This window comes from Pelecanus crispus, chromosome 1 (genome assembly GCF_030463565.1).
Source record: "Pelecanus crispus isolate bPelCri1 chromosome 1, bPelCri1.pri, whole genome shotgun sequence".
NCBI classification, from domain to species: Eukaryota; Metazoa; Chordata; class Aves; order Pelecaniformes; family Pelecanidae; genus Pelecanus; species Pelecanus crispus.
In genome coordinates, this window is record NC_134643.1 from 137,280,799 (window position 1) to 137,352,619 (window position 71,821).

Genomic DNA, 71,821 nt, shown 5'->3' on the forward strand with positions numbered 1-71,821 from the left:
AGAGAAAAGAGAGAAATTCAATTGCAGATGTTCTTGACTCAGGAATCACCTTAAGAGAGCCAGTATTTCCTACTTCCCACTGTAGGTAATGTGCCTGAGGGCTCACTTTGTCCAGAAAGAAAATTGATCGCATCTTCAAAAGAAAAGAAAAAAAAAATCGCTCCAACACATGAGTATTTTATCAGGAAGGTATGGCTATTTCAGAAACATTAAAAGTCAGCTGCTCTTCTCTGAGAATTGTTGTAAAAAAGAGCAAGGGTCCATTTGTTATTTTTCAGTACGTTATGAGCCAGAATCTATTTGACTGATCTCTTTTTCTGTATGATATTGTATATATATCATGCTAAAGTCTCCAGCTCTGGGCTCCAGATTAGATTACGAATGATATCTGCCTTTTATTCCAAAGCAATGAGGTACTGAATCTATATTTGAATTCATATAATTAGGCAGCTGGGAACCTTTATTTTTCATACATGGACAGACCCTGTCTTTTATTAGATGACCTTAATATACATTACAGCTGCAAATCTTACATACACTCATACAATTTTGCTCAGTCCTCATTCTACCCTAGACCATCCTTCCTTTTGCAACTCAGTTTTATATCAATTCTCTCCCATCCGCCTGACAAAATAAAACCTGAGTATTTTCCTTTCTCAACAGCTCTGCATTTCTGCAGCTAGTGTCTTTGTTCCTAAACTCTTTACCAAATTCTCTGTGGCTCCCCCCGTGCTGATTCATTACTAATTTCAGGACAGCTAAACCATTCTTCCTACCAGCTTTCAACTACATTTCTGGGTTGGCTTTTCCTCCTTTTTATATGGAGCCAACTGGAGTTGGGCGTATAAAAATACATAATTGGTATGGGGGTGTATGCACTATACATATACATTAGAGGGCATCTCATTTTTCTGAATATAGCTGACATATAAAATGATTTTCACTTGTAGCATCAGCGAACAGATTGCTTATTATGAAATATAATCAGTATGTGAAGGTATATTTTTTTGCAAATTGTGTTTTCTGGCATCACTTTGTTTGTATACATTTAAAATTTTGTTTCCAGCAAACTTCACCTGCACAGCTCAGTAATTTCTAGGAAGACAAGTGTCAGTCTTGCTCAAAAGTATGTCTGTTCACAGAATAGATCATATTTAAGGGGACTGAATGTGGCCAAAAAGAATCAGAACAGAATGTTCTGCATTCATTTATAACATACTCCATTGTATAATGTCTGGATACCCAGTTACTAGGGTCTTTAACATGATTCTTACATTTCCCATATCTGTAAATTTTCAAGCGGGCTTTTAATTCTGCTGATGGACTGTTAGATATTTTATTCCCCAGTTCCTTCTAGCTAGGTGCTTGGCATATATTTCAGTTATTCTCTGCCAGTAAAATGAAACCAGCAAAACAAATCTAGTTCTCCTCAATAAGTTCCATATTGCCATTAACATTTACATGTTTAAGTGATGTTTACAGGATGCATGTAAATGTGAGCACACTTCACTGTTTTGAGTCCATAATCCTGCCTAGTTCTGTGTGCAAATTAGTTGCACAAATAAGGAAATGTGGTATTTTGGAATTACAATATCCTGATTTGTATGCAGCACATACACGTGCCGTTTGTGAACATTTCTTGGGCTCAACTGTATGCCTTGATAACCTAAAAATCGTACTTAACATGCCTCTATTCTGAAGGTATACATACAGATGAATTTCCAGAATAAAATATACTGATTACACATTTGGAAAGCCTGGTTTTTGTAAATTAGGTCTATGGAGAATTGCCTGAACAGCTCTTGCTAACGCAGACAAATGAAGCACACCAGCCTTATACGGGAGTTTTGCTCTTTGAGTTCCTGTGCAATGCTTAGGCGTAGCCTCTCTTACATTAGATTAGCAATTAGAAAATGGATATAATTTGACTTTCTGTTTCAGCCAGAATTACTGCCAACAGTGCTTGTGGATCTTGAATTTAAGGCAACGTGAGAAAGAACGACTGGAAGGGACAAGGCCAGGAGCCGCAACAGGTGACAGAAGTCACCTTTAAATTGCAGACCCAAACTTCCCATTAAACTAAAGTGGCCAAAAGCCCTTGGCAGCCAAAAGCCCATGGCAGCCAAAAGCCCACCATCTCAGGCCTGCTGCTGTTTGCAGTGACTCGGGCTTGGGTCTGGCTCACCTGCTTTTTTGGGTAAATTGATTTTTATCTCATTGCTGCAACCAGGTGTGACAGAGCAGCTGTAACTATCACCCTTGTCACTTGGTGCGGTGGTTTGCTTCTCCATCAAAGCTGTTGGTCCAGGTGGGCCTATAGGAGTGCTGCTCCCCTTCCCCAAAATATTGGAAAAAGGCATAAATGGGTGGTCTACCCAGATGTGGGAAGAGGATGATGGACCACAACCATCAGAAGATCCTGGGGTGGTGGCTGCAGTTCTGCTGGGAAGCAGGAGAGGTGGGTCTCAGTGATGATGGGGGTTCCTAACTTTGTGGATGCTAAGGTTTTGGTAAGAAAATTTTTAATAGTAATAGTTTTCTGTTCAGTGGTAATACTGCAGGTCTACCTACCAGATCTTGGTAGGTCTAGTTCTTGTCTGAGCAGATAACACTAGTTTTTGGTCAAATCAGTTTGGAATTTTTACCTTAGCTGTTGCTTTGCCTGCTCGGGCTGGGGTTCTCCTCCTGGATTAGCTGGGTCCCACCCCCAGAAAGGACTTGGATCTCAGTAACATGGGTATTAATAGATGTGAAGCGAGTGCATTTTCCCTGTGCTTGCTGCTAAGCAGCACGCAGCCCGGGACAAGAGGGGCTACTGGAGAAGCAGTGTGCCCTTTGTCTTTGGGACGTCACCAGCTCCATGCTGCAGCAGGTGCCCCTGAACTGCTCCACCACTTCTCTCTGATGGGAGCTGGAGAGGACGCACAGCTTGATTATTCAGGTTAGGCCAGGTAAATTGGTTTGTTAGGTTGGTGATGGCATGGGACTTCTGTAGCAGTTTGGGAGCACAGGAAGCAAAGAGAGAGACAGCCATTTTATTTTAGGCTTATGCTATACATTGAGATTCATTATACAATTTTTTTTCCCTAAATTAATACAAAAATAGTAAAAATAGGTTAAAAAAAACCCAAATGAAAACCCCTGACATCTTGCAAGCCATTTATTTGACGCACAGATTAAGACTTCTTGGAGTTTAAGTAACCTAGAATTACTTATGCTGACCCTTTTTTTTTTCTTTTCCCAAATTAAAAAAAGGTGATGACTTGCAGAACACCAGCTACATCAGATCGATTCGTGCCTGAGAAGCGGCTGCCCCAGGCAGCCACAGGTGATGCTGAGGTGCCCTCTCTCCAGGCAGGAAGCTGTGCCAGGACCACAACGGGGCAAGCGGCGGCACGTTAGGGCATGCCGCTCTGTCCCAACCTATGCACCATGGGCAGGAATATGTCTTTGAATCCCCTCCTGGGATGCCTTTGCCATGTTTTTCTCAAAAAAAAAAAACCCAAAAACCCAAACCCAAAAGTTCTCCCTTGCGCTTTCCTGGCAGTGAACGGGTTTCACAAGGGCTCTCTGGGGGCCCATCCCTGCCACAGTTTGGAGTTAAAGCTCCCGCCTGTTCTCTAATGAAACTGGGGAGGTGGTGAGGGGGGGATAAGGTTTTCCCTGCCCCTGCCCTGGGCTGGGGTCCCTGGGGCTGCCCTGCGACGATGGTATGGTGCCTGGTCATGGGTGGAGGATGCTGCCTACCCTTGGGGAGGGAAAGGAGCCCTCTCCCCTCCACTCCCCCTTCTCATCAGAGCTCTGTGTACCCCGGGAAGGCTTACTTATTTCAAAATATTTATAACTAAATAAATGACAAGTAGTTTTTGTGATAAACGTAGGGATAAAACCATGGAGGAAATACTTTGCCCCTACATAGCTAATTGTACAATTTGATTTGCATGGATCAGGGTTTTAATACCTGTGAAGGCAGGGGAGGAAAAGGCTCTGGGTAATCCTTTCTGACCAGGGTCTTCCCAAAAGTGGCTTCCCACAGGCCTCGTGCCTTACCACACGAGCGCTGGTTCAGCAAAACCCATCGGTGCTGCCGTAACGTGAGGCACGTGAGGAGCCAGCTGCGCACCCGCGGGGGCTCGTGCACGCTGCGGGCTGCGCACGTTCCCGGGAGCCGCCAGGACGGGCTGTGGGACGGTGACGTGGGAAGCGTCCCCGCCGCGGCGCCTGGTCTGGCGTCCCCAGTGCCCACCCAGCAGAGCCGCCCCTGCCCCTCCTGCGCTCCCGTCCTGCCGCCAGCTCCCAAGCACGCAAGAGTACTTCCAGCAATTGGGGGTCCACAGCGAACCCAAGGCTAAATCCTGTTAACTCTGCTTCCCTTCCCCGCATCTCCTTGCACACGCTATCTGATTCCAAAGTTAACAAATAGGAGAAACACCAGTTTCCTAAGTTTTGAATCAACCAGTTCTTCTCCCGCAAAAAACACTTGCCAGAGAGCTGTTTCTGGCTTTCTCACTCTTTTTAAGAAAAGTCACGATCTTCCTTCTGGCTGTCCTGAACTCTGCCCAGTCGTGCCACCATCCTCTTTTGTTTTCTCTTTGAATAAAAATAAACAAGGTGTTGTTTGAGGTGGGATTTGGTGGCTCGCAGGAGGACAGTCAGCCCAGAGAAAAGCATTTAAAAGTACACCTTTCAATTTACAGTACACGTTTTACCCGAATTCAGCACTGGCTCAGCAAGCTTCTGAGAGCAGATGCGAATCCTCACGTGGCTCAACGTAACCTCAGGCCACTTTGGTACCGTTTTCCCTCCAGGTTCATGCTGTTGACCATGATAAGTGTGTTTGCTTGTCTTCGGAAAAGACGCCTTTTTTCTTTGCCAGACAGGTGTTTCTCAGCCTTCACAGCTCTAGTTTTAATCTAACTAGAACATTTTCACTTAAACCTTTGGGCAGAAAATTCTGGTTTCATCAATTTATTTTTATAGCATAGTTATTCCAGCTATACCAACTTTTCTCTCTCATCATTTTTTCCTCCAATTTTAGTACTTGTAAATTGAAAATGAACTTGTGCTCAGACAACATTAGGAATTATGTTATAAGAAAACTTGACTGATCTTGACGGTCATATGCACTTAGGGTTCTTTTTCCCCATGCTTACCCCATAGTAAAAATATACTGTACACCATACCTTACTGTATGGAAATTTTAATATTTGTAGAAGATATATGTGCTCAGTGAGCCACAGTCCAATATAGTCTTGTTAGCCTTAGTTAAAATTTTTGCTGTTAGATTTTAGTCAGTGCCTGACAGTGTATAATACTCTGTTATACTCACTGAATTTATACAAAAATTGGGTCATCTATATTGCAAACAAAACCACAGTGATACCTGGGCTAAAAAGCCACTGAAGAGTATGACAAAAAACTGCTTAAGCCTAGGTAGTCTTCCAAAACGGAGGTTCACCAGTAAGGGTGAAATCTTATGCACAGTTAGCCACTGGGAGTGCTTTGGACTGAGAACAGAGCACAGCATCCGCACCTATTAATCAACTGGCGCAGTGAGGACCAATTGACTTTGGTGAAGATAATTGCTCCAGAGGAAAAAGTCAAAGAGGAGGAAGGCCAAAGTGGGTTAGCATAGTCTGAAACCTTGAGAACATGCCATTTCTGGTTCATGTTGAGGTATTCAAGCTACCTGTAGAGAAGGAGTTATTTGGTGCATCTCTCAGACACATCAGGACTCAGGCAGAAATCTCATGGACCTGGGCTGACTACACCTTGGACATTTTCATGGCTTTACCTCACCGAGCCTGGAAGTGGGTAGCGGAGTGGTGGCTTGAGGTGAACCACGGTGAAAAATGTACGTAAGGTTTTTTTGGCTCTGTTTTGGGTTTCCTCTGTTTTGGGGATGCTTCAGAGACTGTCTCCTGCCTGGCCTGTCCTTCCCTGTGTGGAAAGGGGCACTGCTCCTCTTCTCCCACCCAGTCCCGGGCGGCCCACAGGAGTTACTAGTTACTGGTGGGATAACACACTACTGGAGGGAACTGCTAGGGGAGGAATATGCCTCACAAAGATTTTTAAGAATGGGCTGGATAAACATCCTTCAGAAATGACTTAAATGTCGTCGGGTCTGCCTTGGGGCAAGGGGATGGGCTGCATAACTTCACACCCTGTCTTCTGTGGACACCCCAGCACGTCCTGTGGCATTTTGCCATAGGATTGCCTCCACATCCTTTTTCTGACAGGTTTGGAGACAGAGGAATAATTTTATCACTCTTTTTATCACCTTCCTCGAAGATCTCTGAAGGCCTCACATGCTGCGATTTAATGAGAGAACTGTGAAACTACAAGCTTGTCTTTGGACACCTCTTTAAAGACGCTCCTGTCTATGCATTTCAATTCCATGTGAAGAGGTTTATGGTAGCCATCTTTGCCTCTGGTGTTTGCAGGTGATAACATCACAGGTAGCAGAGGTGTAAAATCAGTGTTTGCCATGTAATCCCCTCTGCAGTGTACAAGCGACCTCTTTCGCAGATCTCCCATTTCCAGGTGTCCCACAAGCCAGTAGATTGCTGCTGCCACAAGTGGTTTGCAATTCCTCTGTTAACTCTCAACTAATTTGCTAATGCCCTCAGAAGTTCAAAAGCCACTGCAGCTGCCTGTGGAACAGCCAGGAGATAGGGTGACTGTTATTTAAAAAACATAATGACCGTCACAGAAAAGCTACAGTGAAGTATATTTAAGGAATGATTTTTGGCTGGAAAACACAGCCCCAAGCCTGAATCTGAGGAAAACAGGGGAAACAGATCTTTCCCCTAGCCTCACAACTCATTTGGCTGTCTTCAAGGTGTCCACCTGATCTCTGCCAAGGCTGAAGTTGTTGTTACAGCTTCCCAGCTGCTACCGCAGCAAATGTTGTTTGTTCAAAGAGCCTGTGCATTCCTGGACACAGCTTCCCTTCCTTCTGGTCAGAGAAGGGACTTATCCAGGAGAAAGTAAACATTGCCAGCTGCACTGCCAACTTGTTTTGCTAGTCAGTACGTAACATTTTGCTTCAGGGCAGAATATCTGGTTATCTTATTTTCTGCTAGGGAGGAAGCTTCAGAAGTATCTCTTTGCTTGAAAATTAATATGCACTAGGTGGCATTTGTGGGTTTTGCATAGGGCGTTTAAGGTGTCACTGGGATTGGATGCTAAAGAGAAGTTTCATGCAACAAAGCATACCCTGGGTTTGTGACCACAGATGTGCTAATCACCGTATGGGTAACACAGGCAGCCTCCCAAGGCACAGTGCTTCCAGTGATCCAAGCCCGTGGCTCCTGCAATATCCTTTTGCTCTCCCGATACCGTGATTGAGGCAAACACTGTGCCAACTGCTGAAAACTTTTCAAATACTCTTACTTTCCGGATGAGCTGTAAAAAGGAGTCTTGGTTGCAATACATTCACCTTGCACTACAAAGCAACAGTCCATATATTCATGAGACCACCCGACACACCAGCCAGCTTCCTGCAACGGGGTTTTCGCAGGCAATGTATAGTCGGAATAATCTCAGCAAAACCTACAGAATTGGCTTACGTATCCCCACTGGGGTTCAACTGCATGATAAAAGCTTACAGTAATGAGCCTGTCGCTCTTAAGGGTGGAGGGGGTGGAGGAGGAAAGAGATGCTGCTTTATCTGTATTACTCCACATCACAGATGCTGACAGAATTATTGATTTAGAACTCACAGCTCCAAAAAGACTCAGTAATGTAATCTTTTTAAGTTTGTTTTTTTATTTCCCTCAAATGTGATGTTTCCAACAGGCCCCTTAGATATGGGCTCTTTGGGGACATTGTTAAACTTGCTGCTGCTAAACCGCAGTCCCAGCCTTCGGTTTGTTCCATACAACTCTCACGGTCTACTGTCTCTTGGAAGAGCCCATAGCTGCAAGGTCTATTGCTTTACAGGTACTCTTGGAAGATTGAGGGATTAAGTTATACATTACGTAAAACTACCCACTAATCCTCTTAGTGTGCATTACCAGTGAATGGCCTGAAATAGGCTCTCATTAAAAGAGCCCTAACATTCACTTTCTTGATGACATTTTACTATTTGAGGTTTGTGTCATGGATTTTGGTGCTGAAATATTCAGTACACCATCTTCTGTCCGCTGCTAGATCCACTTGCACGTGTTAGTAGAGTGCTAACAAAATTACAGTTGGTAAAGCAGATTACGTATTTAACTAGTAGCGAGACATGTATAAAATAGAATTATATTTTTTCTAGAGTGACAGAGTCACTGGGATTTTTTTGTTCTTTTTTTTGTTCTTTTTTTTGTTCTTTTTTGTTTTTATAAGAAAAGAAACAGCTATAAAACCATGATTAAAAATGTTACAAGGGATGATTTACATTTTAAAATTATATTTTTAGGAAAAAAAAGTGATTTATAACATAAGTGTTTGGAAAGCGTTTGGTTGCTGTGTACTGCCTTCTTTCCCAGTACAGTTTGCTATCTGTTATACAGTCTTGCATAAATGTTTACATTAGGGGAGAAAAGAAAAATTAAATGTGATGGCTAAGACCTATAAGAGCTGACTCACTGACTTGAGTTATTGCTGTGCAGAAAGTTTGTAAAGCCTTTACATCCAGCGAACATTTAGTGCTACTTCAGCCTTGACAGTTGACCTTTTAGTCTGATTGGGTTTAGCCACAATAATTGCAGCATCTGCGGCAGTGGCGATGCAGACGGCTGCTTGGGAACCCAACTTCTCTCATTAGATCTTACTTCATGCATCTAAGATTCAACCCCTTTTTGCATGCGTGTGCAAATTCTCTCATAATACCTGTTATAGGAGCTGAGCAAGGTGTAATCCCCCAGCTCTTTTTTAAAATTTATTTTTAATTTCTCCCATCATTTTTGAATATTCCTGGATTTAGATTAGAGGGGGGAGGGAAAACCTCCAAACCCCTTCCTCTCCCCAGATATTTAGTCAGTACTGGTTTCTTGGGTTTTTTTCTCAGTAAGACCTAGTGTAAAAAAGCAACAAACAAACAAGTTAGACTGTTGTAATTTGGTCAACCACTCGGGTGCTATCCATATCCACCATTTCAACACACTCTATTTCCTCACGGTTTTCAGGATTCTTCTTCTCTTTCCGCTTCTTCTTGGACGGTGGCAGGAAAGTCAGTATCACAGGTAAAATGGCAAAGCAGTGAAAGAAGGTGACTAATGCTATTAAAAACAAGCACCTGAACAGTGTACGGGTCAGATTTGAAGGCACAGCTGCAAGAGGAATCAGACCAACAATATAGCAGAGGTAGCTCTGCAAAATAGCTACCCCATGTACTTCCAGGGCATTTTTCACCCATTTAGTTCTTGTGAACTCTTTGCCCAGGACAAAGGTTGATAACAGTGGAGCACAGTTGTCAATTGTATAATTAATTCCGTAAATTAAGCACAACACAGAAATACAATCTAGTTCCACTTTCCACAAGGTCATAAAACCTATAACTCCAAATTCGACCGAGGCAACAGTTAGAGTGAGCCAGACATTGATCAGGGAGTCTGCCACCAGGAATGCAGAGAAGAAGAGCAGAAATAAAGCACTAATGCAGGAGTTTTGTAAGGGGGCTCCCACTGAAGAGGCATAACGATCCATGTACACAAACGATGGATTGAAAACGATGAATTTCACCTTGGAGGTGAGAGAGAGCTTCCTCAGGGTCTCCAGGAGGTCATAAAGTTCTTCCCTTTTGGTTTCCATTGTCTTGGCCACCAAGAACATCCGGGAGGCCACAACATCGACTTCGTTGTTGTATTTCTTGGAAAAGATGATATCCTCTGAAAAATGGGCAAACTGAGGGGCCTTCAGGAAGGAGTTCCTCAACATATCAGTGAAGTTTTTCTTGGGCAATCCAGTAGATATGTTGAGCTTCCTCAGGTAATTTAAGTAGCTTTCAAACCAAGATATCCTCACAAAGCCCTTGGTATACTCCAGCACGTCTTCCTGGACACTGGTGTTCCAGTACTCAATCGACTCATAGATGTAGAACCCAATCACCGGGCTGTAGTTACTGAAATACTTCTGCTGGGCAGTCGTATACTCAATGGTCCGTGTCGCGGTCGCTACGATGTTGCTCAGGTCTGACCCTTCACTGACCTGCAGGTAGCCCATTAAGGCAAAGGAAATATAAACAAGGTAAAAGAGAACTACAAAAGGCTTGACGTAAGTGTTTGTTATCCAGTCACAATAATAGCGTTTAAGGAACCACACCAAAAGATGACTCTCGTAAGTGTTCGTTTCCTCTGAATCTGCTGTGTCCTCACTGAATTTGGCTGTCAGAAGAAACCTATACCATGCAGGCTTCTCTTGCAATACCTCTGGCTTTGGTACCTTTCTGCAGAAGATACTATGCTGGTAGTTGTTTTCTATGTAGCCAGTAAACACCAGGCTGGAACCATAAAAGGAGAGTACATAGAGGTAGTTGAAGAAAATTGCAATACAGGAATTGCAGCAGAAAATCCTGGCTGCTTCAATGTTAGTGAAGGGACTGGCACCTATTCCAAAAGTGACCAGGTACATGGCAGTGGTGAGAGAAAACGAGAGCATGGAGTCTGCAAATACGGCTGCAGTCCTCTCTTTAACGTGTTGGTCTTCTCTAGTTTTCCTCCAGGAGGACAACATTTCAAAAGTCCCATATAACCCATGACCTACAATAGAGAACAAAGCGAGTGTTTAAAGTACTCGAATCAACATGTGGAAAAATGTAATGTGGACATGCTAAAAGACTCAAAGGAGACACAGCTTGCCATTATCAATGCTTGAAGTAAACGTCCTGCAGAAGAGAGAAATTATTATGGTGGTCTAAGCCACAGGAGCGCATTCACTACCTGACTACCAAACCTTACTGCCAGAGCTTGAAGAGAGTTCTGCATCGCTGGTGCAGGGTTGATGGGTTAAAGCAAAAGGATTTTTTTTCTGGTTGGCTGTTTTGTTTCATTATTTCAGAGTGCCTGTGATGGAAGATGCTTTGAAATTAGTTTTTCCTGGTGATGGGATCTGACCTGTGGTGAAAAACAAAGAAATACGACCTTGAAGTGCCTATGCTGGAAGCAGAGCATTGGTTGGCTGCTTTGTAGAACACCTGTAAAAAAATGAAACCTTCATATAAGCTGAACATTGTCAAGTAAATCAGTCACTGATTTCTCCACTTCCTATACAAATTTTCCACCAGGAAAAAAAAAAATCCTAGAAATGGAACAAGCAAAGAAAGCACAAATAAATTTTAGAGATGCAGAACGGTAGAACTGATATGGAACTGCTTAAGGCATTGGTCGTCTTACTTTAATGTATCTAAGGGCTTGTAAAACCAAATACAGCTCTATTTTTCTTGGCAGTTCCTACACATTGTAATGTATTTAATTAACTTAAAATTGATATAGCATTCATGAAAGGAGATAAAGACCTGCAGACCTAAAATCCTGTGTTTAACCCCCAAGTGCAGGTATATTGGTAAAAGTGAATGGTTCTATCTTAATCCCTGGTTGGTCATCTTCCTCTTACAGTTTCTTTTTTTGTGATTGATAACCAAGGCACATTTGGAGGACACAGACCTCTGCTCTCTCACAGTGGACCTGAGCTGGGAACGCAGCCATCAACCAGCTATCAGATGAGAGTGGCTGAGATAAAAGTAGTTTGGTGTTTTACACAGAGATGAATGTAAAAATATAGTCTTTGTATCACACCTAAAATGTAAGACTTCAATATTTTCTCATAATAATTTGTATCATGTTCATCTTTACTCAGTAGATCCTTTCAATCTAATCCAACCCTCTTTGCTGCCTTTTGATTACTCCTCCTCCTTATTCTTTTGCTGTTTTTGCTGTCCCCTGTCTACCCCTCTGGTCTGCTCTTGCATTATCTCTAGAAATTCCCAAAAGCCAGTCCACAGTGTTTTGCTCTTACCCATTCCCTGATCACATTAGATAAAATGATCAGTGCTGAATTAGTTGTTGATGACACTGAAGTGCAATCACTAGATTTTTGAAGCTGATGCTCCAGTCAGGCAGGTCAAAGTAATTCAGAGATCTTTGTTAGAATTTCAGGCTGGCTGCAGAGTACCAAAATTGCTGTATCAGCTCTGTTCTCTCCACCTGTGGATGGTTATCACTTTTGCCACAAGGGCTATGAATATCGGTTAAGAAACCCCTAAACAAATGAGGTACTCTGAAGAACCAGAAAACCAGAAAATGTATTAGGGGAGTTGGAACTAGATGATCTTTAAGGTCCCTTCCAGCCCAAACCATTCTATGATTCTATGATCATGTTTATTCTTAAATGCCTCATGTAGGCTAAATATTTAATTAACTTGACAAAATAACCCTTTTGTGGTCAGTACCTTTTACTGTAGGGGCAGCTGTAGTTGATTCACTTCACGCTTCCTGCAAGGAATATCCTATCTATGTTTTAACAGATGGCAGAGCTGATCACTCTGTTAATGCTGAAAAGAATAGGTATGGGGTATTTTATGAAGAATTCAAAATACAGAGCTCATAAGATGAGAAAATAGGACAGCTGGTGTATCTCCTTATAACGGTCACCTGGTATTTAGAGTAACAAAGGCCGTGCTCTCATGTATATCAGATATCTTACCTATGTTGCTATTTGGAGTCACGGCATGGACCATGACTGTCCAATTTGTAGCTATATTACGCTCCTGGTTTTGGTATTGCATTTGGCATTCATCTTAGTCTTCCCAAACAATGTTTTACAGCTGCTTTCAGAGGCCAGGTCAAGACTGTCAATTTGATAACTAGCACCGTGCCCCCTCTTAAAGCTAATGGGGAATACTGGAACTCCCCAGACATAAAATCAAGCAAAAAGCACAATCAGTGACTGGCACCCCGTTGCTAATTACGCTTCAAATAGTTATGTTCTAGGCTCAGTAGGGAAAGCTATTAAGCTTGCTTTCAGTGTGTTCTTTGTAAAGACAGACTGACCTTTATTTAAATGTAACTGATCACTTGCCAAAGCAGGGAGTGAGAGGTTTAATCCATTTATGGCTCCCATAAGTCCTGCAGACAGGCTCGTCTGAGTATTTCACATGCTATCATATGCATTAGCTTCAAGTGAGCAAAACAGTATAAAATGAGGTCATTGCATATTACAAATTACTTCCATTGTGAGCTTTAGCTATAGCATGTTTTTGTAAGAAAACATTTCAGCGTTAATAGGCTCTTGCCTAAAAATACTCAAATAGCTGCATTAATTTGGAAAGCCTTTGGCTTTGCAATGAATAAAAGAATTTAGAGCTAATTAAATATGATGCTGAGCATGACTTTTAAACAGGTATAAGATTTCGGATAATGTCTGATAACATGATTCCTGATACCACATATTTTCTTTAAGTAGGAAACATAAAACCACAATTTGCTCTTACATAATCTTCATGACTACCCTAAAATGGAATCTGACTTAGAGAACTGCTCAAGTAAATGCACGAAGAGGCATCACCGCATGTGCTCCACAAAGCCAAGAGAGAAACATTTAGATACTCTTCTGTTTTAAGATAGGCTCATTTTGTTGTTTGCTACACAATCTGCATGCTTGGAATTGGTATTTTTCCTTCAGTTGTACAATTTGTGATTCCTCTGTCCATTTGTATAATAGCTACAAAATTATCATTTACCGTTAGGAAGACAAGCCTAAATGACAAACTTGCACACTTTTTGCATCAGTGGCACTACTGACCTGATCCAGTATCCTCTGAGAAAAAGATTAAGCCCAAACTCGTGCACAAATTAGGCATGGCAGTCCAAATATTAGCCTTAATTAGCTAGAATGGGATTTACCTAACCTAATTTACTCCTCTAAATACTGACTGTAAGCACAACTTGGGGTGATAATCTCCAACATTGTCTAACTCGCTGATGCTTATGTAAGTCTAACCCACAGAGATTAGGGCAGATAGGTCTGTGGAAGCATTTTGTGAGAATTTCTTTCATTATTCTGTCATTTCAGAGTTTCCATTTTTTGTGTCCCTAACTGATTTGCACCAATTACCTCTATTTCTCTTGATGGTGCTATGTCTTCCCTATATAACATTAACGAGAAGGTGGCAAATTTTCCTTGCAAATAAATTCTGTAATTGCTTTAACTGAGTTTCCCTTTTTACTAGGGATTTAGCCACAAATCTGTAATGATTTAGAGCAATTTGTTCATTATTCACAGTCATTCAGTAAATAATAAATATGAACTCAAACAGCTAACGGGCTACTGGAGATCCTTTCCTGTTGACATTTGCTATTATGATTCACTGGTCGTGACCTACAGTCAGGCTGCACAGCAATGAGCTAAGAAGAAGGAGTACTCGGAAAGATGGGATTTTTTTAAGGAAAAGAGGTTCTGAATGGGCAAAGGAAAATCTTAGGGGAATAGGAGAAAGGTATTGGAGAAAACGGGAACCAAAATATTTTTTTCCTTATTCTTTTTTTCTACTACTGTGCATTGTAGGAGATAATCCTACCACATGTCTTGGATAACTGAGGACAGAATTTCTGACTTTTGTAGCCAAAGAAAATGAAGAAAGTCCCTGTTATTTCTGAGGAGCTTAAATTTTTTTATGGGCTGAGGTGGGCTATCTTTAATTTTGGAACCTAATAACAATACCAGCAATAAAACCAATAAATTATGCCTAGCTTAAATACAGCACTTTTATGAGTAGCCTGAAAATGCTATAAAAAGTTTCATTTACCTCCTTCAGGATCAAGTCTTGCAATTACACATGCTCTGCAAAATCAATGCAGAGCATGCATGAGAGAAAAAAAGCACTTGTAGGAAGTTGTGAAAACTAAGGCAAAATTTTTTGTTGCTTAAAATTATTAAATTATTTACCTCATTTTAAACACCACTTATGTGCAGGCACTTAAACTGTTCTTTTCAGTACCATTTTAAAAGCTCAAAAAAGAAATGCATCCTTTCCCCTGCTAAGTGATTGTTCAAGCAAGAGGCTTTATGAATGGGCATCAGCAGCCTAGGCTTAAGGTTGGCTCTGCTCCTGCCTGCCAAATGGCAGGACTGAAGCAGAGAGGGGTGAAGGGATTTAAAGCAGCCCCAGAGCCTGTGGGAGGGCAGTGAAGTGACCTCCTGGTCACTGGAGGCACAGACCAGCACTCTATTCACTTGGCTTAATTGCTTCCCTAAAACAAAGGCTGCTGCCTGCTCTTATTGTTTAAAGATTAAGGGATATGTTCAATTTTGCACTAAAATCATGCGAGGTTTTGATCTTATCATGATAGGATGAGGTTTGGGTATTCAAATAGACTTCGTCTGTAAGAGAAAGTAAGGGGAATGACTGAGGACAAGGTTTTGGTTCCTCTTCTTGCAGATTTACCCATCTGTGAAAGTAGAGAATAACAGTACAACGTGGCTCTCTTTTTTTTTGTTCTTACTGTTCTGAAGGTTGCATGTGTGTGCGGGTATGTTTGATACTTGAGTACAAGCTTTCTGAATAAAGTCTCACTTACAGGTTGTGAAGTTCCAGCATTCTGTGTGGAAGGTCGCGTTTCAGGGGTAATTAATTTTATTCATCCCATTTTAATGCAGTGGCATACAAAATGCTAATAGTGATTGATCTCCACCTCAGTGAGGCTGAATGTAGCACCAGTACGTATGTTGCCCATTAACTGCCAGAATTAAGACTAATAAAGCACCAAACTGTCTTCCTAAGGGGGCAGACACCTCTAGCAGCAAAGCTGGGTTAAGAGGTGTTTCCCCCTTCTCAGGCATGGCTTCCCCTCCCCTACCAAAGTCTGCTGCTCTCTCATTGCTGCTAATTCACCTGTTCCTAGTCTAAATTGGACTAGAAGAATGGTCGGGATTAGACACACCAGCAACCTTTATTTTCGAGGGTTACTTTTTAATCTGAAATCTCTTCCTGACACTGATGGCACAAAAGACTGGCTGAAATTGGGAACGAGTCATGGTAGGAGGTATGGGAGCCTTGTAAACTGGGTAGGCAAAAACCTGAAATGGAAGCATGCTCTGGGGGAGTTACTGAGCTTAAGTCTGGGTTTTGATTTAAGGTTTTTGCTTGTATTGTAATGGCTGCATCCTTGTAACACTATCCGTTCAGCTGGACGAATGCTGTCTCACTTAGGTTGATTTAAGCCTGAAATCATCCCACTGAATAGGAGCACTTGTCTGCAAGAGGAATTTAGTGTGCTGTGAAAAAGTGTGAATTTGCAGAGGACTAGCTATGTTGCACCAGCTTGCTTTGTGGAAATCTCTGAAGGACAGCTTGGTTCACATTCAAAGTGGAGTGAAATATCATCCGCAGAGACACACACCAGATGAATTAACATGAAATAGCTAGGATGCTCTAAATTCATATCCCAGCTTGCTGCCAATGCAGGCAAGGTCTCAAGAACTGCGCTTGTGCAAAATTAGTACAGGGGAGATCAGAATCATACCGCAGGGATTGCCCTTTCCAAAACAATACCTGTAATAACATATGATATAATGAAGGTGCAATGAATTTTGCTAGCTGACAGTATTAAAAATAACAATGTACACTGCTCAACTCTGGGATTGCTTTCCACAGTAATGTCAACAAAGAGGCTGAGATAATTTCCCCCTGCTGACTTATTTTTTCCAGCTAGATCAGTGCGCTCATCAGCTCCCATCTTTCGAAAAGCCAAGTGAAACTGCTAATCCGGACTCCCTGTGTCACAGGAGTTGCAATCAACCAGTTGTTGACTAAATATGCGACCTGCCTCATGCGGCCTCTCCCAACAGGAGCAATTTTAACTAGGAACATATAACGGGTTCAAAGTGCTACTGAATATGCAGGAAGAGCATGAAAATTTGCATCCAGTGGAAGCAAACATCAGGTGCATACCTTGTTCTCACTAAAATAATAAAATACTACAGCTAACCGAGATCCTTAGCATGCAGACAGAATTAGCACCAAGCCTAATTTACACAATAGTTTTCATTGAGCTTGTAGCGATTTAGTGGCATGGGTTGAGCCAAACAGTTAAATCATCATTAGCACACTGTTGCAACAAACTGTGCATTACTCTAACTAGTGTCCACCTTTGTGGTCCATAAATGGTTCTGCAACACTGCAGTTTTGCTGCGTGAATGTCAGACCTCCAAGAGGGTGCCTATCGCTAGACATCCCACCGCATGCAGACTTGCCCGTCCCAAACATTTCTGCTGAGCAAAGAAAACGCACTGCAAATCTCACTTGCTTCTCCTACACTTGCCTGAGTATTTCTGGGAGCCCAGTTCACAGTGTAGAGTAAAATGCTATAGGAGAGTAACATCATCTGATCGACTGTGTTTCCAGGCAGCAGTGTTCTTCTCAGGAGAATTGCGGCAAGGGGACTGAGGGCTGTAGACAGCCGAGTAGTCTTAAATCCATCCTCATTTGCAAAGTGAGTGAAGTCCCAGCCACCTAAGCACAGCCTGACTTCATTACATACCTCCAAGCACAGGTTCAAAGGGCAAGTAAGCCTGAACACTACATGCAGGTGTGGTACCTGGATTAAGAAGAACGCAAGACGAGCGATATGGGATGGGATGTACTGGTATAAGCGTAGGCTGTACATATTGCAACGCTTTCTTTACCTCCTGTCACAAAGACCCTACATGCCTGTATTGTAACTGAATTACAGGTATGACAATGTACCTCAAAAATATGACGACATCACTGTCGGGTAGGTTCAGTATTTGCAATTATTGTTTTAAAGACTACTAAATCTTACACATATATCACTAAGGTGTACTATGCCTGCAGACGTTAACATCCGACTTGGGATCTTCCCAAAAGAGAAACATACTGAAATTAGATATGTCAGTCTGTTAGGCATCCGGGCATGATACCACCAGATCAGTCTCTGGGATTGCTTTACATTTGAATATTAGCCATCCACCCTCAACTGTCAGGTTGATCTCTCCAACCGTGCTTAAAACAGCACTGTCCATCCCAGTCAGAAAGCCCCAGGCATGCCCGTGTATTCCTCAACTTACTACCGGGATCAAAAAGTGTCTTGGCGAATTCACACGCGATAAAAATCTGCCTCAGTCTCCGGAGAGAGAGTTGTGTTTTGTGCTGTATCTACTTGGCAACAAAATAAGAGAAACTGAAATGTTTAATAATATGCTTCCAGTATCTGCTGTGTTTCACAGCTGTGGGCGGCTGTGCCCACAGAAGTGCAGCACTGAAGAGAAAGTGTCCCTGTACAACACACTGTATTGGTTGGTGCATGCAGAGAAGAAATCTTCAACTGGTGCTCAGCGCTTCATGCTATGAGACCACAATGTTATTTTTAGTCGTAGATCCTGCAGAAAGACTCTCTGGGCTGTTAAGCCTGCGCTCAAATTGCTTAATGCACAGGCAGGAAAACAGGGTGCGTCCGGAAATCCAGCACAAGGTTTATGCCTCATTTAGGTCTCGTGTAGTGCTGCCAAGCACAGCTTAAAAGGGGACTACGTTCCTCATACGATTCATATGGATCTGCTGCACCGGAGTAATTTTGATCCCAGTCTTCTGGCAATGAATATCTGCCATAATATCCCCCATTTTCTACATTTCTAAACTTAAGTTTTAGAAACGCAGTATACGATTAGCTCTCCTGTGAATCTGTCTGTTTTGGTCAGGCGTAGCCCTTTCTGAGTTATACTAAAAAGTGCACATTTGCACAAAGAATGCACTGACAAAAAGAAATCACCCTCATGCTCTTGGTCTCACCCTAAAGGGTCAGGACGCAGCCCGCGATGCTTGGGGTACCTGATGCATCCCAATTATAAACTCCCCAGTACTATATTTTATCGTGGCAAGCAAGCAACAAAGAGCCAATGTTTTAGAAAATGCTACAAGCTAATTTTAAGAGCATGATCTACATATTACTATTGAAATGAAAATCATTCCACATATAAATCCCTAGCTCTGAAGAAATACATACACAAGACACATGTAGACAGTCCTGACATTTTCCTACCTATATAAGGGGAAACAAAGAGAAGGAGAAGTATTTTAAATAAGTAGAATTAAACAATGCCTCGGTATTCATAGTCCTAGTCTTCACCACGATCCCTAATCAGCAATGGCAGTAACATGGTTCGGCACTTTTTATTTTTGGAGTATGTGTATTTTAAAACTACTCATTATAAAGAAACATCTTCTCACTCGACATTGCATTTTCAGATTTTTTTTTAAGCCATACCAAATTTAATTCAAATTAATAGCCTCTTATTATAATGATTATATGGGTAATTCAGCATGTATGTGGTTAATCTTGAATAGTCCCATTGATTTCAATAGAGCAAAAATTACTGATGTAGGCTTTGGGAAAATGCTGGGTTTTTGCTTGGATCACCCTTTTTTAGTATTGAATCAATGTAATATTTGAGATTTTGTTGTTACAGTGATAGCAAGAATGTCAGATAAGCACATTTTAAAAACAGAAATACATTTGAGAGAAAACTTGAGTGCCTCTTTTATTTTGAGAAAGACATATAAGCAAAGCAAGTTAAAGTTCAAAATTTACTTTTATATATAAAGTGAATATTTAATTCCACTTAAGAATCAGTAAAGGCTTGTTTTGGTGTTTAAATAACAGGCTGTCAACTCTGTTTAAACATGTCACTTGCTTTCCTCTGTTTTCATGAAAGACCTGGCAAAAGTTAAAAGTCATATTTCATTCAGCGCAACAGAAGGAGCTGAGTGTTAGCAAAATCTGGTTTTAGCTGCTGGAATATTTATGTCTGCACGGCACGCTCATCTACCGACTACCCAGACCTTGTACAGATCCGAACTGAACGCATTTGAGCCAAACCTGCACTGTACGTGCAAACTTGCGGTTCTAGGGCAAACAGCAGTGGAGCATCTAACTCCTGCTGGCCTTCAAAGGGTCTCCCTGCCCAGGAGTCCCCCACTCCTCCCAGTAATGCCTCTTTGCCGTCTTTAACTCGGAAACATCAGAAAATCACCCGGAAAGCACAGCACCCTGCCTAAGCTGTTATTTGAAGAGAGACGGAGAAAGGCTTAGTTTTGCGGCATGGAGGAGGACAGGAGGAGGAGGGCACAGGGCTGCGGCTGCCCGCCACTGCTGCTGGCGCGGGGTACAGACCCCAGGGTGTGCGGGGGGAGCCAGGACCATCCCCTGCACCAGGGGAGCAGCACAGGACGGGAGAGTCCAATGCCAGGATAGTAAAGGAATGACAGATGTGGCCAGCAAGACGAATTTCCCCCATGATGCATGCACCTCAAGCCTCACTAGCCAAGGAGGTGGTTAGATGTAGAGTTAATATGTTAAGTACCGCTAGGCTTGTCTTGTATATGACATGCTCAGATTTGTATCAGCAGACAAGGTTGCAAACTGATTTTCCTCACAAAGTCAGTTTTTGCCAGATTTTATGCACGCTGTGTAAAAAAATTACTTAAAGGTAAATGAAAGCTACCTGTGATCACCTGTGAAAGGTTAATGTTTACCATGTTATAGTAGAGCCAAGTGCCACACAGTACATGACAGCTCCTGAAGACAAGACACAGTGAGTACACGCTGGGCAAAATCATGTTTTAAATCTATTTTAAATTTCTAAGCCCAAAAGGCAAAATACCATTTGCTTCTAGGAGTGTTGTCCTAGTGGAATATGGGCCAGAGGAATATGGGTTTGTTTACCACACATCAAGTTCCCCTTTTCTGGTGAGAAAGCTGCAACCAAAACATCTCAGGCATACCCTTAAATTCTCCCATTTAAGCAATGTTCGTCATTACTCTTACTCATAATATATTGATCAGCCATATGTGAAACACAATGTTCAAAAAGTTGCAAAACTTCAGTTAAAGCACATATGACCTATTTTTTTTACTGATTTAAAAAAAAAAAGGAAAAAAAAAAACAATTACAAGTTTGGAACTCAGCTTGAGCTTTCCACCAAGCACCCATATGTAACTTACTCCAATTTAACTTAATCCATCTCTGCCAGTGTCCTCTGCCAGAATGCAGAGGTCTCATGACCTGAAAATGGCAGGCCCCCTCCCTTCCACATGTGCTTCTCAACTATTGCCTATTTTGGGGATGTAATTTATTAGAAGCCCAAAATGTGCACCATCTGCCTCACAGAAAGACCTAAAATGAAAAGTCATGTCAGTTCCTGCTGACCTTCCCCAGGTCTTCATTGACCATCCGAGTCCAGTATGCAAAGTATAGCACAAACATATATATATATATTTCCTACATGTATATATAGAGATAGCAAAAGGTTTCTTCTCTCTAACCTCTGAACTTCCAATATATTTTCATATATGTGGAATTTTCTCTTGAGGGACTTCACCTCTTGAAGAAAATCAGGATGTCAAACTCTCAGTACCTTTGAGTGTTCAGGACTTCTCTGACAAGGCCTTCCATTAAACCACTGCACGCACTGACTTCTCTGCAGTTAAAAGAATGCAGACAGTGAAAGTATCACATCTTTCTGCTACTCTTTGCATAAATGAATGCTCATTAAATGTACTGTATCACCTGTAACGCACTTTTCATATGAAACAAGTGTATATTGGAGCACCACCAGTCAAGAGGAAATGCCTGATCTTACTCAATGATTGTACAGCACTTGGTTTCAATATTAAACTGTTCTCTGGACTGACTTCCTACAGATACAGCTCCTCTTTTCCAAAAAGCATTATATATACTGAGTCATCAAGACTTTTCTGAAGCCGAGAAGCACATATGTTTCCAAGGATTTCACTGGGGTTTGTAGTGGTGAGGGGGGGAACATGGACACATGTTGGCTGTGTCACCATCACACGTGGCCAGCTGCAAACTCTACTTGCCGCTTTTGCACTGTGTGGGAGAGGGATGGTACAAGTGTCTAAAATACTCTGCCACCATTTGTATTTTAAGCCTATATCCTTCCTATGTATTAGTGGTTTCTTGGTGTTTGGGTTTCTCAAGGGGCTTGGGGCATCATCCTTCAGGAGGAGAACTGGAGAGAGGGAGACCAGCAGGTGGAGGAGGTGGTTAATCACCTCACCTTTGGGTGGAAAACACTGACTTTGATGAGAGGATTCATTGGTACATTAAGTGAGGAGGGTTGTCTGGGGGCCTACTTCTGCTCTTCCCCGTGAGGAACAGAAATGCCGGGTGATGCTTGAGGGACTGCAGAAGATGCATGGCTGCTTAGAGAGCTCAGGAAGAGATTGAGGGACTGAGGAGAGAAAAAGAAGAGGAAAAGGGAAAGACGAGGCAAGTGACATGCCTGGGATTCTGCTCAGGGTAGATAGAACCAGATGATTTTATTTATTTCTTAGAAGAGGAATGAAAGGAACAAAACACAAAATGTTTAGGACTCTAACTGAGCTGCGCAGGGTTGAACTGGGAAAGCTGAGCAGATGGAGTGACAAAAAAACAAGTGTACTTCCAGGGCACTCTTGGAGTCCTTTGGCAGTATGAAAAAAACAAAGGATGAATGGTGGAAATCACTGGGAAATCTGAAGCAGCTGAGATAGAACTGCAGGGTATGGTTGGGACCTGTTTGGGAGCCAAGGAAGTTACTGAAGAAGATAGGGAAAAGGGTAGGAGCAATTGGCCCAGCTGTGGCTGAGGAGAGGGGAGGATGGGAGAGAAATTAAAAAAAACCCCAACAAAATGGCAGAGGAGACACACTGGCAAGAGTAGGGAAAACCAGGAGAAAACGTGAAGGAAGCTTAGGGAGACCAAAAGATGCTGAGAGCTGTGCAGGCATCGGGAAGGAGATGCTGTGTCCTGGAGCAGGTAGACAGGGGAGACGTGCCAGAGGAGGCTGCTGGAGATCGCAAATGAGACGGATGAGATGGGAGAAAGGGGCAGGGGGGCAGCAAGCCGAGGCAGCCAGCTCAGGGAGGACGCACTTCTTCCCAGCATGAACTGATGGCAGAGGGGCAGCTGGACAGGGAGAGCGAGAAAGCTTAGCTTGGGGAAGAAAAACAAGAGAGACTCAGTCAGCTTCACATTTTTATTAACTGACAACAGGAAAATTGGTGGAAAACTACTATACAAAGTCAAACATTTGTGTGTGTGTGTTACCTTTGTCTGCGGACGGAAGGGCACCGGGGAGACCTGTGCAGGGGCTGGTTCACTCTCTTTGAAACTCTCTCTATATAACCAGTGTTGACACTTCAGTTTTATTGAATGTAGCAAACACTTGGGTGCTTGATAGGGAGGCTAATGAATGCTTTTAGGGTGTACAAATCTGGCACAGGTTGCAATTCCCTACCAGCATGTTCTTCAAGAAAACTGAAGAAGGAGCCAGGCCGGGCACCTTATTGGCACCGAGGTGCAGCTCCAGCAAGCCACATGTGCTGGCCCAAGCACCCTCGTCCTCTCAGGGTTTTCATGCTGGTTGTTAACTGCCCTGCTTGGTTTAGCTACCTGTTGCCTTCATGGTCCCTAACCTTCAGTAATCCTCTCGCTTGCCCTCCTGTGCTTTTCGCTCCTGTCATCAAACACACTGACCTCCCCTCTTCTTCTGCTTCCTAATGTTTTCCTTCTGACCTTCTTTCCCAACTGTCTCTGACCTCAGATCCCATCTTTGCTGCTCCAACTTTTTGCATCCATAAAGCCCCTGTACAGATAACTCAGCTCACCCCTCCACCAGCAACGGCTCTCCCCCAGGCAAGCCACGTGGAAGGTGTGCGTCCAACAAATTTGTGTTTCTGAGAAGCGATCAGCTCTTCTCTGCATCTGTGAGGTGCTCCTAGGAGCCCTGGTACCTCTGGGTACCTCCTGAAGTGTTCTGCACCTCTCCTGCTCCTGTGCCCTCTCCTGCCAGATGCAGCCCTGTGCAGTCTCCTTCTCTCCCTGAGTTTCCCCCTACTCCGTGACTGAACCCCAGGAGGACCCTGGTGGGTCTTGCCCAACACTTAAAACCTGCTCCTTCCCAGTCGTGCCTCCCTGGGCCTGCTCTGTTGACCATTTTCCCCTTCTCTCTTCCCAGAAAGGGCATACCAACAAGGCAGGACGTGATGGGAGGATGGAGGGAGGCGGTAAGAAGAGGTATTTGCATTCCTCCCTGTTTTGCTGAGTTTCACACCAGGCTGGCTATCGTTTCCGTTTACAGCAAGCTGCAAGCTCAAGCCGCTCTCATAACTGCTAACTGGTTCTCCCCTGCCAGCATCGGAGGCTAAATATAAGCCCGTGGAGCCAGCCCTGCGTCCCTGCCCGTATCTGGCAGCGCCTGGCATTCCACTGCGATTTCACAGAGCCAATGCTTTTCACGAACTTGGCAGCTGAAGAGAGCCACCTCTCCCTGAATAAGCTGTAGGAGTTTGTAGAGGAATAGGAAACAGATTGCTAGTTTTCTCTTCAGTGCAAAGGGCAATATTGCAATTTTTCTTTTGAGTCCCTAAGTTAAATGCTGCGCTCCACCTCTGGGAAGTAAAAGAAGTCATGCCAAAAACTTGTTCAGGCAGTGCTGCTTGTTGTCCAATGGTTTGTTTGGTAACACTGTGTTTTTTTTGAGGAAACTGGTATTTTTAAAGGATTGGCAGTTATTATACAGCATTTAATGCGTAAGGGAAACTTATGATGAATATCTTAGCATCTGTGCCAGACCAAACATCTGTAGTTTTTAATGGAGCAGGCAATAGGAAATAAGAATTTTAATTCTGCTTTTCAGCTGACACTATAAATCAGCTATTTTAAATTCAACCAAACTGAAGAATTTAATATTTTGGTTCTTAGGGTCAAAAATGAATAGCCTTAGTTCAGCAAAGTGTTCCACATGAACTAGGCATGTGAGTAATCTTGTCCTTAAATTACTTGCTTACACACTGATAAATGCAGGTGATAGTTTTAAAAAACCACAGAGGCATACGCTAATTCAAAATATGCCCAGACGAATGGTGGGAGCCTGCCAAGTTGCACAGGTTTTAGGCTTCACTTTCACATTGGAAGTACCTGTATAAACCCAGAGCTGAAAAGTTCCCAGTTTGACTTGACAAGATATCCCTAGAGAAGAGAGCAGCTGCAGCCAGCCTGCCCTCCTCTGCTAACTCGCCCCCAGCGCAGCCCCTCCGTGGGGGCTTGGGCCAGCCCCAGGCACTGCCTCCTGCCTTGCTCTCACAGCTGGACCTCCAGCGACCAAAGGGGACCCCTGCTCTTTTGGTAGCTGCTGGGGAAGGAGGTCTCTGGCAACATCTCTCCTGGCTTCGATTTCTGCCATTCAGTTAGCAACCAGTGAGGGCTAAAAAGAAACCTGCCACAACATAAAAATCGTCACGGTAGTGACATACTCAGGCTATGTACAGTCATCAGTGACTGATATTATGACATCAATAACTCAGTCAGCCTGAGTTATTCTGACTTAATGAGTTACCTTTCATGAGCTGGGTTACAGCAACCTGCCTTAATTAAAGAGTAAAATAAATTAGAATAAACTACCATGAAGGTAATTAAAACCAAAGCATGAAGTGTTTAAACCAGTACGTCATATTTAATAGGTGGAGTAGGCAAAAGATGATCCTGCCTACACTTACACAGTCTGAGCTTAAGAGTGCAACTTGGTAAGCCATGGTAATTTAATAACTTGAAATTGTCCTATTGATGCAAAAGCTAAGGATTCAACACCTACAGAGGCTGGTACCCTTCACTATAGCTTGTTTGTTCTTGGAAATGGCTGACGCTGAAGGGATGTTACAGCAAACAGGATGAATGAAATCTAGTATTAAAGAACATGCTGAGTGTAGTATTTTGCAGACATATTGCCTGAATTACTAGAATGGGCTTGCGACTGGGCAAAGTATTTAAACTACTCAGAAAGTAATTCTTGAAAATATGAAAAAGCAGGTAATTGCAAACCATTGCTGACCAACTTTAGTTAACGCATCTTGGAAGGGTAGTGATGGTATCAAGATGAACTTAATGAACAGGAGAAATGGTGTGAGATGAAAAAGCTATAATTCAGCAAGGACAAGGGTAATCTTCTACGCGTTGGTTGGAACAACTGATTGTGCAAACAGGGTAGAAAGTGACACAAAGGATCTGTGAATTACCGTGTGCCACTAACCAAATGCCAACCATTTCATACTGCTAAGAAGAAAATGAATGTCATACGGGGATGTATGAACAGGAGTGCGATATGCAAGATGTGTGAAATCATCCTCCTACTCTACTTGCTGCTGAAAGCCTGCGCCTGGATTTAGGCACCGCACTCAACGGAAGATGTGGAGCGGCCAAAAGCAAGAAGATTGCTGGAAGTCTGGTAAGCATAGTCTGAGGAAACCTGGGATGGAAGGGAAGAGGACTGGGCAAGCGAGAGTGGTCCCAAATATGCAAAGAAAAAGAAAAGAAATTGTTTTCCAGATGCAGTGGATAAATAAGGAGGACAGCTGAGTTACAAAAGGGGAATTTGGGTTAGACATGATGCAAATGCCATAGCGGTAGTGCAGTGAAACACAGGGGGAAGCGGCCCAAGGAGGAGACAAAGTGCAGGGCGAGAAGTATCTGTTAGGAAAGACGTAATCTTGTCCTGTGGCAGAGGGCAGATGAAGTCTGGAGAGTGTGTCCGCCCCCCAGCTCTGCGATGCTGATGAAAAGTTAAAAACCCTCAGCTACTATAAACGGGGGAAACTTCATTAATGATTTATACTAGTAAAGGGGCCCTGCCTGAAATGTGTCCAGTGTAATCATTTTTCCTACCTAATTTTTGCTTTTAGCCATGAGATTATGAGTAATAGCTACAGGGCTACACTGTTAGCCAGAAATCCTTTAGCTTTCTAAAGGTCAGTTAATCTATGATCTAATCTGATGGTCACTGAAATTAAGTGGAAGTAGTTCAGCGGGCTATAATGGAGGGTGGTGCGTGTCTCCAGCCTTCAGTTACCTTGAATTAAACCATCCTTTATAAGCAAAACAACATATAGACATGAAATAAACTTTGAAACGCATGCTGAATCTTTCTGTTGTACTGCAGGAAAAAAAAGGAAACCCTGCCTTTCTAGCTATCTGCTGGTCTAAAACAGTTCTCATTAAAAACTCCAGAATGTCTTTAGTGCCTTCTGTTCACCTGTTGATACTCCTGCCCCTCAGGAGATTTTATGCAGCTGGGGAAGCAGGCAAGATTCACACAAACTGTCTTGTGTGACAAGACGCTGCTCTGTCTTGACTTGTTCACAGTGAGAGCTGAGCTGCATATTTGAAACTTACTCCTTTTAAGAGTAGAATACTTCAACTAAGCAAGACCAAAAAAAACCCAGAACAAAAAAGGAGAAGAAAAGTAGCAGAGTTGGCTACACAGCTAGTCACTTAAAGGAGCACTAAAATAGAAGTGCGAAACTTTTCATAGTTATCTGTGAGTTTTCAAGGATTTCAAGTTCTCAGCATACTTACTATTAGTGAACTAAAGATCTGAAATGTTGTCCCAGAGAGCAGATGCTTTGATCCCTAAACAGAGCTAATATTTCATATTTTTGAGTCACTTTCCCCAGGTACTGTCATTTCTTAAGGCTGGACTTTAGACGGCTTTTCTACTACTCTTGCAACACATCTGGAAATCCCCTCCTTATATAATATTATGCATAATATACACTACTTAGTTTGAGGAATTGAATTTTATACTACATGCACAGGCATAAAAACCCACAAAAGAAACCAAAGACTCAGGCCAGAAAGCTAGCCTTCTTTTGACTCTGACTTTCTTGTGCTGCGTTTCCTCTAAATTATGATACAGTTTAATTTTCATGGATGTCATCTGAAAGTAAGAGCTGATGTAATGTAGCTGAATTCTCTGTGTCACTGAATATATTCCGTACGTTAGCAGGTAGTGCGATCCACTGAAGCATAGTCTTTAATTAAAGCGCAACAATACCACAGCTACAGTACGGGCATGGCATAGGAACCTCATGCTGGATATAAAAATAGCTGTGCTGAAACGTGTCATATCACTACACGATGTGACTAAGTCAGTGGAGCCACTCTTACACTTGAAACCTGAAGTATTACTGAGCACTGATTTTCAGCTGGGGAAACTGTGATCAAATCAATGCATGTATTATTCTCCACAAATGAATAATGGCGTGAACGAGGACATATTAAACACCTACAGCGCACAAAGCTTTTCACACTGGTTATGAACCAAACACAAACAAAGAGGCTGTGAACTCTCCAGAGCTCTTGTTTTGTCTTCCGTGAAGTCGCCCTGCCTGTTTGGATACAACACACAGCATCCCCATAAACGCCCTGGTGCCAACAGGAGAGGGCACTGATTTTGGGTCGGGAGCAAGCTTACCGCCCTTCTCTCCTCCTCTTCCCTACCCTCGAGGAAAACAAAACAAAACGAAACCACCCCGTACCCCACAGTGAGTGAAGGCGGTACAAAAACCGGGGAGATGAAGGCACCTCTGCCAACACCAGAGCCAGGGAGCAGCCGGCGCTCCTTCCCTCCATAGCCCTGCACCGCGGGATGCGCTGGCGCGAACCAGACGGGTCCGTCCCTGACTGGGGGAGGCAAAGCTCTCCACCCCAGGGCTGTGAAACCCTCCTTAGGCTCACTCAGCCAACACAGGGGCTTTAGGAGAAACGCAACCCAGAACCGACGGCTGCCCTTATCCCACAGACAGGCGCCTGCCAAGCCGGGACAGCACCGCTCTGCTCTCTAAATGCCGAATGCGCGCAGCCCCTTTGTTTTGCCGGCACAGCTGATGCCGTCATTGTGGCACGGGGACCTCTGCAAAGGTTTCCCTCCAACACTGGCCACCAAAACCAGAATCAAACATCCACAGAAAAGCAGCAGCTGGGCTCCCCCTCTGCACAAGGCACGGCATTCGCACATCCTCGTTCCTCACTACCGCGTGGTCACCACATCCTACGGCAGGGTGCGACGCCACACCAGAGCCCCAGGCACGATTTTAACATCCCGGCGCGGTACAAACAGTTTAGGAAAAGAGGCTGCGTGGATTTCACACGAAGCAGCCTTGCAGGGAGGAGGCACCGGGAGCCATGCAGTGATGCTTCTCTGCTTGCTGGGAAATGCGTCAGGGAGGCACAAACACACAAAAGAGAGAGGAGATAGGAGATAGTTACCTAACATGACGAAGGGAATTCCCAGGAAGGTGGAATTGTATTTCCCACCAGTGAGATTGATGATCCCAGCTGCAGTCAGGGTGGCAAGGGTCACGGTCAGCAATCCCAGCAGGCCAAGCCAGGGTTTGCTGCGGACACAATCCTGCATGGAGCAGCAGAGAATGGCCAAGGTGACCACAAGGACCAAGCTTGTGATCAGGTAGCGTTCTGACACCCTGCTCGTCTTCTGGAAATCCTCCTTCAGCGAAGAAGAAGTGAAAGGATACATTTTGACTTTCCTGTTGGATTTCTGGAAAAGTTCAACAGTGTCACAAAAAATGGATTCCCACTTCTCTGCTACCATGTCATTCAAGGAGTTGATTGCCTGCAAGTAGTAGGTGAGCTGAATGGCTTCTGCAGACTTCACCCGGTCTTTGCTGTGCACAGTAACCCCACCAAGCTGATGCCCGTTATACACTTCCCTGCCATCCTTTAAGTGAGTAATCGGATAAGTGATTGCAAAATTAGTTCGATTAGAAGAACGAGCAGCCTTTAATTCCTCCAGTACATGCACTATGTCGTCCACTATGCATGTCTTGTCATTGTTCAGGATACATATATGGGCAAACGTGTAATTGAAACCAGGTCTTTGAACTTGGATCCTGGTCACAGCAGAGTGCAACTACAAGGGAAAGAGAAATCACACACGTTATTCATCAGTTCATCTCGCACAGTAGCAGCCAGAACAACAGCGGCTCCTCACCTCCGTCCCTTTCCTGTTTGATCTAAGCAACAACAAAAAAAGTTTGGGTGACTGCAGCATTAATAGCACACTCATTGCAAAAAAAGGAAACATGCATTAAAATAGCAGTATTATTCCCTTACGTCCTTTGCTGGTAACTCAGGTGTGTTGTGACTTGCATCTGTGCCATGCGCATCTGCCTTTTGGCACCTCTAAATAAGCAAACTCAAAAGACCCAGAGCTCTACTTTCAAGTGATCTGGGTGAACGTGAAAGGGAGAGCTACAGCCCAACTGTTTCCGCAGACACTGTCGTGCTCGGGATTGCCAAATTACTCTCTCGACAGATAAACTTCAGGTACAGAAAGCAGAAGAGGACCGTGCCTGGGGGTGCTAGCCGCACGGGATGCGCCAGCAGCCTGGCAGTGGCAGGGGATGAGCACTCACTCGGAGTAAAGGACAGGCCACAGCTGCACACCCTAAGTGTAGAGATTGTTGGCATAGCAGGAATAAGATAGCTGGCATTAATTAATTTGCCCTCTTTTCCCCTCCCTCTTTCCCTCACCAAATCCTCAGCAAGTCTGAGAGCGGGAAGTAATGGCAGAGAATGAAACTGGTTTTCTCTTTCTCTCTCCAGGAGGTTGTGTTAATCAGGGAAGGCCCTAATTTTAGGGCCTGCAGGTTATTACCGCTTATTGTTTGCTCTAGCAGCTTAGTGCAGCCTCTTTTGTAAGTTGTTTTGCATCCTTCTGAAATTTGCCTGAGCTCTGCCCCAAAGTGCATTCAGTTATTTCTGAGCATCAGAAGGGCAGAAAAATTACCCTCTCTTCTTGAAAAAATACGGAAAACTCTTGCAACCTTTTCTGAAACCGTTTTAGTTGACACAGAAGCAGCAAGAAATCTAAAAGGCGGTAAGGGAACAGCCCCAGTAGGCTGAGGTTACAATATTATTCAAAAGTAGGATATTGCGTTTGCTAATGTTGGGAGCCCTAGCAAAGTGCAAGCTGGTTTTTTGCACGTTTTCCTTGCAAAATGTGCAGGCCTCACCCACCACCATCACCAACTAACTCCTGTGCCGCTCTAGTTGTGCGGAGTACCAAGACCTTCCGCAAGGATGCTGCTGAGGCCAAGGCGATGTCACCCACCGCCAGAAGTCTGAGCAGACTTTCCCTGCGACGTCCTTTGTCGTGGGTAGCCACGAAGTTCAGGAAGGGGCTCCCTCTGCTTTTTTCCAGCTGGCACGGGGGGTAGCTGACATCCCAAATGCCGGGGGGCCCCGCACGCCGCTGCGTACGCGCTTTGCACGTGGCTGGGTGAGATACGCGATTCTCTCGAGGTGTCAGCAGGGGCGGCGCAGAGGGGCACGCGCCCCTCGTGCTGCCTGGTCCCAGCGACCCCGTGGGCACGGCACTCTCCACAGCCTGGTCGCTTGGGCGGCCACGTCTGCTGCCGGCGGGGAGCAAACCATTGGATCTGCTCTGAGGAACCGCATGGATTTATCCTTCGGTACCTCTTACACCAAGGGAAACAGGAGCACTGCAAAGGTGTGGCAACACAACCAGGGCTGATAAAAAGCAAGGAGAAGTCCTCCTTCACCTGCAAAGCGGGAATACCACAGCTCTTTCAGGGAGCTGAAGAGCCAAATTAAGAATGACTATAATTTCTTTTCCTTAAAGGGGGAAGAGTTATTTTCTGCCTTCAGATTTTGAGCAAGACAATGAAAACCGGCTATGGAGAGGTGATTCTTTTTTTTTCTGCTTGCATATGCTGTTTTCCACGGCAATCCAAGGAGGGGAGGAGGGTCTTATGCCCAGTAAAGAGCCTGGGATTAGGTGATATTTAATGGAACTAGTTCCTTCTGAAGACAAACACCGATTAAAAAAATAGAAGATACGGTACACGAGAGCAGTAGAGCTTATATACTCATCTGGTGGCAATGGACAAAATGTCTAATAATCATGGCCAAAATCCTGCGTCTGTTGAAGTTAAATAGTCATAGTGACTTTTGCATGGTATTTCAGACCTATTTGCAGAAAAAAACCCCATTTATACGATACTATGAATCTGACTGTTTTGTGATTCCATTGCATAATCAGTGATGGGTATGAATTTAGTTACGCTCCCTCTGCTCCTCAGGATGATATGATATCGTATAGGGAAAGACTACAAAATTCCTATATTCTCAACTTGTTTCTCTAGTAGCTTGGGGGTGTGTTTTTCCACATTTGAGTAGTTTTTATATTTGACAGAACAACAGTTCAATATTGACATTAGAAAGACAGGTTTGAGAAATGAACTGAACTAACAAATCTTTTCACAGTACTATGAGAACACAATACCTGGCCATGGTGAGAAGCAAAATTCTGCATCATGACGGGAGAACAGATAACTAACTGTGCAACAGATTAGGGGCTTTTGTACAACTTTCTTCTAAAATGAAACAAATTAAAAGATTTGCAGGAACATGCCAAAGAAATGAGCCTGTATGGGGAATTCTTCCCATCTTTCCACTTTGTTTCCGCAAAGCTCTGCTTTTCAAGAGCTCTTTTGGGGTACGAATTCAAATGCATGTCATTACAGTTTGGGGAAAATGCCCTGATTTACTAAATCAAAGACAGATATCTGATTTTAAAGTTTTTACAATGGCAGCTACTTGCCATTGGTTTTCACTGACAATGGTTGTAAAATCAGATGTCATATAAAGAAGCGCAGCTGAGGACAGCTGGGAGGAATAGAAGGAATTTCCTGCCTGTATTAGATTCACAATACAACTCCTTCAGAGAGGATCCATTGAGTGACACAATGCAAAAGAAACTGTCATGCAACTTTTATCAAACAATGTGCGTTGCTATTTACCTACCTTGCCTCGCTGCTGCATTTGCTTCCTTTTACATCTGAAGCACTTTCTTTTAGTATTTAGGTTATAAAATAACCTCATCTGTCACCGCTGTTACATCATCTTTAGCGGAAGGCTAGAAGCTAAATGTCATACCTAAAATACTCATTTCTTCTTGGAAACAATCACGTCAGACTCAGGAGCCTGTTCCGCGGCGGTGGCCCGGTGCTTCCTGAGAGGCCGTGCTGGGCTGGACCAGGCACGGCGTGGCGGGGACCTGCCCATCGCACCTCCCAGCGACAGGGTTCGGGGAGGAGAGGGGGGCAGGCAGTCAGCTCTGCGTATGGGCACATCCTGGCAGCCGAGCAGCCCCCAGAGCTGGCTGCAAGCTCGCGCAGTTTAGAACAGCTCCGAGATGTACTCCGAGCTTTGCCAGTGGCCACAACATTTGGTCTCGAATTGGAGGCAAACAGCCAAAGAGGAAGAAAACCTGCCATTCCCTCCATCCCACCAAAGTATGCCGAGCACTGCCCCAGTGCGCCAAGGATTCAGCTCCGGGAAGCCTGACTCAGACTTTCATCCTCAAGACAAATGCATCACTTTACCTGCACTTTGCTTTTTCAGACCAGATGCTAGAAAAAAACCCCTCTGTTGCCTCAGTGCCGGGCAGGGGTGCACTGCAGCATGGCTGCAGGCTGTCTCTCTCCCTTTGCTTGCCCGTGGCAGCCCGTGCGCCGCGGGGCTGCTGCCTCTTCCCCGCCGAGAGCTGCAGTCCCACGGCACTCTCCTCTCTGCTGCCATGCTGGGGATTCAACTGCGGCCACGCAGATTTTTCCACTCGCATCCAGAGCCCACACCCATAGCCCCGGGTGACTGGCTTCCACAGAAAACAGAAGGTCCGAGAGGTTACAAGGGCACGTCCTACAAGTTCCAGGGATTACATGGTCTGCAATTTGGCTTGCCTACGGTACACCAGGAGGTCCCCCAGGAAACTTCAGTTTGTTAACAGGAGATGGTAAAGGCTGTTGTGGGATGGGGACAACATTAGCGATATGCTAATGCATAATGCATATTGCACTCCTCAGCGCAGCAGATTTCAATAGCAAGTAACCATATTCTGAATAAACCTGGCACCTAGTACTGGGACAAATGACTGACCACCAGATTCTCATTTATCCAGCTGTTTTCTTATCCTTACCAATCCTATTAGGAGAAAGGGAGATTTAAAGGAATAACAAAAGCTGAATGAATGTTTTTTCTTGAAGGGAGACATGCACTGCTTGCTCATCGCTCACAGCTTTTTCAGCTAGCTAACAGTGCAAGGAACCAAAAAGCAGTTTACTGCTGAGATGCCAGAGCACTGCAGCATGAGAACTGCACAGCATCGCCTAAGCTCCCTTGCCACGGTGGCACAGTGTCCCTGAAAGCACTCAGGCACGGAATAATAACTTCCACCTCCCCACTTCATTGTTGTTTAAACAGTGACCATCACTTGCAATTCCCCTCTCCTTTCCAAAAATGGTATTTATGTGTGTCCCGTACCATGCCAGAGATTTCTAGAACAGAGTTTTCTCTTCCTCCAGCCTTTAGCCATTCACATTTGGTAACATCTTGGTCTTGGTCTCTGTTTATTCTAAGTCCCGTGCTCAGTCGGTTATTTATTTTACACAGAGAGGAAAGATGGCTTCAACCAGGAGACAAATCCCCTTCTGCAAATACCTCCAGTTGAGGGCTGTACTGGTCTCATGCCTCCACACCAAGCCACGTTTCCGCCCGTGGCACAGCCGACAGACGAGAGGCGGCGAAATCGCACTGCCCTGCCAGCTGCTTTCGCCCGTGGGCCCAGGAGGGGATACCAGGAGGCAAAACATAAAATCCCTTCACTTCTCCTGGGCTAAACCATTTGCTCCAGGGCCTCAGAGAGCCACGGCTGCAAAGATTTCTTCAAGCTGTTTTTGGCTGCCGGTCCTCCTACCATCAGCACAGGAAGGCAGGTGCTGGGAACCGGAGCCCCCCCGTAGGCTCAATTTGGCTGTCCTGGGATGGCCAAGCCCCACACTGGGCTCTGCAAGACAGCCCTTCCTCATACGGAGCTTGGCACAACTTTCAGTGGTGGCAGCAAAGCAGAACCTGAAGGCAAAGGGGCTGTACTTAGAGATGTATATTCAGGACAGAAAGGAAAGCTTGATTTTATTCTTAAGTCCATGCAAAAGATGCAGGGAGCTACAAGAAGGGGTGAGGAAAACCTCTAGACCCTTTGCTTTGTTGAGAAGTCCTTTCTTTAATTCAAAAGTGAGCAGGTATGACCAGAATTTTGTCAATTTAATCAGGTAACAAAAAAGTCTGCAGCCTCCCTGTGAAGCAAACAGATCCCATCTCAGCAGGGAGGGGTTAGAAACTGCTGATTCATTTGCAAAATGGTCCAATCCCAGAAATCCTTTAAGCCCACATTACATAATCTGCTACCCTGATCAAGGCTATGGGCAAGGGGGATGAGGCACGAGGACCCAGCGATGGCCACGGGTGTCCCACACGGCTCTCGCCTCACTGGCGGCACAGCTTTGCTCCCAAGGAAACTCCATGGTCAGAGCGACAGCAGCATGCAATGGGACACTTCAGCCTTGCCAAGCTCCTGTTCCCAGCTCATGGAAAGACATCCCGACCCCTGTGGGAGGTGGATCAGTTGCAGCCACCATTTTTAATATTAAGGATGTGTACAACTACCTCCTGCTTATCATACATACTGCAAAAATGTGTTTCGTTTTGCTGCTGAACGGTGACGTGTGGTGTTTCACTGGGGACATCGCTCATCGTAAGGACTTGACTGTGCTTTGTTACTTGACATACAGTTGATGAATGCCCAACTAGACAAAACTACCTACATATACGGATGTCCTCCTGTACTGCGAATGATCTGGCACATAGAGAGACATGTTCTACTCACAGGAGTAAGATCTTTGCAATGCCATATGACTTTTTTTGTTGTTGTTGCTATTATTTGACTCTATTTAGTCTTTCAGTCTACATCTGATGGTTCAAATTAAAAATTAGCTTCATTCTAGTCAGTATTGCCAACTCTTACAATTTTTTTACTGCCATTTTCACCAAGTCTGGTTTTTCTCTGAGCGTTGGAGCCTGAAATATTGCGATTTTTTTTAAAAAAAATCTCAGCTTTCATTAAAGAAAAAAAGAAATGTCTGATCTCATGGTTATGGAGGAAAGCCTGAAAAGGCTCAAAAATAAAGTGAAGAATGAACTCATTATCTATTACTGCTTAAAATCTCATCACTGTTTTGGGTTCAAGACTGAAAACTAGAAAGCAGGATGGAGACAATGATTTTAAATATAGGCTTCATTTTCATGTGAAGCTGGTTTACTCTTTTGGTAATTTTTACAGGTAACTTGTGCCAAGGAAAACGAAGAGGAGAAAAAGCCTTTAATGGATAGCTATAAATTTCTCCACTTTTTCTATGATCTCAGTAATCTCTGGCATTTCATATCTTTGCAGAGTGCTTTTTTTATTCACTTCAAGAGATGGCCTCAGTCAAAATGTAAAAGGGTTATGAGAGGGAAAAGACTTGCACAGCTCCCAGCTTAATTCACGAAAGAAAACACTGTGGGCTCTGCAGACACGGGCAGAATTAAACTATTAAGAGTGTATTTTCATCAGAAGAAGGTTGCAAAGAGGGAAGGCAAGGGAGGCCCCGAACAGGGCTGTGCCCCACTGTCAGTCTGAGAGCATGGGTCCAGGGCAGAGGTTCAAAGGGGGCTGGTGGGCAGCAGCCTCCTGACCATGCCAGTCTGGCCGAGGGATGGAGAGCGTGCGCACGGCCGACGGAGGAAGCCAACAGATCCTAACAGCTCAGGATAAACATTAGACATTGCAGCTGGAGAGCGTGCAGTGAGGATCGCTATGGGGAGCTGGGCTCTTTTTCCAGCAGTCCTACAATCAGGTTTCCTGAAGAGACGCTAAGATGCTATTTATGCAAGCTACGTATTTTTGCAACTAATTTTTTCAGCTGTCCAAAACATGGTGAATTATATTTTCTCCAAACAATTTTCATGTAAATAAAATCTAAAAATTGTTACAAACTACAAGTCATCAACTGAGGGACAGCTATTAGAGCTCGAAGTGGCAGATGCGCGTGCATTTACATTTCCATCTGCCTTCTTGGTAGCTACAGAAAATTGCTAGATATGATTTTTCTTTTCTAATCTGAAGTGGAGAAGCTTTTATAATCAATACTGTCTTAATTCTGACAATCACGCTGGTAATTCTGCCTGAATTTGTCCCACCGAGAGAAGCCCACTCTGGTTTTCAGGCAGACCACTGCAGGAGGACGGGACGCCGGAGCAGCAGAAACCCCTCTGCACAGCCTGGTGTGCGGCTCCGAGATTGATTTTTCATGATGGGGAAAAAAAGATTAAAACTTCTCTCCTGCAGCTGATCTTGCATCAGCTCCACCACTGGTGGCTTTCTCCACGTGCCCCAGACCTTTCCATAAACACCGCTCCATCCTTACAATGCTTCTCAGGGGGCTGGAGACACGGTGCAGGCTCTTGCCGAGGGCTCCTCCAGCAGAAGCGTGATGAACGGTCCCTTCCTCGCCGCAGGGAAACCTCAATAGCTGCAAGTTCACCGCCCACCGCGTTAATTAACGACTCAGCTCCTTGTTCTCCCTTCTAACAGGAGAGAGGGGGTTCTCCCGCTGCAAACTCCAACTTAAAGGCAGAGCCCAGTCACAGCTTTTGGGAAGCCCAAACGTGGTCGCTGGGGAGCCGCGGCAGCTCTCCTCAAGCCTTGCGGCACTGCCTGGGGTGCCTGGCCTCGGTGGCTGTGACGCGCGGAGGTCCCTGGCCTCCGACACCCGCCCTGCCTGCTTACTGCGCTTTCCCGGAGGGTCACCCCGAGGGCTCACATCCCCCGTCACACACGTCCGGCCACGTATTGAGAAAATCTGTCCCCGACGCGTTCTGTTAGATGGAAGGCGAGGTCTGACCTTCCAAGGCAGGAAAGGCGATGCAACACGGGGCGCTGGGCACTCCTAGCATGGGCTGCCCGGCCGGCAGCAGCTCGGGGCGCAGGGGAGCATCGCACCATGGCGTGAGGCGGGAGGGGGAGCGAAGGGGCCACGTCCCGTCTGGTGCTGTTGGAGCAGGGCAGGGGGGCAGCGGGGACCAGCGGGATGTGGTTGTCCTCCCAGGCACGGGCAACTTCAGGACTTCTGCTCCAGCCGCTGGCCGGTGCCTGCGGAGAGATCAAACCCTCTCACCCGCAGGAACCACGCCGAGGAGCTGCGGCTGCTGACATCAGGAACTCAGGGGGGTTTCAGCACGCGCTTCCACGCTGTCCTTGCAGTGTGCTATTTATCTTCCCTCCTCCCTGGCTGCTGGCTGTGCCCAGATCTTACCTGCGTATCTTAATTCTCATCTGTTTTCGCATAAGATACATTTTAGCCCTGCAGCATTGTGCTGCTATGACAACAGGCTTGCACTTCTGCTGCTTTCACACCCTTGTTTTTCTTGTATTAGGACTCTTCCCCTCATATTACAGCTTTGCTCCCAAGACATGACTTCATCCTTTTTTTTTTTTTTTTTCCCCAGCAGAATTCACTATTTGTTCTGTTGACTGTTCCCCTAGAAGTGTTTTTAGTGCCGGAGCTACCTAGAGAAGGTGGAGACCTACTATATCTGCTGCCAGATCACAGCTGACTGCCTGTGTCCAGGCATTCAGAAGTAGTCGAAGTTTTAAAATAAAGGTACCTTGCGTTAGCCAGGACCGTGACAGACCCAGCTTTTGGCTCTGCTGAACAACCAGAACCCACTTCTACCGACTTTGAAAATAACGACTTAAGCATGCCATGTTTGTACAGCAAAGCAACTGGAAATACCACAGACACAGGAACATGAATATGGTTATTTCTTCCACGAGTTTCCTCACACGTAGAAAATAAGTGAGGAAATCCAGGAAGACCGTAGACACAGCGTGCAGGCACACACATTTACAGGACATAATAATTAAGGAGCAGAGAGAAGAAATAAAACCCCAACATGTACGAGGTCTACAAAATTTTGAAGTTAAACTGTTTTGTTCTGCAGCAATCCGAAGTTACGCAGTTCTTAAATAAATGTGTCCTTAAACAGAAATACCTAATTTTACGATGTGCTTGCATGTTCAAATAGCTATTTATTCCGTTATCTAGATCTATTGATGGCCAGTTTATATGAGAGGGACGATGGATAAGCACTGTCTGAAAATACGTAGTTGGGAGAGGTTTCTTTAAAAAATATAAACCCTCATCTACAGATTTTCATAGAGGCAAACTGCAAATACAGTCCCCTTCAGTAAGGCATGTTACATTTCTATCTCTTTTCATCTTTGCGTCTTGTCATCGTAAGTGGAGTTTTTGCCAAAAAAAATTAGTGCTGTATTATTGTTATAAACACAATAACGTAAGTGGAAGAGAGGATATTCTTCTGCAAAAAAAGGAAAACGTTCATTTAAAAAAAGAAAAAGTCTTTTGTAGTATAACACAGTTAACTCACTGTAAGTATAGAGGAATGAACAGGCTCAAAAGGGTGGGTGTCTCAAATTCTGGCTAAATCAGAATATATTTTCTGGGGTTCAAAAATCTGGCTAGGTCTGTAGTTCCAGTGAGTCTGCATACCTTCAACCTACCAAGTTTCTAGCTGCAAGTGGAAATCGCACAACACAATGGTAGGGGGCTGCTCTAACACTATTTTTAGGTGGGATTCTAGGCTTAGACGTTTTCTACAGAGTTTACGTAATCATCTGAACTTTTGCACAATGGTCCACATCAAACATCCCAATTATTTTTGTTCCTCCAAGCACTTCTTGGAAATATAGGGGTAAAAGCACACTTTCTTCAGTTAGGTGTTTTTACTTCCTACTTCTCTCTCTCTTGAAAGAGTGAAATCTTGAGGAAGAAAGGTCCTGCACACTGACAGCACAGGATGCCAGTGCCCTGTGCTCAGCTATAGAGCAGATACAGCAGCGAGTTAAATTTCATTATTGCCCTCCCACAGTATCTCAGTCGCAGGATGCATCTCTTGCATATCCAAGACTCTACCGAGGCTTTTTGTTGGATCATCTATTCAAGGCCAGAGATTCAGGATATGTTTAGGTTTCTCCCTTTCTTCTGCAAATGACTGTGCTAGCTGGAAACACAACACTGGGATGGCAGGCCTAGAATGGTTTAAGCATTTATGGGGAGTTATGAGAACTATGGATGGAGATTTATACCAAAAAAAAAAAAAAGGGCACCTGGCATCATCTCCAAGTCAAAACTATCACAAAAGGCAGGCACATGCCTCCCTGCTCATAAGCAGGAGAGACCTTGCGTGGAGCAGCTTGTACATTCAGCGAGACCTGCCACTGTCATGTGAGCAGCCAGCATCGCGCTGGCAGATGCATGCTGTCAGCGGGGAGTCCTACGGCAGCTCCGGCTCTGGGAGCGCCGCTTGAGATCTGGGCCCGAGACCATCGGGAGGCCGAGCCCTTCCCTCAGTCTCTTCCCAGCCAGCCAACCGGGTGTCGTGCAGTAGCGGTAACGGTGAGTTTCTCGGGCTGATAACGTGCCCACGAGGAATTGCACTAAGCTAACTGGAGTATTTTAGAGATGCCACCGAAGAAGTTATTTCATTAACTAATTAATTGATTGGGATGTTAGAACGATTAACTTTTGACAGTACCAGCTATGTTTCAATTTCAACTGCTCAGACCCCAAAACTTTGTATTCCTTTACTAAGGGGACAATAATGGAAGCTGACTTCTTCCTCTGCCGAAACCAGAGGAAATCTTCTCCTTCCCTTGCCATGTGACTAGGGTAGCTGTAGCTGTTCAAGGCTCATTCCCTTCCCTCCTTGGCTGATGAGGTGGGATACGGCAGGAAAGGAAACCGAGAAGAGGAGCTGCAAGAGCAGCCGGCGCCTGCCTGGGGCAACCATCCTCCTGGGTCTCCCATCCTCCTGGGTCTCCCATCCTCCTGGGTCTCCCATCCTCCTGCTAGTGGGTGGAGATGCAGCAACAACCATGCGGGAGGGGCCAGTGTCCAACCTGACGCCTCTTCTAAAGCAAAACCTCTCCCTCGGGGAGGTCATCCTTCTTCAGAAAAGGAAAGATAAGCAAATGCTGCCGGATAGGTTCTCTGCCCTGACTGCGCCTACACGGCAGCTTTTTCAGGAATGTAGGTGGGATTACTCCATGGTTTCACCCAGGACGCTATTTACAAGCACAGCACTTTGAGTTGGTTGGCTCTGGGCTGGGGCTGCCTTTGTTCCCTTCATGCAACTGCATATATACAGGAAAACCTTGGTGGCCACCTTTCCCATTCTCCTTCCCTTGGTGAGCCCTGTTACCACAAAATGATGTAGCCCTGCATCACCATGGATATAACGATATTGGGAGCTAGGAGCCCCCCCTCCTGTTTTGCTGTGCTTTGACCCACGGGGCCGTCCACAGGGCTGGATAGGCAGCTGCCTGAGCCTGGCTCTGCCCACAAACAGAAAAATAATTAGGACAAAGGACATAATCCATTCTGCACAAGACATACTGGAATTAATTAGATAAGTAAAGAGTTGGAAATAATGCATCAAATGGGCCTGACAATGTCAGATTAACAGTAAAAGTAAACAGTCAAATGGCAATGGTGCTCCCAATCTCACTAAATGAAAAATAATAATTTTGTTAGCAAATTCTGTCTATTAAAAATGAGGCAGTGTTAAATACTGACAGAACTTTCTAAGTTATAGCTCTTTCACTGATGCGATAAATCTTATGCAGAAGTTTGCTTGAGGAAAGATTCTGAGTACCATTTATTTGTGTGTCACTATGCTATTGATAAAACTACAGCTCTCTAGAGAAAGCAGTACAGAGAAAAAATCCATTATCATTATTATCCTATGACTGAGTAAAATGTGCACATACTGGATGCGAATGCAATTCATGGTACAAGAAAATGAAGGAATGAAAATCGTCTCTCTGGAGTTTTCTCGTTCACCAGTAACATTCCTGTTACTGTACTTAGCGAGTCGATGCTCATTCAATCTGTTTGCTGATTACCGTTGGGTAGTATGTCAACAGCAAAAAAAAGAAAAGGAAAACATAAAATACTGAGTGGTTCTGTACTATAGTGCTGTATGTGTCTACAGTGGAAAGAAAATATAAATAAATCCACTGTAACAGTTATTTCCTTGTTTAGTAAAGAGTGAGGTCTCCCCAAAGTCTCTTGCAATAGGTATTTGCATCTATTTTCTCATTTTAGAAAAGACACTCCCTGAAGCGATTAAAAAGAATTAACATTGGCTTTTGTATGGGCTGACAGTTTGACATTCTGGGGTGGGAAAAAAAAAGCAATGCCGAGTCCCCGGGGCTTCCACAAGGCAACAGCGAAAACGTGCAGGATTGAGCTAGCCACACCTCTGGTTATTTGTAAATGTTCCTCTCCTTTTTCTTGGGTGAACTTGACCCTCTTAAGACACAGTTTTTGCATCTGTCCTCCCTGTTTTTCCTTCCAAGACTGTTCGAAACTACTGGGGTGTAAACTAGAATAACCAGCTTCAACAAGCGCAGGTTTCCGACATGTTATGACATATAGTACGGTGAGATGTCCTGTTAGATTGCGACTCGCACGCTCTGTGCCGCTCAAGTGACAGGGAAAGATGCCGCCCGCTCTAACTTGAACCGGCAGCGCAGGCTGCACCATGCCTGCAATCTACAGCTGAGCTGGGTTTTTCTCCATCTATGAAACCAGCGTTTTCTGTGATGGTGGGTTGGGAGACGAGGGGAAAATAAATACTACCCGCTAAAAATCATCAGCCGAGTTATGTCATTTGCCTTCACGAGCAGTGAGAAGGAGGTTTCGTGCTACCCCTCTCCAGGCAGGAGCGCGGTCCAGACGCAGCAGCAGCCCCCAAAAGCATTCTCGGCAGCTTGGCGGCTGGGTACCTAACTGTTTTTGAAGTTTGAGTTTATCAGAGCCCGAGTCGCCTTAACTCGGGAGCACGACCGCACGGCGAGTGCAGAGGCAAGCGAGAAATGATTGAAGCGAGCAGCCTGCCCTTCTCGCTCGCCCAAAGCAAATGAAACCCAAACGGGGGGGGGGGGGGGGGGAGGGTGTGTGAAAAAAAAAAGAAGGTAAAAAAAAGAAAGGGGGGGCGTGGGGAAGAGAGCGGAGGCCGGCGGCGCTGGCAGGAGCGCGGTGCCGGCTCCCCGCGGCGGGCAGGCATCCCAACTGTTGCGGGGAGCTGACCAGGAGCTGCGGCGGCGGCGGCGGCGCCCGCCGCGGGCGGGCAGAGGCCGGCTTGCACGGCCGGGTCCCTGCGTGCGGGCAGGTGCGGGGACCGGGCTCGGGGCTGGCGCGGAGCGGGGCGGCAGGGATGCAGGGCGGCGGGGCCGGGGCGGGGTGGCGATGCCCCGGGGCCGGGGGGCCGCCGCGGTTACCTTGAGGATGAGATCGGTGTGGTGCTGGTCCAGCATGTTGGCCTTGCGGAAGGAGGTGATGATCACCCTGCCGTACCTCCCCGGCGTCTGCAGGTCGGAGTAGAGCCGGTGCTTGGAGCGGTTCACCGGGAAGAGGCTGTCCACCAGGTTCCTCTCGATCTTGGCCAGGCTGTGCGTGGGGGCCAGGAGGTGCTCCACGCTCTCCTCCACCTGGTAGCGGCTGAAGCTGGCGCCCAGCAGGATGGAGATGAGCACGGGCGCCGAGGCGAAGAACACCGGGTGGCTGGCGACGAAGTGGCCGAGCCGGGAGAAGGACGTCCCCAGCCCCCTGTGCAAGACCTGCCGCAACATCCTAGTGCGGAGGGCGCGCAGGAGGGCGAGCGCCGCGCCGGGGCCCCCGCAGCTCCCCCACGGCCCCCGCAAGACCATGGGGCAGCCCCGCCGGGCGCCGCCTCCCCGCCGGCCGCGGCTGCGGGGGGCCAGGGGCCGCCGCCGCGCGTGTGCGTGTGCGTGTGTGTGCGTGTGCGGTGGGTGTGCGCGCCCGCCCGCCCCTGTGCGTGCGCGGGGCGCCCGGGGCGCTCGTCCTCCTGCGACGCCGCCGTGCCCGAGAGGAGTTTCCCGGCGCCTCCTCGCCCGACTTGCAACCCGCCGCCCCTCGCCGCGGAGCGGCGGCGCGGACCGCCGGGGGGGGGGGGGGGGGGCAGCCCCGCCGCCGCCGCCCCGCCGCCCCTCGCCGCGGGAAGGGGAAGGGGAAGGGGCAGGCGCCGCTCGCCGCTCCCCGCCCCCGCCGCGGAGTTTGCGCGGGAGCGGGGCTGCCCGCAGACTGCTGACTAATCCCCCGGCCCCGGCAGGCGGGGCGGGCGCGGAAAGCCCTTCCGCGGCGCCCCCGCCGCCGCCGCCGCCCTCCGCCCAGGGCCGCGGGGCCACGCCGGGCGGCGCCTAGCACGGGGCGGCGGGGCGCAGCGCGGCGCCTCCCGCCGGGGCCGCCCCGCGGGCCGCGCTCGGGACGCCGCGGCGCGCCCCGCCCCGCCCCGCCCCGCCCGCCGGCTCCGCCCGCCGCCGGTGCCGCCGCGCCGCCACATCCGCGCCCCGCCCGGCCGCCGCCCCCGGGACGGGCGGGGAGCGCCGGCTGCCCGCGCCCCCGACGGACGGGCGGGCGGGCGGCGGGGGCGCGGAGCGGCCGCCCCCCGCGGAAGGGGGAGCCGGGTGCGCTTCGTGGGGTGCTTGGGCGCGGGGAGCCGCCGCCAGCAGCGCCGGGCCGCCTCCCCCGGCGGCGGGGGCCGGCCGCCTCCCGGGGTGCCCGACGGCGCGCCCCGCGCTCCCGCCGCGCAGCCCACCGCCGCGGCACGGCCCGCCCGCCCCGAGTGGGCATGTGCGAGCCGCGCCGCACATGCCCATTAGGGAAGCCGGGCGCCGGCGGCGAGGCTGCCCCTGCGCGCCCGGCGCTCCCCGGCCGCCCGGCGTCGTCCCCGGAGCCGCCCCGGGCTGCCCCGGCAGCGCCCCGAGCGGGGGCCCCGGCCGCCCGCCGGCCCCGCCGCTGCTGCCGGGAGCGGGCCGGGCCGGGCCGGGGGAGCGCACCGCCGCCCCCCTGAGCACAAGCCAGCGGCCCCGGCGGCGTGTGGCGGGGCGCGCTGCTCACCTGGCCGTAGGTGCCCCCGTCCCCGCGGGGTGCAGTCGCGGGGGACGGCCTCGGTTTTAAACGCAGCTTGCAATTCAACAGCAGAAAGGAGCAGAAACGCGCGTCTTGGCGGTGTCGGCGCTGGCCGTTGGCGTATTCGGGCACACCGATTCCCACCGCTCTCAGCTGGCCCCAGCCCTTGCGTCTCACACCGAAGGTGTCGATATTAGGGGTCCAGTTACTACCCAGGCCGCTGGTTTTACAAATTGGCGAAAAGGAACTTTCTGTTTGACAGCGGTTACACCTGTTGCTGCATGAAACAGCAGCAGCTCCCTGTTTTGGTTGCTGACAGACTGACAGTCATCCTTCCTTTTACATTTCAGTAGTGTCTGACCTAAGCTAATGTTTTGTCACGGACGCTTCATGCACAAAACCTCCCTGACATCATTCCCATCTCCTCACTCACAGCTAGGTCGCGCAGCTTGAATGCTAAACTCCCTCTGCGTTTCCCCACTTCTCGTGAATGGCTTGGTTGAACAGCGCTGAGTTATGGCCAGCGAGGTCCCCGGGTCCCCTGGCTCTTCTGGGGTTTGTGCCCAAGCCCAGGAAAGGTGCCAGGCAGTGCTCTGCCCGCAGGGCCAGCACGGCTGCATCCGGAGCTCCCAACCCAGGGATGCTGGGGTTTGTAATACGGTTGTGCCCCTGCTCGGTTCCGCGCCCACGGAGGTGCGTCCCCACTGCTTGTATCAGTCTCACATCGGTTTAAGAAAATAGTTTAATTCTGAACATAATTTGAAGAAAACCTCAGAGATGGAAATAGAAGCAGAAGCGCGGACATGGGAGAGGATGGGGCCCAAGTTTGGTATCGGCTCAGGCCTCAGAGCCCGGGTCTCTCATCTCCCAGTCCAGCGCTCTCCCCTCGCTGCCCCTTTCCAGCAGCACACAGATCCCAGCATAGGCTTAGTTGCATTATTGTGTATTAGGAGGAAACATCAGGATGTGCCTAGCGCTTTGTCATTAGCAACAAGAGCTTTTGTCATTGCTGCTGACAGTATCATCTGTGCTGATTTTTTTTTTTTGGTGTCCATTAAACATATTTTATCATTATTAAAAACGAAGGGGATTATTAATTATCTCAGTAACCATCCAGTGGCTCATTTGCAGTTTTCCAGGGTACCTCAGGAAAACTAGTTTGAGGACCTGACATCCAGCCCAGTTCTCAGCACATTAACACTGGCTAAGCTATAGGTGACCCCAGGAAGAAAATACCCATTTTGCGGGGGCAGAGAGGAAAACCGATGTGTCAGCAGTTCTGCTAGATGTTGCTCTGTCTTCCCAGAGCAGCGTCTGTTTTATTGCCTATTGTAACCAGCATCGGACTGCACTGCTAACTGCGGTGGAAATGCTCTTTCCAAAGGTAGTCACGGGTTTTCACCCCCCCAATTCTGCTTCCCCTTGGCCCAGGGAATCGCCCTGCCTTTGACTGTGGGGTTGCCCGTAGGGGAGGGACATATAGGGGTGGGTTGTGAAGCAGCTTGACACGTGCTGCTGGAAACACAGCTCAGCTGTGTGTGCTGTAACCGTGCTGAGCGAGAATGTTACAATGCCGCGAGCGTCCTGCGGATGTTACCAAACCAGAGGGGAAACCTTCTGCGTACTCCTGACTCTGCAGGTAGTGAAGTCACCTTGTTACTGACTGTCACTATCCTGGCACTCCAAAAATTGCCATCAAAATATGTCCTGTGGCAATATGGTTGTCAGGAGTGGAGCAGCTGGAGGCCTCCCACAGTACTCTGTGAGGAGCAAAGCATGGTTGAGCTCTCGCTTCTGTTGTAGGGGGAAGCTCCAGTAACCAGAGCTCTTGCTGGTAACTCGTGCTGGGCAGTGCACATTAACCTGCCGAGCATTAACCGGCTCTGCCTATCTTTTGGAGGAAATGGAAGGGTAGGATTTCTATCACGTGTACATGCTACTCTGCTACGGCTCTGAATGGCGCTTTACAAAACAGATAATGATGTCTCATTGCTCTAGAGAGTTTCCAAACTAAATTAAGAAGAGAACAATGGGAAGAGATGACCATACAATGAGGTGCAGATGCTAGGAAGAGGGATGATGAGGGGAGGACAATATGATTATGGCCTTTCAAAGCAAACACCTCAGGGCAGCTACTTGTGGGGACAGAGTGTAAAAGGGAGACGGGGAAGACGTGACTCATAAAGACGGCATCTGCGCAGGGTTCAGGTCTGCTCTCAAGAGCAGGCCCGTCCGCTGTGAAACATTTGTTCACTCTCAGACCTGTGCGAAGAGAGCGCCTCGACCCACGCTCAGGAGCTCTCAAGGCCAAAGGGGTCCAGTGGCTTAGCATGAGGCCATGCTGTTGTTCCCGGGGTCTGCAAAGCCTGGATGGGCCAAGCGCCCCACAGCGCAGGCCACAGGGCATTTTTTTTTGTGCTTTGCAAGCACAAGCAGGACACTTTGAACATCCAGAAACGAGCATCTCTGTCTGCATCTGCTCAAATCTTGTTGCGATGGCAAGTTTTAAAACTAATGTGAGAGGAGGAAGTGGACAAGGTTTTATTTAAAATAAACTCTTCCTCCTACCTCCCCAAAAGGGGTCAAATGAAAGAAAAAGCTGAGAAGTGTTGGAGGAGGGGATTCCTGATGAGTAACTTCAGAGGAGTGAAGACAGCCTCGGGGAAAGGAAAGGTGGCAGGAGCAGCTGGGATGGCTGTGGGAGGTATGCAGAGAGTCAGGATTTTGCGTTGTTTAGTTAGGCATGAGGAACCAGAGAAGATATTTTAGGAGTGCGTGCAGGGGATTTAGTGCTGCGAATGGGGAATGATTTTTGCAACAGAGCACTGAGCAGTGTGTGATGCAGGTTCCAGCTGGAGCTTGGAGAGAATGAGGTTACCCACAGCGAGGAGATGGGTAACAAAGACCTTTTTTTTTTTAAAGGGAACTAAAAAGAAAATTTTCAAAGAGAGTTTAATAGTTATAGCTAGATTCTTAAGGGATGCAAAACATTTTCACTGAAGTTCTCTGTGTTATGCTCATTTATACCTGCTGAAAGTCTGGCTGGTGATGTGCACAGACATTGTGCCTTGTGCCAAGGGATCAAAACAACACGTAGGCAGCCCAGGATGGCCGGGGAGAGCAGTAGCTCTCATTCCATCACCCAACCGAACTCAGCTCTGTATTTCTTGGCCTTAGGTCTGGGACCTGGGCCAATGCCAATTAAATCGGTGAGGGCACAGACAAGGTTAACGATAAAGTTAATCTCCCATTGCTGATTGGTGAGGGAACTTCACAACTTGTAGCTTTAGTCCGTTTGCAGTTAACAGAAAAGCAAAGCAGAAGGAAGCCTCCTCCTTATTTCCAGCCTGGGTCTCATCACAGTAGGAAGATTACCCCAAAGTATCACTCTTTTCACTGATACATGCAGCACTCCTCCCACAAGGATGGCAATTTGCTTATACTGAAAAGCGATTTCTAGAAGCAGCTGTGGGAAATTGTAAGCCGGTCTCAGTGCAGCTAATAGTTTATATCTAATCAATGAAATGGTTCACTTTCTTCTTTTTGTCTCCTCAGTCCCACCTTCTCTTGGCTGGCACCGAAGAGTGGGACATCATGGGCACGAACAGCGTGATCAGACTTTGAGAACCCTAAAACTAAGGTGTTTTTTTTTTTTAACTCTGCAACCAGAGAAAGCAGAAATGAAATAGAGGATCCAAGCAGAATTTTTAGCATGTGTGGTCTCTCTCAGAACAAGTCCTTTGTGGCATGAAGGATGGGGCTGTTTGAACAACAGCTGCCTTCTTAACCCAACGTACAAACCACGAAGCAATACCCTGCCAAGGGATGGTCACACATTTTGCAATCTGCATCCACAGATTTCATTGCCAGAATTCAAGGTGGCTGATTTCTTACCTCCTGAAACAGGCTACTGACAAAATCCATTGTGTTGAAATTTTTCCTTCAGCATGTGTAAGCCCCTAGTGTTCACCAAACGGAATGGAAGAGAGAGGTAAAGATGAAGAAAAGCTATGGCTGTGCACGCTCTTTGGCGTGGCACTCCCCAGTGCCCTGATGTTCTGCCACCCGTGACAGGACACACATACCCTAATTGGACTTGCTAATGTATATCTTGGGAGAAGTCGCAGGAACTGGAGTATCTTTTTTGCGTCAGCTAAATGGCAAGAAATCCTCCCTCCTGCTCCTGCATGACAACATCTCCTTTTTGCAGCCTGTCCTGTAAAATGCAAATACGTAAATGCTCTCTGCTGGCCTGTTCGTCCTACTGGATACAGAGATATATAAAAAGAATCTAAATCACCAAGAAATACTTTGACAGCTGGCACCTGATTCTTTCCTGAGTGCCCTGATGGTCACTCTTCGGCAGCTCTCTGCTGATTCATGAGGACTGCTAAGAGAAAGCGTGTGTGACTTATCTTTTATAGAGTGTAATAAAAAGAGGGAAGTGCCCTGTGTGGCTGGAACTGCAGTTCTGTGGTCTGTCTCTGAGATGCTCCATTAGCCTGCTGCTGGCAGTGATGACACAAAAATTGGAGATCCCCGATTGTACCATTAACACGAACAGATTGAAAAAACAAACTGGAATGTAACAGGGAGCATGTGCTTTTTTTCTCTGCTTGTATGAAAACTCAGGAGAGGGGAAGGATGGTTCTGTTCCCTCGCATATTGGCATAGGCTGCACAAAAACACAGCTCTGCTTTTATTAGGGTTCTCCCATATTATGTTAGATCTAGGTTTACTTCTGAAGCTGAAGCCTTTGAACCATCAATCTCTGGCTGTATTTTTGGCTAGGCCGTATGATATTTGTGATTGACCAGATTACTAATCATGGCCTCTCGCCTGTTTATTTTAAAACAGTGACTGCTGACACTTCTGTCAGCCTTAGGGAAGGGCCTTTCCTTCACCATAAACAATAATGGCCTGAAAAAAAGTCCTTCCTTGTAGAAAGATGGATTAAGTTCTTATTTTGAAATGTAGTCTAAATGGTCCCGATGTACTGAAATGTTACAGCTAATATAAGCAGACGAGTCCATTTACAGCTTTCATACTACATTTTAAGAAACACAACAAGCAGACAAGACAGCACAATAAATCTGCGTGGTGTCCCAGTCTAGTTGTTAATTGAACGCAGTTGTATCAGATAACTGGATGATGCAATTTCCTAAAAAAAAAAAAAGGAAACGCATGAATTTTGTTAAGATCATGAATTTGTCCAAAGAAGTAGAGGACAGACTTAAATAATATATTCTTGGGGAAAAAAGTCTGCGAGACAATGAAGCAGCATAGCTGTGGATGTGCTATCCTGTGTACAGAATACAAAGTTCATATTAGAGTAACCCTGATGATACTAGAAAAAAAATTATATTATTCAGAATTCAAAGGAGCAAAAGAAAAAAGAGGTATCATTTGTGGATAAATTGTTTTAGAAAAATTGGAATTTAAAATTTAACTATCACAGTTAAGTGTATAAAATGCGTGGCTTCTTTGCTTTAAGAGTAAAGCACTGCTTCCAGAGAGAAAAAAGTTTTAGTATAAACCAAAACATTAACTGGGAGTTTAGTAAATATGTCTGGAGACACTGGGATTTTGGCAGAGTGTAACTCTTAGAATAGTGTGAATGTTTTTTTTCTGTTTATGTGTCTTCATGCAAAACTGGGCAAAACAAGTAAGTTGCAAGTGAAAGCAAAAGAAAACACATGGAGCTATTGAAATAGGTTAGCATCTGATTTCGAATTTAGGAATAAATGCATACACATGCACACATCATATGTGAATGCACACACACACGTACACCACATATATATATATATGTGGCACATACGTAAATGCTTATATATGTATTTACATAGACAGGCTTCAATGAAAGAAAGGGATGTTGAAGTCAGGTACTAGCAAAACTTTCTAACAGTAACATCTTTCCAATATTAATGTGGAGCACTAGGGTCACCTGGGAAGGGTGTAGGCTTTCCAGTATTGGAGGATTTTAAAAGCAAGCTGGATAAATGTGTAAGGTGTGATGCACGTATTGCTAATCCCACCTTGGGGTAGAAAAATGGTGTCCCTGAGGTCTCTGTCAGCCAGCACTATTTCCTGTGACTCTAGGATATAGCCAAAGGATAGGTTAGGTGTTACACATCCACACCTGATGAAATATAAGAAAAATAGCCCGTGATTTGCAGGTGCAGAGAAGCTTATTACTGAGTGCAGAGGACAGCTCCTCCTTAGCTCACCTACAAGAACAGAAAACACGGGTGGTAGTCCCTGGCACAGCAGCCAAACTGTATAGACAGGGCCGATCAGCCTATTTCTCCCCCGCCTTACTGCTTCACATTCTGACTTATGTCCCCTTTATAGCCTTTGGCTAGGCTTTGTGTCTCTAAAGCTGTTAGTAAAGACAATTATCTAAATATAAATTACAGATGTACAGCTCTGGGACAGCACAGTCTGACTCAGAATCGTCTTCATACTGCTCTGTCACGTTCTTCCACCTGCATCTAGATTGCATATTGAGTCATATTCACAGTGTAGTTGGCTATAAAGTAAAAGACCTTCAGTAAAGGACATTTAAAAAAAAAAAATCTTAATTTTTCTCCAGTCTTTCAGTGTGTGTATGAACTGGTATCAGATTGACTAGATTTTAGACAGTATCACAGAGGTTTTGCATCATTTACAGGATGCAGCACAGATGATGGACCAAGGACTGAAAGCTGCAGGAATCGGGTTCTACCACTGCTGGTCACAGTCAATTCACTGTTAATCTCCCCTCGCCTCAGTTTCCCCATCTTTAAAACTGGGATGAGAAAGGTCGTCTGCTTCTCATGGGGAGTGGAATGAGCATAATCAGCAATTTAACAGCACTTAGGACAGCATGATATACCAATGTGGAGTTGTAGAGTATTCAGACTACAGAACCCTTATTTGTAAGATCATTCTTAATGTTATGCTTTGTTAGGCTTTATCAACTGTTATTAAATGTCAAAATGGACCAAGTAACACAATGAAAAGTAAAGGGGAATTGAGTTTTAATTGCTCTTTAACCAGCCCATTTTCAGCTTCCCACATATGGATCCCATATGGCCATTGTCACAGCCCTGCCCCGGTGCTTTCTCAACATATACCAGGCTTGACAAGAGTTTGGATGTACCTCCGTGCTGTTTCTCTGGAGCTTGAGCTCCTGCTGTCCTTTCTGTCTGTCACAAACATGTCTTTCCCCTGCATTGCTGTAAGTACCTATGAGTGAAGTCAGGGACTGGCTACAATCAGGAGAACATAGTAGAAGAGGACCAATTAGGACCTTTAAGTAGCAAGACAAACAAACAAACCAGAAGAGCCACATTATTTTAAAGCAGGGGATTGGCCATTCATACATCCCTTATGTTACATGTGATCACTAAGAACGTACCACAGCCATACTTGAATAGCCCTTAAAAATGTCCCATTACTTGCTTACCCCATGTTGCCGTGTAAAGGATATGCAGGACAGTAGCTGAAGATTTCTTTGAGGACTGTGTTTAGGTTAAGACAACAGTCTGCCTGGTTTTATTTTTAAGCACTAAAAATCTCCCATGACAAAGCATGGAATGTACAGAGCTGGAAGAAACCCACTGCAGTAAGTCACAGGTTTACATTTTGTGAGCAGGTGAGATGCATGCAGCATTTGATAGAGAGCACTTATTCTTAAGGCATACATTTTCAGTTCAGAAGCATTAGATATTTAAGCAGGTGTGTATTCAAGGTAAGAAAACATCAGATTCCTTTTTCTCTTTCATGCTTTTCACAGGAGTTGCTTGGTTTTCCGACTGTTCCTGATGTTCCTGAGATAAAAACAGGAGCAGGGAATTATCCTACTGTACGACGTACATTTGATCTTTATAGGGTTTTTGGCTTTGCTTTCTATGAAAGCTGCATTCCAAACATCACTTTCTGCTCAAGAATATAGAATTGTATTATTACTGTAAATGTAACGTGTTATTTTACATTTTAATCGAGGAGCTGGTGTTCTACCCAAGTAAGTGCCCATCAGCATTAGATGACACACAATTAAAGCAGAGTGTCAAAACCTAATTTTCTAAGGCAAATGTTTAAAATCGCATATATACCTATTTTTGGATCAAAACCCCTTATCAAGCCGTACACTGACTTTCCTAGCAAATACCAACGTGCAGACCATGGCAGTATGAATCATCAGCTTGCCTCTGATCAGAATTCAGGGTATATTCTGGTTTGTGTATAATACTAATTGAGTTTGGCTTTGCACCTGAAAGCACACACTTTATTTTGACTGCATGGGAATATCATACGAGGAAAGACTGTTCTATATTTCAATGAAATTTACTGTACATTTGAGGAAATCATTAAGAGTATTTTTTTTCCTCAAGACTGCTGCAAGCTTACATTTTGGTTCATGGGAGATGAATGTTATTCCGAAGACTAAAACCAGTATTTTATTATTCTGTAATATTTATGTCACGGTAGTACTTAAAGCCTCCTCTTGCTGTTTCTGTAAAATTCTTCCCAAATTCACTAAATCATAATAATCTCAAAAGTCACTATTTGCACATGCTTAGCAGATGGTTCCTAAGAGATGGCTGCTTAAACCACGCTGTATTTAGCATGCTCAGTTTGGGGCTTTGCAATTGCTTTTTTTGGAAGCCAGGGGCTGCTCTGGTCCCTGGCAATTCTGCTAAGTTCAGGGAGATTGTTTTCCTGGTTTTTTTTTTTGTTGGTTTTTTTTTTTTCCTTAATGCATCTTCCTCTGGTATCATGGAAGGTGAATTAGTCTGACTGGAATGGAGAGGAACAGAGGTGCATGGAGATACAGAAATCTTAGGAAGCTACTGGGGAATAATGGTGCAGAGGGGAACTGGGACCAGCAGGTGGGGTATAACAGTAAGAGAGTGAATCCCAGGCTTGGGGAACACATTACTCACAGGAGAGGAAAATGAACAGGGAGAAGTGTCTGTAACCACCACAATACATCCCCCTCTTTGTATTCCTGGGTCTCTTCTGTTGTCAGAGAAGAGTAGTGACAATCACAGTAAAGGGAGTGTTTCATCCTCCCTTGGAAAGTTTCCTTCTCAGCTTGTGAGGTCAAAGTCTGTATATTAAGAGTTCAGATCTGCCAATGGGTCCTCTGAGGCAATACATGTGGGGGAGGGGAAGCCATTTGCTTTAAAATCACACCCTCCCCTTCCCCGTTCCAGAATTTATATGCAGATACATATTTAAAGAGCATTGAGGTTGCAGAGTCAAGCACTGCAATGTTCAGAAACACCTAATTTGAGATGCCAGTATGACCTTAATTTGGCCTCAGCGTGCACACACATTTTACTTACATGGTAACACATCAGGTTTTTTTAGGATTAAGCCCTTCCTTTTTAGGCGCCCAGGATCAATTAGGGAAGGAGTCCGAGTTGCATATGGAATGAGTCTGTTTCCTGGAGGCCAGACCCTGCGTCATTTGCTGTAGGTGCTGGAAGGAAGCTGTGACTGGAAAGAAGAGGAAAGAGGAAAAGAAGAGGAAAGATTCATGAGTTACGTTGCGGTATACCCTCTTGCAAATCAGATTTTGTTGTTGCTTCTCACTGCTATGTTTGACTGCCTGGGCACTCTGCTACTTGAGAGTTTGGAAGCACATTTTTTTTCTGAGTAAAGGTATGGGAAGAAAGGGCTTGAGTGGGGAAGAGCTGCAGTAAGGTGGGTGAACTCAGCCTTAGCTTCTGAAATTTGTTATCTGTCTTCTTGTCAGGGCCAGGAGATCCTCTGAGTGAAAGAGAAAATCAAGATAAGTGACACTAATCCCTGGGTCACTGATCTGTAGCCAGAGGTCCAGGTGGCTTGGAGTGGCCTGGACAGAGGTGAAGCTGGCTGCAGCTCGAGAGAGGAGGAAAGGGAGTGGGATATGAGGAACGGACAGGCTTTGGCACAATCAAGCTCACAGATGTGAGAGAAAAAGATAATGAGAAAGGGAAACGTCAGTAAAGTGGAGTTCAGGGTCGAGAGAGATTGCCAAGCTCCACTGTCTCTTGGTAAAGCTTCATAATTCCTTCCCATTTCTTCTTCTTCGCCATTGCTGAGGATCTGCTGCTTTCACCAGTCATTGGGGATGCTACCAGCCCGCCGGTGCATCAGCCGCCACAGGCTGTAAACACAGAGGATTACTGGGAAAAAAAAGTCGATTAGTTCTTGCAAAGAAAACAGTGCCTTCCATTTACACTGACTGCGATGTTGTAGATTCCCCTCACCTCCGGTTTTTGGAAAGAGCCTGCGAAGGAGCTCCCTGGTGCACTGGGTGACATGCTCGGCCAAATCCTGGCCCTGTGGCGGGACAACATCCCCGCTTCTGCCAGGCCGGTGCACCGGGCGTTGTCGCGCCCTAGTTCCATAGCAGATCGTGAGTTTTCTGCTCTTCCTTCTTCTCCTTTACTCTGCCTTGGGTTTCCCTCTCCTGCTCCCCACACCTCCTGCCCCCAGACCCCGTGGGCTCCCACCGCCTCCGCCGCCCGGAGCCGCCTTCCCTGCCGGCAGCGGGGAGCCCCGCGCCGTTCCCCTTCGGGGGGGAGATAAAAAGGCAGAAAATGGGTGGCGGGCAGGGAAGGCGCCGGCGGCTCTCGCCCCGCCGAGGAGGCCGCGGGGGGCGGCCACGGGGCGGCGGTGGCCACGGGGCGGCGGTGTTGCGCAGCGCTCCCGCGGGCCTGGCGGGGCCTGGCGGGGCCTGGCGGGGCCTGGCGGGGCCTGGCGGGGCCGGGCGGGGGCCGGGGCTGCGGCCCGGCCCGGGCCGGTGTTGCCTGGCGCAGGGGCCGGCCCCGAGGGCCCTTCCTCGTCTGCCCGCCTTGCCCCGCCGGTGGATGGCACCGCCGAGGGGCCGGCGCCTGGAGGCCTCAGGGGGCCCCGGCGCCATTTCGTGGCCGCGGGGGAGGGGGGCGTCTCTCGTGGTGTCGTGGGCCAAGCTGGGTGGCTCGGGCCGGCCATGAGCGCCTTCGGCCTGGCTCCCGCTCTCGGCCTCCCCTTGGCATTCACGGGCGTCGGAGTTATTCCCGGTGCAGGCAGCGCAGAGGGGCGCTGGCTGCCGGGCCATGCCTTCCCGCCTGCTGACGGCCGCCGGCGATCGGCAGGGGACCAAGCGTGGCCTCCGCGGCAGGCTGCGACGCCGGCGCGGCTGTAGGACTTCGTCTGTCGTTTTGAGAAAACGAGACAAAATCTCCGAATCAGGCGCTTCAGCTCCTTAGCTGAAAAAGCAGCTGGTGTTGCTGGTGTGAGGCTGCATTAACCGTGTGAGTGTTACCCAGCCAGCATATCAAATACGAAGCAGTGCAATATTTCTACCCAAATGAAATGGTCAGGCTCTATTCTTCAGGTTTTTTTCACCTTCCGGATACAGGTGGATACTGCTGGAGAGAAGAAAGGCCAATCCAATGCCATGGAAAAGCAAGACAGAAGGTGTAAGCAGCTAGGGACAGCCCTGGAACGGCACTGAAGTGTAGGAAGTCAAAGCATTTCTGAGCAGCAGCAGCAGCAGCAGCAGCAGACGAGTGTCTCTGAGCAAGTGTCAGAGTGTCTTGGCAACAGTACAAGATGTCTGCAACTTTCCTTCACTTATGCAGAAAACACGTCATGTAGGCAATGCAGTGGTGCGTGAATGCAGCAGCGTAGGCTTGATTTTGAAATATTTGCATCGAGAGCAAAAGCTTGTTTGGTCAGTGTAGGGAGACTGAGAATTTTGTGACAGAGGCTATGGCATTTCTCTCTCTGGCCATTAATTGGTTGTTACAAATCTGCAGTGCAGTCATGGTGTTCCCCCCCCCCCCCCCCCCTTCCCTCCTTCAAATTATTTATTCTATAGTAATATTAGTTTTAAGTGGTGTAGAACATGGACTAGTTTCTTTGGTAACCAAGTCGCTTACACACCCACACAAAGTTAGAATCTGCTAGGTGCAGACATTTTCCCTTTTAGAAAAGATGTGGGTTTTGAAAACAACAGCAGTAGGGCAGCAGTGTATGTTCTCAGGGAGTCATTCCAGAAAAAGTTCCATATACCATATGCAGATTTATGTCTAAGTCCTGAACTTTTGTTTATACACACATATGGAATTATGAATATATTACCTATATATTGATTTCTCCAGTGACTTCAGGATTATATATTTCTTTCTCATCCCAGTATTTCATCCTTCCCACTCTTGCCCTCATTCTTCCCTGTTTGTAGGGAATAGGTGTCAGTGAAGGAGCATGCAGTGGGAATACAGCACAGGTCAATAAGCTTGCAAATACATGCTGCATTGCTTCTTATTTTATTAGGTGTGAGTAAAAATTTGCGCTGTTTCTTAATCTGCCCCCTGAAATTATAGAGGTGAACTGCAGTGGCTTTTGTAGATAGCTTCTTTTTAGGGATTTAAATATAAACGTGGCCTTTGTGTTCTTGGTAGTTTTTTGAAAGCAAATAGGTACAGACAGGATTAAAATTAATTTGTGAATATGAATTGTAACAATTAATATGACTAATAATCCCTGTCATATTGTCTTGATCATGATCAGTAGTTTAGTCTATAGCAGAAGCAGAAGCTTGGAGACTTTTATTGCATTTTCTCTAGTGACATGTCAAATCCCCACAAAATTAAAACATGTAAATTTTTAAACATACTTCCCTTGTTCCTGTATATGAGGCAAGATGGCACTAGTACCTGAGAATGGAAAGGCAGCCATAAACAGAGGCTAAGCCTGACAAGGCCATTTCATTGTTCTTGTCTGAATGAAGTGTTAAAAAGGAAACAAACAATAAATAGGGAAGAGTGAATTAGAAGGTTTTACTTTCTTTCCTTTCCTCTTCTGAATCGTCAGTCATAAAACAGAATAGTAGGTATGTTTTTAGTTAAATATGTTTTTTATGCTAATGTGATGTCTTTTAACTGCAATTCTTCCAGAGTGGGAAAAGCCTGACACAAATACAGAAAGCACCTGAAAGTACTCTTATGCAGTACTTGTTATTTTGTAACACTTCCCTGCGCTACAACAAAGTACATAACGTGCTGAGCAATTCTGCACTAGAAAGCTGGAAAGGTTGCATTTCCGAGTTTACAAAAGCCTGATGAAGATTGAGCTGGGTGATGTGCAGTAAGTGCTTTTATAGTACCGCATAGTTAAAATTTAATCCATTATAAGTAAAAGGTAATGAAAACGTTTGCTGGAAGAAAAGCCTGACTTGAAGAAAACAGACATGTATTGCTATCCTCTGGGTCACTTATGTCATCCTCTGGCCACATCACTTTCTTAAGCCTGCAGGGAACATTTCCCTCCAGGCTTCTGCACATTCTGCTGTCTCCTCCTGGTGCCAGACACAGTCCTTTCTGCAGCATCTTTCTCAGGCGCTTCCTCTCTCTCATTGCCATAGAGACAGCGTGTGCCTATTAGAGACACCGCAGAGATGTGCTCACTCGAACCCAGGGATGGCTGGAGAAGGCAGACTGCGAGCAGACCTGTAGGCTTAAGGTGCCGCGGAGAGGATTTTGTGGCCAGGTCCCAATCTGTGGAGCTGTTTCAGTACAGAAGGGCAACAGGCTCCAGAAATCCTCAGCAGGTGAAATGAGCTCACGATGTGCAAGCCAAAAGGCTTAAGGAACTCATTCCCAATGCCCTGGGTTATCTGAACCATGGCCTAACACTATTTCTGTTAAAGATGATGCACAGCATTATTTCATATTCTCAGTAATAACCAAAATGCTGCATAGAGCAGGAAGGCTGGGCTTGTAATACAAGAGCTAAGCAAGGACTCAAGTCAGCCTTGACTCCCCCCTCTGGCCCAGTGTTTCCTGTGTGGTCCTGACCAAATGGTCTTCCTCAATTTTTTCTCTTCAGAATATGGGTATTACTTTCCCCCTTTGTTGGGTTAAGTGGGAGCCTATGGCCACCATCCAACCTAATCTTCATGCACATACACACTGTCCAGTCACTTCCACATTTGCTCCAGAACAGGTCTGCTGCAGCCCCTGAGCAATTCAGCAAGCTTGAGCACCTTTGGTGCCTTGCCACGGGCATGTAGTCTCCTGCATCCATTTTGGAGAGGCAGGCTCCAGGCAAGGTGCCTCAAAGCACAGTCCATCACCAGATAGCCTAAGTCCTGCTTGTAGTAACGTTGGCATTTTGGGTCTAAACTGCAGTGGGGGTAACAGCAGTGTGGGTGCCAAATACATAGTGACAGTGTTTACCATGTGTAAGCCTATGCTTAGTCCCAAACTTGAGGTAGCACCACTATTGTAATAGGAGTGTATGTGGTTACTTTTGTGGTGAGCAGCAGCTATAGGGCAGAACGTTGTTTCTGCTGAGCTGGTGCATGCCCTCTCCCATGCTTGCAGGTGACGGTAGTGGGAAAGAAATCAGGAACAGAGCGAATCATGCCCCCCCTTCCCCCTTCTGGCCACTGCGCTGGGGGAACTGGGGCAGCACACTGCATCAGGGACAGACCTAGAACATGTGGCATGTCTATGTGCAGGTGCCTGGTGCAAAGACCCTTGGTCCTGTTCTGGCCAAGCGGTGTCCCCGGACGGTAAGACAAGGTTAACAAACATGTACTCAGGCTAATAAAGCTTGACTCTCAATGGGGCTAATTAGCTTCTACACAGCAACACCGCAAAATGAGTGGCAGCTCTGCAGCTATATCACTGGGCACAGTCCCATGCAGAGCTGCTCTGCTTTCCTTGTCTGCTTGGAAGAATCTTCTACTCCTGCAGCAGTGGTAAAGCCACAAGGACAAGGGATGCAGCTGCCAGTAAGAAGTCGAGGTACAAAGGTGGTATCCATCATTAGTGTTGTTTCTGTAATGATAGCTAAAAATAGCTAAGGCCATCATTTACAGATGCAGTTTTGTATTGATATTCTAACGCTTTCAGCCCCAGTTAGCTCCATTTTCCTGCTCTTTCTTCTTTTCCCTATCTCTTCACAAAATGCATCTTAGTCCACAGCAGCCCTTAAAAATGTGTAAGAATATGTCAGCATGTGGGCTGTAGTAAGCACTACTGTTATCGACTGTGAAGAGAAACCAGCTTGTAAGAAAACTTGGTGTTAGCTGTACGAAGAAGCTCAACAGAACCTGTGCCTACAAGGTGAATGAGTATGCAAACTGCTGAGGGATGTCTGGAATAAGCTGCCCAAAAAAGGAGGTGATGGGGGATAGTTCCCCAGTTTTTATGTTCCCAGCCTTCTGTTGTGAATTAGCAACTGAAACTCCTCTTATGGCCCTCATTTAGAAAAGTTCCAGTGTGAGCATTTATTACTTTTGGGTTTGTGTATACGTGCTTACATTTGCTTATTTACTCAAGCCACAGCTGCTGTCCCCATCTTGAATGGAAGGGATGGAGGACATGGCTCAGCTACCCGCAGTGTGTGGAAATCCTTCTGCGCAGCTGGTCCCTGGGTCAGGCCTGGGTTTCCTTTTATTTGGAGTCTCTCAGTGTTTAGGTTGCCAAACAACACCAGCTCTGAAGCAAAAGTGCCTAATGTCGCAAAGGCCTTTAATTGAAACTTGGGTTAAGCTCATAATAATGGCCTTCATGTACTGCAGCTACATTAACACAATTCTCTGAGACAGAGCCTGCTTCCATTACGCTGGTTCCTGCGGCACACAGGAATTATTGCCTACCAGAGAAGTGTTAAGTGAAATGTCGCCAGGGGATTATCACCTCCCTTTCCTGCATAGTTTTGCTAAACTGAGCAGGAGAAGAGGAGCTCCCACTGCCCTGCTAGGAAGCCTTGAGGAGGAACCCTGTTTTGTGCTTTGTTTTTAATTTGTTTTTCAATAAAGAAGGAAGAAACATTGTTTTACTGTATGTTCTTCTGGTATGAAGACCTGACCTTCCCCAGCTCATTTCCTGCACTTCTAGCTGCTTTTGTGGAAAACATGGTGTGGCCCAGGAGGATTCACCTAATGTGAGACTGTCCCTCTCCCCATTTCCCCGCATGCTCCAAACATGTCTCCTATGGGGTTTTACTATCTGTACATTCCTTACAAGAACCAACTGTACCTTTAGACACTTGTACCTTTTGAGTTCATTGTATTCCTTGTCTGCCAGCCTTTGCTGCCCGCACAAGCAAAGGCTGTTTGACCTTAGTGTCTTTTTCTTACCCTGGTCACTCTCATCTTCCCTAAGATTAATGTGCTGTACTGTGAAGTCTGGTTATTATTCACTGTGATTATTGCCTAATTGTGATTTATGCGAACCCGTGTCACCTCAGACGAGGTGTATGTACTCCTTAGCTTGTGTACACATGCAGTGGATGGCAAGATGAAAATCGCTTGGCATGTTGATATTTTATGATGTTAGATGGGTACATCTTGGAATGTATTTCAGTTGTGTAATGCTGTAGTAGCAGGCGATCATAAGACATTTTCTACAGCAAATAGAATGCCTGGGACAAAGATACATGGATTTAGGCAGTGATAGATTAAAAACTAATTGTGGTGCAATGCTGATGCCAGTTTAAAAGGTTAAACATTGAAAACAGCATTTGAGGTTTTCAGGCTTCTGTCATAGCAGTCCTATCTTTGGCCAAGCTGAAGGGCTCGCCTCCTCTTTATTTTGCATTTTTCCAAGTGCTCCCAAACACACAAGGCACCTGATGTACAGAGGCAAAAGCGCAACCCCTGCCTGGGGAGGGCCCTGGGCAAGGCACAGGGTGAGCAGTCATGGCCTGAGGCTTCGGAGGGGACTGCAAGCTGCTGCACCGCTCATGCCTGCCAAATATGGTCCCTCTTCTTGCCCTGAAAAAGTATTATCTAATCTTGTGAGAGAAATAAAAATCATGAGCAGGCAAATAGAAGCGAGGGAGGAGAGAAAGGGAGGTGGGGAAAGCAAGGATAACACCATTTCTCACTGTAGCATGAATGTATCCTGGGGTCTGTTTAATTGCAGCCTTTCCTCCTCCCTGTCTTTACCCTCCCACCCCCTCTCCAGACAACTTGCGTGGGAATTGGCGTGAGGCGAGGGAGATGCTTTGGGAGTGAACTGAATATAAAGAAGTGTGTGGAACAAAACACGAGAGCTTGGGCAGAGGTACCAGGTGTAGGAACACGAACAGGCAGATGCCTGGGGTAGGTCGGCAGCTGAAGGTGACTTTTGAGTGGAGCACATGCAGTTCTCAATCTAGACTTTTCCAGAATTGTGGCCGGGCATACTTTACTGAGAAAATTTAAGGATATTTAAGTTGGTGGTGTTGACAAAGCAGTGACAGTGGCAGCTGCAGAAAAGGTCCGTATCACAGAGGTGGCAAGGAGGTGACGTGTGGGACCCACGCTGCTGAGGGTACGGCTGGGCTGTTTGAACTTGGCACCCGCAAGGTGGAGGAAATCGCCTGCTTGTCGAGTTGCAGAACCAACACCTAGGAAACTTTGGCTTCTTGTAAGGCCTCCTGTGAGAGACTTTATTTTCTGTGACTCCGCTTCCGTAACTGCTAAACAGAAAAACAGTGTGTTTGTCAATGTCAGCGCATCAGTGCTGGAAAATGGCTGTGAAGTCTTTGGATGGACGGTACCATGAAAAGCACTTTAGTTAAAGGATTGTCATAAAAACACTTAGCGTGGTATTTTACTATTTATGTTTTAAAACAGATATTGTTAATACCGTGTTCCACCGAATGAGCTAGTGTTGCTGTTAATTTAAAAGTGACTTGAAATGTCTTTTCTGGTTTTGTGATTTAAAAAATGCCTGATCTGTTTTTCTTGCTGGCTCTTTTCTAAAAAAAGGAACAATACGTCTTTCTTTTTTGATTTCATGTTTGGGAGATGTAAGATTAGAGGTGGATGAAAATTGGAAGGTTTTTTCCTAACATTAACTTTTATCCAACCAAGAAAAAATGTTAAGTTACCAAAACTTTAAAACATAAATTCTGATAGGGAAACAATGAAATGGGCATATAAACCAGTTTCTGAATTACAGTTTTTCTAAATTTTGTAGTCTATTGAAAATGTTACTGTCATTTTCCAATTTGGAGCCAAATGTAAATCTTGCAAGTAGTGGGAGAAGGCTATTTTGTAAGAGGCAAATTGAGTTCATTCAGGAAAACTGGCCCAACCAAAAGTGAGGCATGGAGCTTGCAGTAGGGAAATGTACCATTCCAGTAAAATCCAGCCAAACTGCTTCAAAACATAAGCATTTTGTGTCCAAATAAAGTATTTACATCTGAATGGGACTAGCTAAAGCAAGATACTTTTAAAAGTTTTTTGTGGTTAGTGAAAAGAAAAAAGATCAGCTATTCCCTTTCCCACCAGTATTTTATTATGTGAGATTTGCACTATCTGCTGAAAAATCTTTCCAACATAAAGTTTGTAGTCCAATTCTATCTAGGATGAATCCAAAATACAGTGGGTGTAGTGACTGTCTCTTAACCCCTCCCATACTTCAACATATTTGTTAGTCACTACTGAGATGAAGTGTGTTACCTATCTGATAAGAGGGAAGGATAATGTTATAAGAAGCGTTTTGCTAAATTAGTAACTTTGTATTTCAGTGCGAAGTATTTTAAATGTTACTTTACTCTTTCTGTAATTTGTTCAAATTAAGTTAGGTTTAATATAGGCTGCATGATACAACGGTTAAGCCAGACATACACAAGACGTGAGAGTTCAGATACATATGTATGTGATATATTTCTATATTTAAGAGAATTCTGTTAAATTTGAGACACAGAATTTAGACACCTGATATGATAACATACTAAAAAATATCTGAATACTAATTCTACCTACATGTTGTTCCTGAAAAAAAACAGAAGGAAAAAGTGATATGACATATAGAGTACACCTATAATAATTTCATTTGCTGCAGAGTCATCCATCAGCAAAACAATAACTAGCCAACCCTTTTGTCAACAGAGAGCACTATTAAATTTATCATTTAAGTTGGGAGGTAAACAAGAGAGTTAATGAACCAGAGGTAAGTTGGTCATGATGGACAAGAAATATAGGGATTCTGTATTGCTTTCTCCCTTGTTCATCCTTTCATACCTGTGCTATTTTCATTTGGCACCAGTTTTACTCCTGTATTACACTTGTCTTGCACTGCAGTAAATAATTACACAAAGATGAAGACAATTGCAAATCAGGTTTGACATATTTCACAGAGCAAATTGCAGGAGCTGCAGTTAGGACTCCTTAGGTGGTTGCCCTGGTTTTGCAAATCACTTGCTATGTGACCTTGGACAATTAACCTTTCCGTGTTTCTGTTTATCTAACTGTACTACCTCCCAGGGTGTTATTAGACTTAATTTATCAATCACTCAATATGATCTTATAAACTATTTTGAAATCTCTGCTGAAAAAGACCAGGTAAGTGCGGAATAGTATTTAGAAGGATAATTCACCATTTAAACTTGGTTTGTAGTGAGTTGGATTCACTAGGTTTTATCAACAGAATTTTATCCAAAATATTTAGGAAGTAGAAATGGAGAAAACCAGGAGAGGGTTATAAAGATCATGGATATTTAAAAAGATGAAAAATTTCAAGAAGTGGTTAATGGATCTCTTTAGGCATGATATGACACTGAGTCTTTCAAACAAGCTTAAATAAATTAATATTTGCATTAATATGTATTACTCAGCAAAGTATGCTCAATGTTTTTAGTTTGCAAGCCAACCATGAAAAAGCAGGGAGATTTTTTTAAAAGATCTGTAAATAAAGCTAGTCAGAAGAGACAATTTCCATTTTTTCTTATTATCTCTTAAATGAAAGTTTCAGTCACCTCAGAGGGAAGCAGGATTTGCAAGGTACTTGTCTGAGCTCATGCATTTCTGTGACTGTAAGGTTTAAGATTGCAAGTCCATGCTTGAAGTGGGCAGAAAAGCTTTTTTTTGCCAGAAATTTCTTCTTGGATGTAGGAAATCACCTTCATAGAATCAAATTTTCTAATGAAGATGATTATTTTTTGGTCAGAAAAATTCCGGTCTTCTCTGTAAAAGATAATAATCTATAAACTCTGTCCGAAGTTTCATCCACTGGAGATTATCCTTTACTCTCCTTAAACCAGCACAAACTGGGAGGGTTTTGCAATGGCCACTTCAGGGTTTACACCAGAGGAAGTGAGAGCAGCTGGAAAACTAACCCCAAACTCACAGGTGCCAAGGGAAAGCACAGCAGAAACTAGAGACATGATGAATGTATGAAGCAAGGTGCAGGTGTAAACACCAATTTTTCTGTTCACTGGAAGAGCACCCCAGCACTAGTGGGGAGGAAAGAGCAGAGCACTTTGCAGACAGCCTGTTGGACACGTTACATTGTAAACAGATAACAAGGAAGGAAAAATGGATATGCAGCCATGAGGGAAGGTAGCTGTAGAAGTTGAAAGAACTAATATTTTATAATGAAGAAAGATTCGGAGAAGTATGTATTGTACATAAAATGACTCAAGACATGATGTTAAGACTGCATATTGTTTCATTTAGAAACCAATCCTGCATGCTAAATAGCTGTGGTAACATCGTTTCTTTCCTGATTAACAGGGCATTTCTCTCTCTTCTGAAGGCACAGCGCTGAAAAAAAAAAAATCCCTTATTTTGCTTATTGCAATGTATATCCCAGGGCTTGGAGAACTTGCTTCTCCACCCAGGGAGAATAAGCTGGGAGCCTAGCTCGATGCCAGGCTCAGGCTGCTGACTTAGCTTTTCTTCAGTGAGCACTGCAGCCCTTTTGCCTCCTACTCCCATCCTGAGCTGCAGACTAATAAGTTTTTTTTCTCTTGCTGGCTGCAAAGAAAGAAAACAATTGAAAGAGCATCGTACCTATGCTGAAATACTTGGGAAGGGCTGGCATATTATGGGATAGGAGGGTCATAACAGTGCATAAATATAAGAGGATAATTAAACTGATGTGAGAGTGATTTTTGCAGTTTGCTCATTCTTAAGCCGAAGGCACATCTTTATCTTTACATCTATTCTGGAAACACCGTGGTTTATTCATCTTTAGCAGGAGCTTAATTTTGTCTGATTTCAAGTGAATGTTTTCAAGCCCAGCAGATGAACATCTGATTCTCCACCGCCTCACTCTCTGAGTGGCCACTCGAGTTTGCGGAAAGCACCCCTTTGTGCTGCCAAATCTGACCCTGCCATTCACCTTTGTGGCAGCATTTCTGGCTGGAGTATGGACACCAACTTGTTTTTCATTCTGCAAAGGAGACTCAGACCAGGGGACAGGAGTCACAGTTACGTTGCTGCTCTGTCCTCAGTATGGCATATCTTTATGTTTTCCACCTTTTTCCTCTGAGCTGGGTGAAAAGTAGTTCAACTCTATGTGAACTTCTGTTCCATCGTCACTTAGGCTGGTTTAGGGGGTACAAGTTAAAGTCTCTCATGCTTTCTTTGGGGGTGCAAGCTTATTAGGGACAGGTGCTGATAGAGACTCCTTACAAGTTAGAAGCTTCTGAGTGTTGTTGCTACTGGGCTGCCACATTCACCTTCTTAAGAGTGCCTGGTATTATCACACCTACATGACTGATTATCATATCTTGAGTGATTAGCGTATCTTGAGCAGTTGAACACAGGCAATTTCTTTTACTGTATGGCCATTCAATATAGGAGATAGTGGAGGCCTGAATTTCCACGGAAGGAATGCACTTTTACCTCTGTTAGCAGACTCAGAGTAGGATAACTTTGCCAGTAGAGCAATGGTGTCCAGGAGCACAGCATCAGGCCTGATGAGTCACCCTGCTCTCGTTAAGTGGCTTGCGCAGCGTTCCAGGATCCCTTACACACGGTTAATAACGCTAGCACTGGGGAGGTTGCTCTCTTGCTGGCTAACACTCCACTTTCTATTCAGGACTGGGCTCATCATTATGCCAGGTTTTTTATCAGCCAAGAAGTTGTAGGAAGCAAAACCCTTTGAAAAACAAAAATTGTTCATCAATAGTTTATACAATGGTTGTTGAATAAATTATTTGTGAGCATCTCTGCACTGCTCTGTGTGGAAGAATTACAAGCCCCTGGCTTTGCTTACTAAGTCCTGGCCAAGTTTTCTTTGCTTGTTTCCCTTCTCTCTGGCATTTCCTTTTTCCATTGCTTTATTCATAAGGTAGTGATTTTTATCGCTCTCTGCTCAGTAATAATGTGGTTCCTATCCTTCCTGCAAGAAGAAATTTCTTATTCTTTTTATTACGTATAATCATTCTTTCCTTAATTTATAGCATGTCATGTATTATTCAGTGACATCTCTTGGCTCTGATTACAGGTTCTATATAATCTCACACACTTCAAAGATGATTGTTTAAATTACAATAAAATAATATCCAGCTCATTTATCTGGTGAATTTGTCTTTCATTTGCAGTTATCAGGGCCAATGTTTTATACAAAAGAACTTTTTTCAGGAACATTGCAGAGAGGTGGAGCTAATGTGCTGGGATTCCTTGAGAAAGAAGCAGCCCTGGGGACCACTACCTGTCTTGGGGGAAAGATGTTGAGGTTTGGAGAGAAACTGCACAGAATCTGTAAATCACTGGAGGCCTGACCCAGGGTGGATTGAAGACAGTGTGATGTCAACGGAAGGAAAATTGTGGTCTCAGCAGGTTTTTAAATTCTTCCAGAGGTGGAAAACTGAATAAAGCCTTCTTGTCCTCCTCACCACCAACAGACAGACTCAGAGCTCATCCTAAGGGACATGTAACCACTGGGACCCTTGTGCCTCCATCCCTCTGCTCTCCTCTGGTGGCCTGAGCCAGCAAGAGCCAAGTGTGGTTTGGTTTGATTTGAGATGGGAAGAAGACTCGTACAGGAGGTAGGGTCAATGGAGGGGACTTGCTTTTAGGAAGTGGAGAAATGAGGAGAGGCTTGAAAAGCTGCTCTTCCTTGACCCCGATGAAATTAATTTTCACATGATTTCTCAAGATCAATGAAATCATCTGTGCTGTGGTATTTTCCCATCAATCCAGATACAAATTGCTTCTATTAATAGGTAAGTATTGTGGTAGTATTATGCAAACCCTGTTGGAAATTTGGCTTCTGTTGTTTTTAGTGGTGGACACAAACAGAGGACAAAACACCTGCTCCTTTTAACTACTAGTTTCAGCCAAAACTTGTTGGTCCTTCTATTTGCCCTTTTCCTATATGTATAGAATATCTCTGGTCCTCTCCTTGATCCCAGCTACCTGATTTCTCTCTCAGAGAGAGAGAATTTCCTGCTGTGCTGTTGAACAAACGATAAACAACAGTGCAATTGTGCCTGGGCTAAACCCTGGAATAAAGCTACTAGAAACATCAAGGCTTTTCCCTTGCTTGGTGAAGACACACTGACTCAAGGGAGGAGACCTTTGAGTGGGTTTCCAGAGTGCTGTTAGGACTGAGTGCAGTTGATGGGTGTTACGGGTCTAATCTGGCTACCCCTTCAGCTCCCTGGTCTTTATGAAATAATGCAAGATGTCCTTATGAACTCACCTCATTTACCAGAAAAATCTGTTTTTTCTTCCTTCTTCAGTCTACCTCCACTTCAGAAGAGGCTGCTGGATGCTCCTGTAGTTGGTGCAGCTCCTCTGGCCACCTCTATGTTTGGCAGGAGCCATTTCATGGGCAAATCACTCCTTCACGCCTCAGCCCTCCTCCCAGCCAGCTCCAAGTCCAGATGCCTTGAAGGGAACACAAATCCTTCCCAGGAATTTATTTTTTCTAACTTCATCTTCTCAATATAGTGGTATATCTAGGTCCTGATGCACTGGGCAGGCCAAATTGATAACAAGATTTTGTGTCTTGGGCCCATTTCTAACCCATATTGTAAAACCAGAATGGCATGTACCAATGTGGGGGCATGTCTCTTCCACGGTTGCTTCAATCTGCTACAAAGATACCGCTGCTGTGTGATTTCTGGCCAGACATCCAGATTTCAACTTCAGCTTTCTCACTTTTGAGGGAGAGGGAAGGTGCTGGGTATCCATGCCTAATCCGAGCCCCTTAGCTTATCCTTTGTGCACCTTTGGGTTAGGTGTGCGATCAGCTGCAGTGGGTGACTCCTCCCCAGCTAGCATTCCCAGGGTGGCACAGAAACCACTTCTAACATGAAATCAGCTCCTATTAGCAAAACTGCCCACTGGAAGCTTTCATTTACACTCCCAATGCCAGGAAAAATAACACATTTCTTACCCTCCTCACACAGAAAGTTCCTACAAGCTCTTTTATCAAATAAAAACAAGGGAGGTTTTTTTGTTGTTGCTTTTTGTTGAAGATTCCTGACTGAAAACCCGCAGTACCCGCTCTTCTCTCTGGTTAGGATCCAGCACTGCAGAAACTCATTTTCACTATAGTTCAGCTGAAAACTTTAAAGACTGCGGACAGGAGTTGGAGCAGTCTCTGGGTGCTGATTCTTGTCAGGTTTATAGATGTATTCCTAAGCAAGTTGTTTCTATTCTCTGCAGGATGTTGCTTCTATCTCTAAGGGCTAGGTTATGTAAAAATAATGGCAGAAGCCTGCCTTAACCTGGCAAAAACTGGGAATCCTGATTGTTCAATGAAATGCTGCCTTTTCAATCAATCCTCCTCCCTAATTAGTGCTGCATGGTGGAGCTGATCTTTTAATAATAATAATAAAAAAAAAGGAGTAATTTGGTTGATGATTGATGGGAGAAAACCTGAATACATTATTAAAAGTACCAATCAGCTGCATCTAGAGGGGGTTTAATAAAAAATGTATTTGACAAAAATCATGAGATAGATTTTTCAATATGAATCACTTGAGTGGCTCCCCCATGTAGGCATTATATCTAATGTAGTCTGGTGTGACTCGGGGGAGAGAGGCTGCCCCCACCAGCTTTACTTCATGCACTAGGAAAAGTTACCATGGACCTCAGCAGGCCTTACTGGAAAAAATGCATTTCACTGGGGTAATCTGAGTGTGCACAAGAACAGCGTGAGCCAAGTCAGCCACGAGATGTGGTTTTACAACACTAGGAATGAACACAAATATGAGTTGATACACCTTAATTCAAAGACTGATTGTGACTAATAATTGGTTTTTGGTCTGACACTGTTCTTTTTTTCATCAGTTCCATTTTGAGGATTGGTACTAACTAGTCTGAAATTGTAGGCTTAAAATGTTCTACTAGCTTGATGTGGGAAGTATTTCCTGGGTTAAAATTCTCTTACTTCACTGCAATATTAACTCAAGCAAATAGCAAGAAGGGATTTTTGGTCTTTTGCTACTGTCCTGCATTTGAGGAAATAGAGCTAATAAAACTCATGCACTTACATCCCACAGGTCTCAGAATGGAAATACACAAGAAGCCAGAAAAATAAATTCCTTTCACCTAGAAGAAAAAGGCAAGAAAAAACAGAAAGGCTTTTCTTAGATGGTTAGATTGCTTCAGTCTTATAGTATCTCAGGAAACACAACATTATTAAAAATACCGTACAAAGGTATAAGCTTATGCTCTCTTGTAGCTCCTCCTAGCACAACCTCCCTTATTAGGAGGTATTAGAGGTTCCCTGAAAAAAACCTCAAACCAAGCCTGTGAAGTGTCTTAACCCAGCTTTCATTGCTGTGGTATGGCCTGGCCAGTTAGTGGTGGCAGCTGGGATGCTGGGAGCGAGGATCAAAAGGAAATGGATCTGAACTGTGCTATTGGGAATAGGATTGCATTAAAGATAGAAACTTTCCTATGCCCTTTCTCAGGCACAAAGGGCTGGTGGATGTTGCCTGCGTGCTATCCTTTTGCACTGCTGCCTGTGAGTTTGGAGGTATTGACTCCATCCAGCTTTAACTATTTTAACACAAGTGAGGGGATCAGACTCTCTACTGAGGACAGGCTCCTTCAGTGGGCAATCCAGCATGCCCAAATTAAACCCTGAATTACCCTCTGGGGGACCTTGCATCTCTCCATGGACAATATAAGGAGACTAGCCTCCCGTTTTAGGTATCTGAGTTCGTTGATGTAAATACCCCAGTAGTGCTCTATATGTAGTCGCACATCACAGCCGTGGTTCCTCTCAGTGTCAGCCAGGGCAGAAGCTAACTGATTGCAACCAGGCTTTAAAAAGAAATGTAATGAATTGTAAGTCGCTGTTTCAGAGAAGTTGTGCTGACAGCTAGGGGGTTAATTCTGCTCTTACTTACGAAGCATATGCTCCAGATTTTTGATATAGTTTAAGTTGAAGAGAATATTACATGACAGACATCCCTTTAAACTGTTACAACATCTTGGCTCTCCTTTCAGCATTAATTGTAATCCCAAGCGATGAGACCACCCATTTAATACAAACTCAGTAATGTGTTCTGCCTCTGGTGAAGTGGTTGCTGGGTGTGGGGAGTTGTCTGCAGCTCCTGTCTGTGTATGCAGTCAAGGCTGGTTAAGGAACTCTGTCCTGCAGTGGCTGGTGTAAGCTCTCTGGTCACAAGGAAAACAAAACCTCCCATCTTGTAGACTGCCTGGTCTTCCCCTTGGCCCTGCTCTGCTGTTCCCGGCTCTTCCCCTCCTCCACTTACCATGGAAGAGACTTTAGTGCTTCTTTGTCCCTTGGGGCTGTGGCACCCATCACCCTGACACGCAGTACAGACTGTATTTATGAACTGTAATACAAAAAGATGTCTCAACTATGACAAGCAAGTGTTAATGCAACATGCTGCTGCAACACCGGGAATACTGAAGGCCTTAGGCATGGGTTTTCAAAGGACTGTACAAGCCTTAGAGATGCAGAAAACTCACCTAAGGCAGCTAATTTTCAGCAAAGCATGCTCTATAGTGCTAATGGTACCAGGACAAGGTAGGCTAGAGAGGGGGGCAAGAACATGGGGTTTTCACTGCGTGGTTTTGGAGTTGGAGCCTCTATTTCTCTTGAAGATCTAACAACATTGGTGTTGGTTACCCCGCTGAGGGAGACTGGTGGGGTCACAGGTGGCACCCAAGCCATGGCCCTTAGTGAACTACTGGAGACTGAGAGATGCTAGTGGTGTTGGAGCAGGGACAGGTGAGCAGTCACCCCTCTGTGGGCAGGGCAGTCTCTCCTGTGAGCACCTCTGCTACTATTTCCCCAGTCAGGCAGCTGCCCCACATTTGTAAATAGTCAAAAATGATAGTCATGCTGCTAGCTGAGATAAGCATAATAAGGAACTTGAAGCAGGCAAGAGAACTGCATTAGGAAAAGGAGCCTTGGCTT

At 45.4% G+C, this 71,821-nt stretch overlaps 1 protein-coding gene across 2 annotated transcripts; it reads right to left on the reverse strand.

Annotated features, from left to right (window-relative positions):
* Positions 1 to 9,033: 9,033 nt before the first annotated feature.
* PTCHD1 (patched domain containing 1) lies at positions 9,034 to 43,492 on the reverse strand. Of its 2 annotated transcripts, XM_075725695.1 has the most exons (4): positions 43,064 to 43,414; positions 29,681 to 29,707; positions 29,047 to 29,515; positions 9,034 to 10,688 (listed from the first exon to the last, which is right to left on the reverse strand). In XM_075725695.1, exons 1-4 carry the CDS (start codon positions 43,412 to 43,414, stop codon positions 9,034 to 9,036), a joined length of 2,502 nt encoding a protein of 833 aa, XP_075581810.1. The 2 variants fall into 2 exon arrangements, with proteins under 2 accessions (XP_075581810.1, XP_075581803.1); XM_075725688.1 differs by having other exon boundaries at positions 29,047 to 29,707; positions 43,064 to 43,492.
* Positions 43,493 to 71,821: the final 28,329 nt, after the last annotated feature.

Coding starts and splice junctions, on each gene's coding strand:
- PTCHD1 (XM_075725688.1), bottom strand. CDS start 43,492: ATGGTCTTGCGGGGGCCGTGGGGGAGCTGCGGGGGCCCCGGCGCGGCG. Junction 29,708..43,063: donor ACACCGATCTCATCCTCAAG/GTAACCGCGGCG, acceptor TTTCCCTTGTAG/TTGCACTCTGCTGTGACCAG. Junction 10,689..29,046: donor AATTCCCTTCGTCATGTTAG/GTAACTATCTCC, acceptor TCTCTATTGTAG/GTCATGGGTTATATGGGACT.